This window comes from Martes martes, assembly GCF_963455335.1.
Source record: "Martes martes genome assembly, chromosome: 1".
NCBI classification, from domain to species: domain Eukaryota; kingdom Metazoa; phylum Chordata; class Mammalia; order Carnivora; family Mustelidae; genus Martes; species Martes martes.
The window spans coordinates 157591724-157659020 of record NC_137888.1 but is presented as its reverse complement, the minus strand read 5'-3'; positions in this window follow the sequence as shown (position 1 = coordinate 157659020).

The following is a 67297-nucleotide window of genomic DNA, read 5'->3' as shown; positions in this document are numbered from 1 at the left end:
GCGGTCCGTCGGGCTGCGGGATTTTGGTGTGGGTGTCCTCCGGAGGTGTGTGGGTCGGAAGGGGGGGCATGTAGGTGTGGGCCGCCAGGAGGGTTCTCCACGGGGCCAAAGGGCACGGTTTCCACGTGGGGGGGCACCCAGAGTCCGACGCTGTGAATCGGGAGTCCCCCAAGTGCAGGGCTGCCGGGCCAGGCCCCTGGGGACGGAAGTCCGAGGAAGCAGCCTAGGGTTAGGGTTAGGCCGACGGGGCCCGGCCGGCCCGAGCTAACCGCGGTGACGTGGTCTCTACCGAAGGCTGAGTTGAGGGCTTGGGTCGGCAGGATCGGCAGCCTCCTGGTTCCCGGTCCTGGTGGGCGCCTGACGGGGATGTGGCCCCAGGGAGGCATGCAGGGGGCTCCCGCTCTGCGGATTCAGCTCATCTCCAAGGGCGTGCTTTCCTCCTACGCGGAGAGGCCATTGTGGGCTGAAGCTCAGGGCTCGCCCGTCTGGACAGTTTGGGAAGCAGGCCTCTGCGGCCGGAAGCCTGAGCACCCAGGCTGTGCTTCTTGGCAGGTTGAGGCTTAGGGTTCGGGCTCGGCTTAGGGTTAGGGTTAGGTCTGAGGGACGAGGCACGTCTGATCTGGCAACACCGTCGTGGCCTCACCCCGGGCCTGACTTGAGGGCGGGACTCAGGAGGCTCCTCGGGCCCTGGGTTTGGGGCCTGCAGGGGCCAAGAGAGCGGCAATGGCCTCAAGGGAGCATGCTGTTTCCCACCACTCCGAGGGCAGGAGACTGCACCCGATGCAAGCGTGGGTTCCTGGCTGAGAGGCTGAGTCCGGAAGGCAGTCGGAGGCCGCCATGCACGGGAGGAATTGGGTGGCAGGCCTCTGGGGTCCGGGTCCGGAACACGCCACCTAGGGTTAGGGTTTGGTCCTGGGAGCAAGGCAGGCCTGAAGTGCCGGTGCCCAGGGAGGCTCCGAGGAGGGCCGAGTTGAGGGCGTTGGTCGGGCGGTCCGTCGGGCTGCGGGATTTTGGTGTGGGTGTCCTCCGGAGGTGTGTGGGTCGGAAGGGGGGGCATGTAGGTGTGGGCCGCCAGGAGGGATCTCCACGGGGCCAAAGGGCACGGTTTCCACGTGGGGGGGCACCCAGAGTCCGACGCTGTGAATCGGGAGTCCCCCAAGTGCAGGGCTGCCGGGCCAGGCCCCTGGGGACGGAAGTCCGAGGAAGCAGCCTAGGGTTAGGGTTAGGCCGACGGGGCCCGGCCGGCCCGAGCTGCCCGCGCTGACGTGGCCTCTACCGAAGGCTGAGTTGAGGGCTTGGGTCTGCAGGATCGGCAGCCTCCTGGTTCCCGGTCCTGGTGGGCGCCTGACGGGGATGTGGCCCCAGGGAGGCATGCAGGGGGCTCCCGCTCTGCGGATTCAGCTCATCTCCAAGGGCATGCTTTCCTCCTACGCGGAGAGGCCATTGTGGGCTGAAGCTCAGGGCTCGCCCGTCTGGACAGTTTGGGAAGCAGGCCTCTGCGGCCGGAAGCCTAGGCACCCAGGCTGGGCTTCGGGGCAGGTTGAGGCTTAGGGTTCGGGCTCGGCTTAGGGTTCGGGTTAGGTCTGAGGGACGAGGCCCGTCTGATCTGGCAACACCGTCGTGGCCTCACCCCGGGCCTGACTTGAGGGCGGGACTCAGGAGGCTCCTCGGGCCCTGGGTTTGGGGCCTGCAGGGGCCAAGAGAGCGGCAATGGCCTCAAGGGAGCATGCTGTTTCCCACCACTCCGAGGGCAGGAGACTGCACCCGATGCAAGCGTGGGCTCCTGGCTGAGAGGCTGAGTCCGGCCGGCAGTCGGAGGCCGCCATGCCCGGGAGGAATTGGGTGGCAGGCCTCTGGGGTCCGGGTCCGGAACACGCCACCTAGGGTTAGGGTTTGGTCCTGGGAGCAGGGCAGGCCTGAAGTGCCGGTGCCCAGGGAGGCTCCGAGGAGGGCCGAGTTGAGGGCGTTGGTCGGGCGGTCCGTCGGGCTGCGGGATTTTGGTGTGGGTGTCCTCCGGAGGTGTGTGGGTCGGAAGGGGGGGCATGTAGGTGTGGGCCGCCAGGAGGGTTCTCCACGGGGCCAAAGGGCACGGTTTCCACGTGGGGGGGCACCCAGAGTCCGACGCTGTGAATCGGGAGTCCCCCAAGTGCAGGGCTGCCGGGCCAGGCCCCTGGGGACGGAAGTCCGAGGAAGCAGCCTAGGGTTAGGGTTAGGCCGACGGGGCCCGGCCGGCCCGAGCTGCCCGCGCTGACGTGGCCTCTACCGAAGGCTGAGTTGAGGTCTTGGGTCTGCAGGATCGGCAGCCTCCTGGTTCCCGGTCCTGGTGGGCGCCTGACGGGGATGTGGCCCCAGGGAGGCATGCAGGGGGCTCCCGCTCTGCAGATTCAGCTCATCTCCAAGGGCGTGCTTTCCTCCTACGCGGAGAGGCCATTGTGGGCTGAAGCTCAGGGCTCGCCCGTCTGGACAGTTTGGGAAGCAGGCCTCTGCGGCCGGAAGCCTGAGCACCCAGGCTGGGCTTCGGGGCAGGTTGAGGCTTAGGGTTCGGGCTCGGCTTAGGGTTCGGGTTAGGTCTGAGGGACGAGGCACGTCTGATCTGGCAACACCGTCGTGGCCTCACCCCGGGCCTGACTTGAGGGCGGGACTCAGGAGGCTCCTCGGGCCCTGGGTTTGGGGCCTGCAGGGGCCAAGAGAGCGGCAATGGCCTCAAGGGAGCATGCTGTTTCCCACCACACCGAGGGCAGGAGACTGCACCCGATGCAAGCGTGGGCTCCTGGCTGAGAGGCTGAGTCCGGCCGGCAGTCGGAGGCCGCCATGCCCGGGAGGAATTGGGTGGCAGGCCTCTGGGGTCCGGGTCCGGAACACGCCACCTAGGGTTAGGGTTTGGTCCTGGGAGCAGGGCAGGCCTGAAGTGCCGGTGCCCAGGGAGGCTCCGAGGAGGGCCGAGTTGAGGGCGTTGGTCGGGCGGTCCGTCGGGCTGCGGGATTTTGGTGTGGGTGTCCTCCGGAGGTGTGTGCGTCGGAAGGGGGGGCATGTAGGTGTGGGCCGCCAGGAGGGTTCTCCACGGGGCCAAAGGGCACGGTTTCCACGTGGGGGGGCACCCAGAGTCCGACGCTGTGAATCGGGAGTCCCCCAAGTGCAGGGCTGCCGGGCCAGGCCCCTGGGGACGGAAGTCCGAGGAAGCAGCCTAGGGTTAGGGTTAGGCCGACGGGGCCCGGCCGGCCCGAGCTAACCGCGGTGACGTGGTCTCTACCGAAGGCTGAGTTGAGGGCTTGGGTCGGCAGGATCGGCAGCCTCCTGGAGCCCGGTCCTGGTGGGCGCCTGACGGGGATGTGGCCCCAGGGAGGCATGCAGGGGGCTCCCGCTCTGCGGATTCAGCTCATCTCCAAGGGCGTGCTTTCCTCCTACGCGGAGAGGACATTGTGGGCTGAAGCTCAGGGCTCGCCCGTCTGGACAGTTTGGGAAGCAGGCCTCTGCGGCCGGAAGCCTGAGCACCCAGGCTGGGCTTCTTGGCAGGTTGAGGCTTAGGGTTCGGGCTCGGCTTAGGGTTAGGGTTAGGTCTGAGGGACGAGGCACGTCTGATCTGGCAACACCGTCGTGGCCTCACCCCGGGCCTGACTTGAGGGCGGGACTCAGGAGGCTCCTCGGGCCCTGGGTTTGGGGCCTGCAGGGGCCAAGAGAGCGGCAATGGCCTCAAGGGAGCATGCTGTTTCCCACCACTCCGAGGGCAGGAGACTGCACCCGATGCAAGCGTGGGTTCCTGGCTGAGAGGCTGAGTCCGGAAGGCAGTCGGAGGCCGCCATGCACGGGAGGAATTGGGTGGCAGGCCTCTGGGGTCCGGGTCCGGAACACGCCACCTAGGGTTAGGGTTTGGTCCTGGGAGCAAGGCAGGCCTGAAGTGCCGGTGCCCAGGGAGGCTCCGAGGAGGGCCGAGTTGAGGGCGTTGGTCGGGCGGTCCGTCGGGCTGCGGGATTTTGGTGTGGGTGTCCTCCGGAGGTGTGTGGGTCGGAAGGGGGGGCATGTAGGTGTGGGCCGCCAGGAGGGTTCTCCACGGGGCCAAAGGGCACGGTTTCCACGTGGGGGGGCACCCAGAGTCCGACGCTGTGAATCGGGAGTCCCCCAAGTGCAGGGCTGCCGGGCCAGGCCCCTGGGGACGGAAGTCCGAGGAAGCAGCCTAGGGTTAGGGTTAGGCCGACGGGGCCCGGCCGGCCCGAGCTAACCGCGGTGACGTGGTCTCTACCGAAGGCTGAGTTGAGGGCTTGGGTCGGCAGGATCGGCAGCCTCCTGGTTCCCGGTCCTGGTGGGCGCCTGACGGGGATGTGGCCCCAGGGAGGCATGCAGGGGGCTCCCGCTCTGCGGATTCAGCTCATCTCCAAGGGCGTGCTTTCCTCCTACGCGGAGAGGCCATTGTGGGCTGAAGCTCAGGGCTCGCCCGTCTGGACAGTTTGGGAAGCAGGCCTCTGCGGCCGGAAGCCTGAGCACCCAGGCTGTGCTTCTTGGCAGGTTGAGGCTTAGGGTTCGGGCTCGGCTTAGGGTTAGGGTTAGGTCTGAGGGACGAGGCACGTCTGATCTGGCAACACCGTCGTGGCCTCACCCCGGGCCTGACTTGAGGGCGGGACTCAGGAGGCTCCTCGGGCCCTGGGTTTGGGGCCTGCAGGGGCCAAGAGAGCGGCAATGGCCTCAAGGGAGCATGCTGTTTCCCACCACACCGAGGGCAGGAGACTGCACCCGATGCAAGCGTGGGCTCCTGGCTGAGAGGCTGAGTCCGGCCGGCAGTCGGAGGCCGCCATGCACGGGAGGAATTGGGTGGCAGGCCTCTGGGGTCCGGGTCCGGAACACGCCACCTAGGGTTAGGGTTTGGTCCTGGGAGCAGGGCAGGCCTGAAGTGCCGGTGCCCAGGGAGGCTCCGAGGAGGGCCGAGTTGAGGGCGTTGGTCGGGCGGTCCGTCGGGCTGCGGGATTTTGGTGTGGGTGTCCTCCGGAGGTGTGTGCGTCGGAAGGGGGGGCATGTAGGTGTGGGCCGCCAGGAGGGTTCTCCACGGGGCCAAAGGGCACGGTTTCCACGTGGGGGGGCACCCAGAGTCCGACGCTGTGAATCGGGAGTCCCCCAAGTGCAGGGCTGCCGGGCCAGGCCCCTGGGGACGGAAGTCCGAGGAAGCAGCCTAGGGTTAGGGTTAGGCCGACGGGGCCCGGCCGGCCCGAGCTAACCGCGGTGACGTGGACTCTACCGAAGGCTGAGTTGAGGGCTTGGGTCGGCAGGATCGGCAGCCTCCTGGTTCCCGGTCCTGGTGGGCGCCTGACGGGGATGTGGCCCCAGGGAGGCATGCAGGGGGCTCCCGCTCTGCGGATTCAGCTCATCTCCAAGGGCGTGCTTTCCTCCTACGCGGAGAGGCCATTGTGGGCTGAAGCTCAGGGCTCGCCCGTCTGGACAGTTTGGGAAGCAGGCCTCTGCGGCCGGAAGCCTGAGCACCCAGGCTGGGCTTCGGGGCAGGTTGAGGCTTAGGGTTCGGGCTCGGCTTAGGGTTCGGGTTAGGTCTGAGGGACGAGGCACGTCTGATCTGGCAACACCGTCGTGGCCTCACCCCGGGCCTGACTTGAGGGCGGGACTCAGGAGGCTCCTCGGGCCCTGGGTTTGGGGCCTGCAGGGGCCAAGAGAGCGGCAATGGCCTCAAGGGAGCATGCTGTTTCCCACCACTCCGAGGGCAGGAGACTGCACCCGATGCAAGCGTGGGCTCCTGGCTGAGAGGCTGAGTCCGGCCGGCAGTCGGAGGCCGCCATGCCCGGGAGGAATTGGGTGGCAGGCCTCTGAGGTCCGGGTCCGGAACACGCCACCTAGGGTTAGGGTTTGGTCCTGGGAGCAGGGCAGGCCTGAAGTGCCGGTGCCCAGGGAGGCTCTGAGGAGGGCCGAGTTGAGGGCGTTGGTCGGGCGGTCCGTCGGGCTGCGGGATTTTGGTGTGGGTGTCCTCCGGAGGTGTGTGGGTCGGAAGGGGGGGCATGTAGGTGTGGGCCGCCAGGAGGGATCTCCACGGGGCCAAAGAGCACGGTTTCCACGTGGGGGGGCACCCAGAGTCCGACGCTGTGAATCGGGAGTCCCCCAAGTGCAGGGCTGCCGGGCCAGGCCCCTGGGGACGGAAGTCCGAGGAAGCAGCCTAGGGTTAGGGTTAGGCCGACGGGGCCCGGCCGGCCCGAGCTGCCCGCGCTGACGTGGCCTCTACCGAAGGCTGAGTTGAGGGCTTGGGTCTGCAGGATCGGCAGCCTCCTGGTTCCCGGTCCTGGTGGGCGCCTGACGGGGATGTGGCCCCAGGGAGGCATGCAGGGGGCTCCCGCTCTGCGGATTCAGCTCATCTCCATGGGCGTGCTTTCCTCCTACGCGGAGAGGCCATTGTGGGCTGAAGCTCAGGGCTCGCCCGTCTGGACAGGTTGGGAAGCTGGCCTCTGCGGCCGGAAGCCTGAGCACCCAGGCTGGGCTTCGGGGCAGGTTGAGGCTTAGGGTTCGGGCTCGGCTTAGGGTTCGGGTTAGGTCTGAGGGACGAGGCACGTCTGATCTGGCAACACCGTCGTGGCCTCACCCCGGGCCTGACTTGAGGGCCGGACTCAGGAGGCTCATCGGGCCCTGGGTTTGGGGCCTGCAGGGGTCAAGAGAGCGGCAATGGCCTCAAGGGAGCATGCTGTTTCCCACCACTCCGAGGGCAGGAGACTGCACCCGATGCAAGCGTGGGCTCCTGGCTGAGAGGCTGAGTCCGGCCGGCAGTCGGAGGCCGCCATGCCCGGGAGGAATTGGGTGGCAGGCCTCTGGGGTCCGGGTCCGGAACACGCCACCTAGGGTTAGGGTTTGGTCCTGGGAGCAGGGCAGGCCTGAAGTGCCGGTGCCCAGGGAGGCTCCGAGGAGGGCCGAGTTGAGGGCGTTGGTCGGGCGGTCCGTCGGGCTGCGGGATTTTGGTGTGGGTGTCCTCCGGAGGTGTGTGGGTCGGAAGGGGGGGCATGTAGGTGTGGGCCGCCAGGAGGGATCTCCACGTGGCCAAAGGGCACGGTTTCCACGTGGGGGGGCACCCAGAGTGCGACGCTGTGAATCGGGAGTCCCCCAAGTGCAGGGCTGCCGGGCCAGGCCCCTGGGGACGGAAGTCCGAGGAAGCAGCCTAGGGTTAGGGTTAGGCCGACGGGGCCCGGCCGGCCCGAGCTGCCCGCGCTGACGTGGCCTCTACCGAAGGCTGAGTTGAGGGCTTGGGTCTGCAGGATCGGCAGCCTCCTGGTTCCCGGTCCTGGTGGGCGCCTGACGGGGATGTGGCCCCAGGGAGGCATGCAGGGGGCTCCCGCTCTGCGGATTCAGCTCATCTCCAAGGGCGTGCTTTCCTCCTACGCGGAGAGGCCATTGTGGGCTGAAGCTCAGGGCTCGCCCGTCTGGACAGTGTGGGAAGCAGGCCTCTGCGGCCGGAAGCCTGAGCACCCAGGCTGGGCTTCGGGGCAGGTTGAGGCTTAGGGTTCGGGCTCGGCTTAGGGTTCGGGTTAGGTCTGAGGGACGAGGCACGTCTGATCTGGCAACACCGTCGTGGCCTCACCCCGGGCCTGACTTGAGGGCGGGACTCAGGAGGCTCCTCGGGCCCTGGGTTTGGGGCCTGCAGGGGCCAAGAGAGCGGCAATGGCCTCAAGGGAGCATGCTGTTTCCCACCACACCGAGGGCAGGAGACTGCACCCGATGCAAGCGTGGGCTCCTGGCTGAGAGGCTGAGTCCGGCCGGCAGTCGGAGGCCGCCATGCACGGGAGGAATTGGGTGGCAGGCCTCTGGGGTCCGGGTCCGGAACACGCCACCTAGGGTTAGGGTTTGGTCCTGGGAGCAGGGCAGGCCTGAAGTGCCGGTGCCCAGGGAGGCTCCGAGGAGGGCCGAGTTGAGGGCGTTGGTCGGGCGGTCCGTCGGGCTGCGGGATTTTGGTGTGGGTGTCCTCCGGAGGTGTGTGGGTCGGAAGGGGGGGCATGTAGGTGTGGGCCGCCAGGAGGGTTCTCCACGGGGCCAAAGGGCACGGTTTCCACGTGGGGGGGCACCCAGAGTCCGACGCTGTGAATCGGGAGTCCCCCAAGTGCAGGGCTGCCGGGCCAGGCCCCTGGGGACGGAAGTCCGAGGAAGCAGCCTAGGGTTAGGGTTAGGCCGACGGGGCCCGGCCGGCCCGAGCTAACCGCGGTGACGTGGTCTCTACCGAAGGCTGAGTTGAGGGCTTGGGTCGGCAGGATCGGCAGCCTCCTGGTTCCCGGTCCTGGTGGGCGCCTGACGGGGATGTGGCCCCAGGGAGGCATGCAGGGGGCTCCCGCTCTGCGGATTCAGCTCATCTCCAAGGGCGTGCTTTCCTCCTACGCGGAGAGGCCATTGTGGGCTGAAGCTCAGGGCTCGCCCGTCTGGACAGTTTGGGAAGCAGGCCTCTGCGGCCGGAAGCCTGAGCACCCAGGCTGTGCTTCTTGGCAGGTTGAGGCTTAGGGTTCGGGCTCGGCTTAGGGTTAGGGTTAGGTCTGAGGGACGAGGCACGTCTGATCTGGCAACACCGTCGTGGCCTCACCCCGGGCCTGACTTGAGGGCGGGACTCAGGAGGCTCCTCGGGCCCTGGGTTTGGGGCCTGCAGGGGCCAAGAGAGCGGCAATGGCCTCAAGGGAGCATGCTGTTTCCCACCACTCCGAGGGCAGGAGACTGCACCCGATGCAAGCGTGGGTTCCTGGCTGAGAGGCTGAGTCCGGAAGGCAGTCGGAGGCCGCCATGCACGGGAGGAATTGGGTGGCAGGCCTCTGGGGTCCGGGTCCGGAACACGCCACCTAGGGTTAGGGTTTGGTCCTGGGAGCAAGGCAGGCCTGAAGTGCCGGTGCCCAGGGAGGCTCCGAGGAGGGCCGAGTTGAGGGCGTTGGTCGGGCGGTCCGTCGGGCTGCGGGATTTTGGTGTGGGTGTCCTCCGGAGGTGTGTGGGTCGGAAGGGGGGGCATGTAGGTGTGGGCCGCCAGGAGGGATCTCCACGGGGCCAAAGGGCACGGTTTCCACGTGGGGGGGCACCCAGAGTCCGACGCTGTGAATCGGGAGTCCCCCAAGTGCAGGGCTGCCGGGCCAGGCCCCTGGGGACGGAAGTCCGAGGAAGCAGCCTAGGGTTAGGGTTAGGCCGACGGGGCCCGGCCGGCCCGAGCTGCCCGCGCTGACGTGGCCTCTACCGAAGGCTGAGTTGAGGGCTTGGGTCTGCAGGATCGGCAGCCTCCTGGTTCCCGGTCCTGGTGGGCGCCTGACGGGGATGTGGCCCCAGGGAGGCATGCAGGGGGCTCCCGCTCTGCGGATTCAGCTCATCTCCAAGGGCATGCTTTCCTCCTACGCGGAGAGGCCATTGTGGGCTGAAGCTCAGGGCTCGCCCGTCTGGACAGTTTGGGAAGCAGGCCTCTGCGGCCGGAAGCCTAGGCACCCAGGCTGGGCTTCGGGGCAGGTTGAGGCTTAGGGTTCGGGCTCGGCTTAGGGTTCGGGTTAGGTCTGAGGGACGAGGCCCGTCTGATCTGGCAACACCGTCGTGGCCTCACCCCGGGCCTGACTTGAGGGCGGGACTCAGGAGGCTCCTCGGGCCCTGGGTTTGGGGCCTGCAGGGGCCAAGAGAGCGGCAATGGCCTCAAGGGAGCATGCTGTTTCCCACCACTCCGAGGGCAGGAGACTGCACCCGATGCAAGCGTGGGCTCCTGGCTGAGAGGCTGAGTCCGGCCGGCAGTCGGAGGCCGCCATGCCCGGGAGGAATTGGGTGGCAGGCCTCTGGGGTCCGGGTCCGGAACACGCCACCTAGGGTTAGGGTTTGGTCCTGGGAGCAGGGCAGGCCTGAAGTGCCGGTGCCCAGGGAGGCTCCGAGGAGGGCCGAGTTGAGGGCGTTGGTCGGGCGGTCCGTCGGGCTGCGGGATTTTGGTGTGGGTGTCCTCCGGAGGTGTGTGGGTCGGAAGGGGGGGCATGTAGGTGTGGGCCGCCAGGAGGGTTCTCCACGGGGCCAAAGGGCACGGTTTCCACGTGGGGGGGCACCCAGAGTCCGACGCTGTGAATCGGGAGTCCCCCAAGTGCAGGGCTGCCGGGCCAGGCCCCTGGGGACGGAAGTCCGAGGAAGCAGCCTAGGGTTAGGGTTAGGCCGACGGGGCCCGGCCGGCCCGAGCTGCCCGCGCTGACGTGGCCTCTACCGAAGGCTGAGTTGAGGTCTTGGGTCTGCAGGATCGGCAGCCTCCTGGTTCCCGGTCCTGGTGGGCGCCTGACGGGGATGTGGCCCCAGGGAGGCATGCAGGGGGCTCCCGCTCTGCAGATTCAGCTCATCTCCAAGGGCGTGCTTTCCTCCTACGCGGAGAGGCCATTGTGGGCTGAAGCTCAGGGCTCGCCCGTCTGGACAGTTTGGGAAGCAGGCCTCTGCGGCCGGAAGCCTGAGCACCCAGGCTGGGCTTCGGGGCAGGTTGAGGCTTAGGGTTCGGGCTCGGCTTAGGGTTCGGGTTAGGTCTGAGGGACGAGGCACGTCTGATCTGGCAACACCGTCGTGGCCTCACCCCGGGCCTGACTTGAGGGCGGGACTCAGGAGGCTCCTCGGGCCCTGGGTTTGGGGCCTGCAGGGGCCAAGAGAGCGGCAATGGCCTCAAGGGAGCATGCTGTTTCCCACCACACCGAGGGCAGGAGACTGCACCCGATGCAAGCGTGGGCTCCTGGCTGAGAGGCTGAGTCCGGCCGGCAGTCGGAGGCCGCCATGCCCGGGAGGAATTGGGTGGCAGGCCTCTGGGGTCCGGGTCCGGAACACGCCACCTAGGGTTAGGGTTTGGTCCTGGGAGCAGGGCAGGCCTGAAGTGCCGGTGCCCAGGGAGGCTCCGAGGAGGGCCGAGTTGAGGGCGTTGGTCGGGCGGTCCGTCGGGCTGCGGGATTTTGGTGTGGGTGTCCTCCGGAGGTGTGTGCGTCGGAAGGGGGGGCATGTAGGTGTGGGCCGCCAGGAGGGTTCTCCACGGGGCCAAAGGGCACGGTTTCCACGTGGGGGGGCACCCAGAGTCCGACGCTGTGAATCGGGAGTCCCCCAAGTGCAGGGCTGCCGGGCCAGGCCCCTGGGGACGGAAGTCCGAGGAAGCAGCCTAGGGTTAGGGTTAGGCCGACGGGGCCCGGCCGGCCCGAGCTAACCGCGGTGACGTGGTCTCTACCGAAGGCTGAGTTGAGGGCTTGGGTCGGCAGGATCGGCAGCCTCCTGGAGCCCGGTCCTGGTGGGCGCCTGACGGGGATGTGGCCCCAGGGAGGCATGCAGGGGGCTCCCGCTCTGCGGATTCAGCTCATCTCCAAGGGCGTGCTTTCCTCCTACGCGGAGAGGACATTGTGGGCTGAAGCTCAGGGCTCGCCCGTCTGGACAGTTTGGGAAGCAGGCCTCTGCGGCCGGAAGCCTGAGCACCCAGGCTGGGCTTCTTGGCAGGTTGAGGCTTAGGGTTCGGGCTCGGCTTAGGGTTAGGGTTAGGTCTGAGGGACGAGGCACGTCTGATCTGGCAACACCGTCGTGGCCTCACCCCGGGCCTGACTTGAGGGCGGGACTCAGGAGGCTCCTCGGGCCCTGGGTTTGGGGCCTGCAGGGGCCAAGAGAGCGGCAATGGCCTCAAGGGAGCATGCTGTTTCCCACCACTCCGAGGGCAGGAGACTGCACCCGATGCAAGCGTGGGTTCCTGGCTGAGAGGCTGAGTCCGGAAGGCAGTCGGAGGCCGCCATGCACGGGAGGAATTGGGTGGCAGGCCTCTGGGGTCCGGGTCCGGAACACGCCACCTAGGGTTAGGGTTTGGTCCTGGGAGCAAGGCAGGCCTGAAGTGCCGGTGCCCAGGGAGGCTCCGAGGAGGGCCGAGTTGAGGGCGTTGGTCGGGCGGTCCGTCGGGCTGCGGGATTTTGGTGTGGGTGTCCTCCGGAGGTGTGTGGGTCGGAAGGGGGGGCATGTAGGTGTGGGCCGCCAGGAGGGTTCTCCACGGGGCCAAAGGGCACGGTTTCCACGTGGGGGGGCACCCAGAGTCCGACGCTGTGAATCGGGAGTCCCCCAAGTGCAGGGCTGCCGGGCCAGGCCCCTGGGGACGGAAGTCCGAGGAAGCAGCCTAGGGTTAGGGTTAGGCCGACGGGGCCCGGCCGGCCCGAGCTGCCCGCGCTGACGTGGCCTCTACCGAAGGCTGAGTTGAGGGCTTGGGTCTGCAGGATCGGCAGCCTCCTGGTTCCCGGTCCTGGTGGGCGCCTGACGGGGATGTGGCCCCAGGGAGGCATGCAGGGGGCTCCCGCTCTGCGGATTCAGCTCATCTCCAAGGGCGTGCTTTCCTCCTACGCGGAGAGGCCATTGTGGGCTGAAGCTCAGGGCTCGCCCGTCTGGACAGTTTGGGAAGCAGGCCTCTGCGGCCGGAAGCCTGAGCACCCAGGCTGGGCTTCGGGGCAGGTTGAGGCTTAGGGTTCGGGCTCGGCTTAGGGTTCGGGTTAGGTCTGAGGGACGAGGCACGTCTGATCTGGCAACACCGTCGTGGCCTCACCCCGGGCCTGACTTGAGGGCGGGACTCAGGAGGCTCCTCGGGCCCTGGGTTTGGGGCCTGCAGGGGCCAAGAGAGCGGCAATGGCCTCAAGGGAGCATGCTGTTTCCCACCACACCGAGGGCAGGAGACTGCACCCGATGCAAGCGTGGGCTCCTGGCTGAGAGGCTGAGTCCGGCCGGCAGTCGGAGGCCGCCATGCCCGGGAGGAATTGGGTGGCAGGCCTCTGGGGTCCGGGTCCGGAACACGCCACCTAGGGTTAGGGTTTGGTCCTGGGAGCAGGGCAGGCCTGAAGTGCCGGTGCCCAGGGAGGCTCCGAGGAGGGCCGAGTTGAGGGCGTTGGTCGGGCGGTCCGTCGGGCTGCGGGATTTTGGTGTGGGTGTCCTCCGGAGGTGTGTGATTCGGAAGGGGGGGCATGTAGGTGTGGGCCGCCAGGAGGGTTCTCCACGGGGCCAAAGGGCACGGTTTCCACGTGGGGGGGCACCCAGAGTCCGACGCTGTGAATCGGGAGTCCCCCAAGTGCAGGGCTGCCGGGCCAGGCCCCTGGGGACGGAAGTCCGAGGAAGCAGCCTAGGGTTAGGGTTAGGCCGACGGGGCCCGGCCGGCCCGAGCTAACCGCGGTGACGTGGTCTCTACCGAAGGCTGAGTTGAGGGCTTGGGTCGGCAGGATCGGCAGCCTCCTGGAGCCCGGTCCTGGTGGGCGCCTGACGGGGATGTGGCCCCAGGGAGGCATGCAGGGGGCTCCCGCTCTGCGGATTCAGCTCATCTCCAAGGGCGTGCTTTCCTCCTACGCGGAGAGGACATTGTGGGCTGAAGCTCAGGGCTCGCCCGTCTGGACAGTTTGGGAAGCAGGCCTCTGCGGCCGGAAGCCTGAGCACCCAGGCTGTGCTTCTTGGCAGGTTGAGGCTTAGGGTTCGGGCTCGGCCTAGGGTTAGGGTTAGGTCTGAGGGACGAGGCACGTCTGATCTGGCAACACCGTCGTGGCCTCACCCCGGGCCTGACTTGAGGGCGGGACTCAGGAGGCTCCTCGGGCCCTGGGTTTGGGGCCTGCAGGGGCCAAGAGAGCGGCAATGGCCTCAAGGGAGCATGCTGTTTCCCACCACTCCGAGGGCAGGAGACTGCACCCGATGCAAGCGTGGGTTCCTGGCTGAGAGGCTGAGTCCGGAAGGCAGTCGGAGGCCGCCATGCCCGGGAGGAATTGGGTGGCAGGCCTCTGGGGTCCGGGTCCGGAACACGCCACCTAGGGTTAGGGTTTGGTCCTGGGAGCAGGGCAGGCCTGAAGTGCCGGTGCCCAGGGAGGCTCCGAGGAGGGCCGAGTTGAGGGCGTTGGTCGGGCGGTCCGTCGGGCTGCGGGATTTTGGTGTGGGTGTCCTCCGGAGGTGTGTGGGTCGGAAGGGGGGGCATGTAGGTGTGGGCCGCCAGGAGGGATCTCCACGGGGCCAAAGGGCACGGTTTCCACGTGGGGGGGCACCCAGAGTCCGACGCTGTGAATCGGGAGTCCCCCAAGTGCAGGGCTGCCGGGCCAGGCCCCTGGGGACGGAAGTCCGAGGAAGCAGCCTAGGGTTAGGGTTAGGCCGATGGGGCCCGGCCGGCCCGAGCTGCCCGCGCTGACGTGGCCTCTACCGAAGGCTGAGTTGAGGGCTTGGGTCTGCAGGATCGGCAGCCTCCTGGTTCCCGGTCCTGGTGGGCGCCTGACGGGGATGTGGCCCCAGGGAGGCATGCAGGGGGCTCCCGCTCTGCGGATTCAGCTCATCTCCAAGGGCGTGCTTTCCTCCTACGCGGAGAGGACATTGTGGGCTGAAGCTCAGGGCTCGCCCGTCTGGACAGTTTGGGAAGCAGGCCTCTGCGGCCGGAAGCCTGAGCACCCAGGCTGGGCTTCTTGGCAGGTTGAGGCTTAGGGTTCGGGCTCGGCTTAGGGTTAGGGTTAGGTCTGAGGGACGAGGCACGTCTGATCTGGCAACACCGTCGTGGCCTCACCCCGGGCCTGACTTGAGGGCGGGACTCAGGAGGCTCCTCGGGCCCTGGGTTTGGGGCCTGCAGGGGCCAAGAGAGCGGCAATGGCCTCAAGGGAGCATGCTGTTTCCCACCACTCCGAGGGCAGGAGACTGCACCCGATGCAAGCGTGGGTTCCGGGCTGAGAGGCTGAGTCCGGAAGGCAGTCGGAGGCCGCCATGCCCGGGAGGAATTGGGTGGCAGGCCTCTGGGGTCCGGGTCCGGAACACGCCACCTAGGGTTAGGGTTTGGTCCTGGGAGCAGGGCAGGCCTGAAGTGCCGGTGCCCAGGGAGGCTCCGAGGAGGGCCGAGTTGAGGGCGTTGGTCGGGCGGTCCGTCGGGCTGCGGGATTTTGGTGTGGGTGTCCTCCGGAGGTGTGTGGGTCGGAAGGGGGGGCATGTAGGTGTGGGCCGCCAGGAGGGATCTCCACGGGGCCAAAGGGCACGGTTTCCACGTGGGGGGGCACCCAGAGTCCGACGCTGTGAATCGGGAGTCCCCCAAGTGCAGGGCTGCCGGGCCAGGCCCCTGGGGACGGAAGTCCGAGGAAGCAGCCTAGGGTTAGGGTTAGGCCGACGGGGCCCGGCCGGCCCGAGCTGCCCGCGCTGACGTGGCCTCTACCGAAGGCTGAGTTGAGGGCTTGGGTCTGCAGGATCGGCAGCCTCCTGGTTCCCGGTCCTGGTGGGCGCCTGACGGGGATGTGGCCCCAGGGAGGCATGCAGGGGGCTCCCGCTCTGCGGATTCAGCTCATCTCCAAGGGCATGCTTTCCTCCTACGCGGAGAGGCCATTGTGGGCTGAAGCTCAGGGCTCGCCCGTCTGGACAGTTTGGGAAGCAGGCCTCTGCGGCCGGAAGCCTGAGCACCCAGGCTGGGCTTCGGGGCAGGTTGAGGCTTAGGGTTCGGGCTCGGCTTAGGGTTCGGGTTAGGTCTGAGGGACGAGGCCCGTCTGATCTGGCAACACCGTCGTGGCCTCACCCCGGGCCTGACTTGAGGGCGGGACTCAGGAGGCTCCTCGGGCCCTGGGTTTGGGGCCTGCAGGGGCCAAGAGAGCGGCAATGGCCTCAAGGGAGCATGCTGTTTCCCACCACTCCGAGGGCAGGAGACTGCACCCGATGCAAGCGTGGGCTCCTGGCTGAGAGGCTGAGTCCGGCCGGCAGTCGGAGGCCGCCATGCCCGGGAGGAATTGGGTGGCAGGCCTCTGGGGTCCGGGTCCGGAACACGCCACCTAGGGTTAGGGTTTGGTCCTGGGAGCAGGGCAGGCCTGAAGTGCCGGTGCCCAGGGAGGCTCCGAGGAGGGCCGAGTTGAGGGCGTTGGTCGGGCGGTCCGTCGGGCTGCGGGATTTTGGTGTGGGTGTCCTCCGGAGGTGTGTGGGTCGGAAGGGGGGGCATGTAGGTGTGGGCCGCCCGGAGGGTTCTCCACGGGGCCAAAGGGCACGGTTTCCACGTGGGGGGGCACCCAGAGTCCGACGCTGTGAATCGGGAGTCCCCCAAGTGCAGGGCTGCCGGGCCAGGCCCCTGGGGACGGAAGTCCGAGGAAGCAGGCTAGGGTTAGGGTTAGGCCGACGGGGCCCGGCCGGCCCGAGCTGCCCGCGCTGACGTGGCCTCTACCGAAGGCTGAGTTGAGGGCTTGGGTCTGCAGGATCGGCAGCCTCCTGGTTCCCGGTCCTGGTGGGCGCCTGACGGGGATGTGGCCCCAGGGAGGCATGCAGGGGGCTCCCGCTCTGCGGATTCAGCTCATCTCCAAGGGCGTGCTTTCCTCCTACGCGGAGAGGCCATTGTGGGCTGAAGCTCAGGGCTCGCCCGTCTGGACAGTTTGGGAAGCAGGCCTCTGCGGACGGAAGCCTGAGCACCCAGGCTGTGCTTCTTGGCAGGTTGAGGCTTAGGGTTCGGGCTCGGCTTAGGGTTCGGGTTAGGTCTGAGGGACGAGGCACGTCTGATCTGGCAACACCGTCGTGGCCTCACCCCGGGCCTGACTTGAGGGCGGGACTCAGGAGGCTCCTCGGGCCCTGGGTTTGGGGCCTGCAGGGGCCAAGAGAGCGGCAATGGCCTCAAGGGAGCATGCTGTTTCCCACCACTCCGAGGGCAGGAGACTGCACCCGATGCAAGCGTGGGTTCCTGGCTGAGAGGCTGAGTCCGGAAGGCAGTCGGAGGCCGCCATGCCCGGGAGGAATTGGGTGGCAGGCCTCTGGGGTCCGGGTCCGGAACACGCCACCTAGGGTTAGGGTTTGGTCCTGGGAGCAAGGCAGGCCTGAAGTGCCGGTGCCCAGGGAGGCTCCGAGGAGGGCCGAGTTGAGGGCGTTGGTCGGGCGGTCCGTCGGGCTGCGGGATTTTGGTGTGGGTGTCCTCCGGAGGTGTGTGGGTCGGAAGGGGGGGCATGTAGGTGTGGGCCGCCAGGAGGGATCTCCACGGGGCCAAAGGGCACGGTTTCCACGTGGGGGGGCACCCAGAGTCCGACGCTGTGAATCGGGAGTCCCCCAAGTGCAGGGCTGCCGGGCCAGGCCCCTGGGGACGGAAGTCCGAGGAAGCAGCCTAGGGTTAGGGTTAGGCCGACGGGGCCCGGCCGGCCCGAGCTGCCCGCGCTGACGTGGCCTCTACCGAAGGCTGAGTTGAGGGCTTGGGTCTGCAGGATCGGCAGCCTCCTGGTTCCCGGTCCTGGTGGGCGCCTGACGGGGATGTGGCCCCAGGGAGGCATGCAGGGGGCTCCCGCTCTGCGGATTCAGCTCATCTCCAAGGGCATGCTTTCCTCCTACGCGGAGAGGCCATTGTGGGCTGAAGCTCAGGGCTCGCCCGTCTGGACAGTTTGGGAAGCAGGCCTCTGCGGCCGGAAGCCTGAGCACCCAGGCTGGGCTTCGGGGCAGGTTGAGGCTTAGGGTTCGGGCTCGGCTTAGGGTTCGGGTTAGGTCTGAGGGACGAGGCACGTCTGATCTGGCAACACCGTCGTGGCCTCACCCCGGGCCTGACTTGAGGGCCGGACTCAGGAGGCTCCTCGGGCCCTGGGTTTGGGGCCTGCAGGGGCCAAGAGAGCGGCAATGGCCTCAAGGGAGCATGCTGTTTCCCACCACTCCGAGGGCAGGAGACTGCACCCGATGCAAGCGTGGGCTCCTGGCTGAGAGGCTGAGTCCGGCCGGCAGTCGGAGGCCGCCATGCCCGGGAGGAATTGGGTGGCAGGCGTCTGGGGTCCGGGTCCGGAACACGCCACCTAGGGTTAGGGTTTGGTCCTGGGAGCAGGGCAGGCCTGAAGTGCCGGTGCCCAGGGAGGCTCCGAGGAGGGCCGAGTTGAGGGCGTTGGTCGGGCGGTCCGTCGGGCTGCGGGATTTTGGTGTGGGTGTCCTCCGGAGGTGTGTGGGTCGGAAGGGGGGGCATGTAGGTGTGGGCCGCCAGGAGGGTTCTCCACGGGGCCAAAGGGCACGGTTTCCACGTGGGGGGGCACCCAGAGTCCGACGCTGTGAATCGGGAGTCCCCCAAGTGCAGGGCTGCCGGGCCAGGCCCCTGGGGACGGAAGTCCGAGGAAGCAGCCTAGGGTTAGGGTTAGGCCGACGGGGCCCGGCCGGCCCGAGCTGCCCGCGCTGACGTGGCCTCTACCGAAGGCTGAGTTGAGGGCTTGGGTCTGCAGGATCGGCAGCCTCCTGGTTCCCGGTCCTGGTGGGCGCCTGACGGGGATGTGGCCCCAGGGAGGCATGCAGGGGGCTCCCGCTCTGCGGATTCAGCTCATCTCCAAGGGCGTGCTTTCCTCCTACGCGGAGAGGCCATTGTGGGCTGAAGCTCAGGGCTCGCCCGTCTGGACAGTTTGGGAAGCAGGCCTCTGCGGCCGGAAGCCTGAGCACCCAGGCTGGGCTTCGGGGCAGGTTGAGGCTTAGGGTTCGGGCTCGGCTTAGGGTTCGGGTTAGGTCTGAGGGACGAGGCCCGTCTGATCTGGCAACACCGTCGTGGCCTCACCCCGGGCCTGACTTGAGGGCGGGACTCAGGAGGCTCCTCGGGCCCTGGGTTTGGGGCCTGCAGGGGCCAAGAGAGCGGCAATGGCCTCAAGGGAGCATGCTGTTTCCCACCACTCCGAGGGCAGGAGACTGCACCCGATGCAAGCGTGGGCTCCTGGCTGAGAGGCTGAGTGCGGCCGGCAGTTGGAGGCCGCCATGCCCGGGAGGAATTGGGTGGCAGGCCTCTGGGGTCCGGGTCCGGAACACGCCACCTAGGGTTAGGGTTTGGTCCTGGGAGCAGGGCAGGCCTGAAGTGCCGGTGCCCAGGGAGGCTCCGAGGAGGGCCGAGTTGAGGGCGTTGGTCGGGCGGTCCGTCGGGCTGCGGGATTTTGGTGTGGGTGTCCTCCGGAGGTGTGTGGGTCGGAAGGGGGGGCATGTAGGTGTGGGCCGCCAGGAGGGATCTCCACGGGGCCAAAGAGCACGGTTTCCACGTGGGGGGGCACCCAGAGTCCGACGCTGTGAATCGGGAGTCCCCCAAGTGCAGGGCTGCCGGGCCAGGCCCCTGGGGACGGAAGTCCGAGGAAGCAGCCTAGGGTTAGGGTTAGGCCGACGGGGCCCGGCCGGCCCGAGCTGCCCGCGCTGACGTGGCCTCTACCGAAGGCTGAGTTGAGGGCTTGGGTCTGCAGGATCGGCAGCCTCCTGGTTCCCGGTCCTGGTGGGCGCCTGACGGGGATGTGGCCCCAGGGAGGCATGCAGGGGGCTCCCGCTCTGCGGATTCAGCTCATCTCCAAGGGCGTGCTTTCCTCCTACGCGGAGAGGCCATTGTGGGCTGAAGCTCAGGGCTCGCCCGTCTGGACAGTTTGGGAAGCAGGCCTCTGCGGCCGGAAGCCTGAGCACCCAGGCTGGGCTTCGGGGCAGGTTGAGGCTTAGGGTTCGGGCTCGGCTTAGGGTTCGGGTTAGGTCTGAGGGACGAGGCCCGTCTGATCTGGCAACACCGTCGTGGCCTCACCCCGGGCCTGACTTGAGGGCGGGACTCAGGAGGCTCCTCGGGCCCTGGGTTTGGGGCCTGCAGGGGCCAAGAGAGCGGCAATGGCCTCAAGGGAGCATGCTGTTTCCCACCACTCCGAGGGCAGGAGACTGCACCCGATGCAAGCGTGGGCTCCTGGCTGAGAGGCTGAGTCCGGCCGGCAGTTGGAGGCCGCCATGCCCGGGAGGAATTGGGTGGCAGGCCTCTGGGGTCCGGGTCCGGAACACGCCACCTAGGGTTAGGGTTTGGTCCTGGGAGCAGGGCAGGCCTGAAGTGCCGGTGCCCAGGGAGGCTCCGAGGAGGGCCGAGTTGAGGGCGTTGGTCGGGCGGTCCGTCGGGCTGCGGGATTTTGGTGTGGGTGTCCTCCGGAGGTGTGTGGGTCGGAAGGGGGGGCATGTAGGTGTGGGCCGCCAGGAGGGATCTCCACGGGGCCAAAGAGCACGGTTTCCACGTGGGGGGGCACCCAGAGTCCGACGCTGTGAATCGGGAGTCCCCCAAGTGCAGGGCTGCCGGGCCAGGCCCCTGGGGACGGAAGTCCGAGGAAGCAGCCTAGGGTTAGGGTTAGGCCGACGGGGCCCGGCCGGCCCGAGCTGCCCGCGCTGACGTGGCCTCTACCGAAGGCTGAGTTGAGGGCTTGGGTCTGCAGGATCGGCAGCCTCCTGGTTCCCGGTCCTGGTGGGCGCCTGACGGGGATGTGGCCCCAGGGAGGCATGCAGGGGGCTCCCGCTCTGCGGATTCAGCTCATCTCCATGGGCGTGCTTTCCTCCTACGCGGAGAGGCCATTGTGGGCTGAAGCTCAGGGCTCGCCCGTCTGGACAGTTTGGGAAGCTGGCCTCTGCGGCCGGAAGCCTGAGCACCCAGGCTGGGCTTCGGGGCAGGTTGAGGCTTAGGGTTCGGGCTCGGCTTAGGGTTCGGGTTAGGTCTGAGGGACGAGGCACGTCTGATCTGGCAACACCGTCGTGGCCTCACCCCGGGCCTGACTTGAGGGCCGGACTCAGGAGGCTCATCGGGCCCTGGGTTTGGGGCCTGCAGGGGCCAAGAGAGCGGCAATGGCCTCAAGGGAGCATGCTGTTTCCCACCACTCCGAGGGCAGGAGACTGCACCCGATGCAAGCGTGGGCTCCTGGCTGAGAGGCTGAGTCCGGCCGGCAGTCGGAGGCCGCCATGCCCGGGAGGAATTGGGTGGCAGGCCTCTGGGGTCCGGGTCCGGAACACGCCACCTAGGGTTAGGGTTTGGTCCTGGGAGCAGGGCAGGCCTGAAGTGCCGGTGCCCAGGGAGGCTCCGAGGAGGGCCGAGTTGAGGGCGTTGGTCGGGCGGTCCGTCGGGCTGCGGGATTTTGGTGTGGGTGTCCTCCGGAGGTGTGTGGGTCGGAAGGGGGGGCATGTAGGTGTGGGCCGCCAGGAGGGATCTCCACGTGGCCAAAGGGCACGGTTTCCACGTGGGGGGGCACCCAGAGTGCGACGCTGTGAATCGGGAGTCCCCCAAGTGCAGGGCTGCCGGGCCAGGCCCCTGGGGACGGAAGTCCGAGGAAGCAGCCTAGGGTTAGGGTTAGGCCGACGGGGCCCGGCCGGCCCGAGCTGCCCGCGCTGACGTGGCCTCTACCGAAGGCTGAGTTGAGGGCTTGGGTCTGCAGGATCGGCAGCCTCCTGGTTCCCGGTCCTGGTGGGCGCCTGACGGGGATGTGGCCCCAGGGAGGCATGCAGGGGGCTCCCGCTCTGCGGATTCAGCTCATCTCCAAGGGCATGCTTTCCTCCTACGCGGAGAGGCCATTGTGGGCTGAAGCTCAGGGCTCGCCCGTCTGGACAGTTTGGGAAGCAGGCCTCTGCGGCCGGAAGCCTGAGCACCCAGGCTGGGCTTCGGGGCAGGTTGAGGCTTAGGGTTCGGGCTCGGCTTAGGGTTCGGGTTAGGTCTGAGGGACGAGGCCCGTCTGATCTGGCAACACCGTCGTGGCCTCACCCCGGGCCTGACTTGAGGGCGGGACTCAGGAGGCTCCTCGGGCCCTGGGTTTGGGGCCTGCAGGGGCCAAGAGAGCGGCAATGGCCTCAAGGGAGCATGCTGTTTCCCACCACTCCGAGGGCAGGAGACTGCACCCGATGCAAGCGTGGGCTCCTGGCTGAGAGGCTGAGTCCGGCCGGCAGTCGGAGGCCGCCATGCCCGGGAGGAATTGGGTGGCAGGCCTCTGGGGTCCGGGTCCGGAACACGCCACCTAGGGTTAGGGTTTGGTCCTGGGAGCAGGGCAGGCCTGAAGTGCCGGTGCCCAGGGAGGCTCCGAGGAGGGCCGAGTTGAGGGCGTTGGTCGGGCGGTCCGTCGGGCTGCGGGATTTTGGTGTGGGTGTCCTCCGGAGGTGTGTGGGTCGGAAGGGGGGGCATGTAGGTGTGGGCCGCCCGGAGGGTTCTCCACGGGGCCAAAGGGCACGGTTTCCACGTGGGGGGGCACCCAGAGTCCGACGCTGTGAATCGGGAGTCCCCCAAGTGCAGGGCTGCCGGGCCAGGCCCCTGGGGACGGAAGTCCGAGGAAGCAGGCTAGGGTTAGGGTTAGGCCGACGGGGCCCGGCCGGCCCGAGCTGCCCGCGCTGACGTGGCCTCTACCGAAGGCTGAGTTGAGGGCTTGGGTCTGCAGGATCGGCAGCCTCCTGGTTCCCGGTCCTGGTGGGCGCCTGACGGGGATGTGGCCCCAGGGAGGCATGCAGGGGGCTCCCGCTCTGCGGATTCAGCTCATCTCCAAGGGCGTGCTTTCCTCCTACGCGGAGAGGCCATTGTGGGCTGAAGCTCAGGGCTCGCCCGTCTGGACAGTTTGGGAAGCAGGCCTCTGCGGACGGAAGCCTGAGCACCCAGGCTGTGCTTCTTGGCAGGTTGAGGCTTAGGGTTCGGGCTCGGCTTAGGGTTCGGGTTAGGTCTGAGGGACGAGGCACGTCTGATCTGGCAACACCGTCGTGGCCTCACCCCGGGCCTGACTTGAGGGCGGGACTCAGGAGGCTCCTCGGGCCCTGGGTTTGGGGCCTGCAGGGGCCAAGAGAGCGGCAATGGCCTCAAGGGAGCATGCTGTTTCCCACCACTCCGAGGGCAGGAGACTGCACCCGATGCAAGCGAGGGCTCCTGGCTGAGAGGCTGAGTCCGGAAGGCAGTCGGAGGCCGCCATGCCCGGGAGGAATTGGGTGGCAGGCCTCTGGGGTCCGGGTCCGGAACACGCCACCTAGGGTTAGGGTTTGGTCCTGGGAGCAAGGCAGGCCTGAAGTGCCGGTGCCCAGGGAGGCTCCGAGGAGGGCCGAGTTGAGGGCGTTGGTCGGGCGGTCCGTCGGGCTGCGGGATTTTGGTGTGGGTGTCCTCCGGAGGTGTGTGGGTCGGAAGGGGGGGCATGTAGGTGTGGGCCGCCAGGAGGGATCTCCACGGGGCCAAAGGGCACGGTTTCCACGTGGGGGGGCACCCAGAGTCCGACGCTGTGAATCGGGAGTCCCCCAAGTGCAGGGCTGCCGGGCCAGGCCCCTGGGGACGGAAGTCCGAGGAAGCAGCCTAGGGTTAGGGTTAGGCCGACGGGGCCCGGCCGGCCCGAGCTGCCCGCGCTGACGTGGCCTCTACCGAAGGCTGAGTTGAGGGCTTGGGTCTGCAGGATCGGCAGCCTCCTGGTTCCCGGTCCTGGTGGGCGCCTGACGGGGATGTGGCCCCAGGGAGGCATGCAGGGGGCTCCCGCTCTGCGGATTCAGCTCATCTCCAAGGGCATGCTTTCCTCCTACGCGGAGAGGCCATTGTGGGCTGAAGCTCAGGGCTCGCCCGTCTGGACAGTTTGGGAAGCAGGCCTCTGCGGCCGGAAGCCTGAGCACCCAGGCTGGGCTTCGGGGCAGGTTGAGGCTTAGGGTTCGGGCTCGGCTTAGGGTTCGGGTTAGGTCTGAGGGACGAGGCACGTCTGATCTGGCAACACCGTCGTGGCCTCACCCCGGGCCTGACTTGAGGGCCGGACTCAGGAGGCTCCTCGGGCCCTGGGTTTGGGGCCTGCAGGGGCCAAGAGAGCGGCAATGGCCTCAAGGGAGCATGCTGTTTCCCACCACTCCGAGGGCAGGAGACTGCACCCGATGCAAGCGTGGGCTCCTGGCTGAGAGGCTGAGTCCGGCCGGCAGTCGGAGGCCGCCATGCCCGGGAGGAATTGGGTGGCAGGCGTCTGGGGTCCGGGTCCGGAACACGCCACCTAGGGTTAGGGTTTGGTCCTGGGAGCAGGGCAGGCCTGAAGTGCCGGTGCCCAGGGAGGCTCCGAGGAGGGCCGAGTTGAGGGCGTTGGTCGGGCGGTCCGTCGGGCTGCGGGATTTTGGTGTGGGTGTCCTCCGGAGGTGTGTGGGTCGGAAGGGGGGGCATGTAGGTGTGGGCCGCCAGGAGGGTTCTCCACGGGGCCAAAGGGCACGGTTTCCACGTGGGGGGGCACCCAGAGTCCGACGCTGTGAATCGGGAGTCCCCCAAGTGCAGGGCTGCCGGGCCAGGCCCCTGGGGACGGAAGTCCGAGGAAGCAGCCTAGGGTTAGGGTTAGGCCGACGGGGCCCGGCCGGCCCGAGCTGCCCGCGCTGACGTGGCCTCTACCGAAGGCTGAGTTGAGGGCTTGGGTCTGCAGGATCGGCAGCCTCCTGGTTCCCGGTCCTGGTGGGCGCCTGACGGGGATGTGGCCCCAGGGAGGCATGCAGGGGGCTCCCGCTCTGCGGATTCAGCTCATCTCCATGGGCGTGCTTTCCTCCTACGCGGAGAGGCCATTGTGGGCTGAGGCTCAGGGCTCGCCCGTCTGGACAGTTTGGGAAGCTGGCCTCTGCGGCCGGAAGCCTGAGCACCCAGGCTGGGCTTCGGGGCAGGTTGAGGCTTAGGGTTCGGGCTCGGCTTAGGGTTCGGGTTAGGTCTGAGGGACGAGGCACGTCTGATCTGGCAACACCGTCGTGGCCTCACCCCGGGCCTGACTTGAGGGCCGGACTCAGGAGGCTCATCGGGCCCTGGGTTTGGGGCCTGCAGGGGCCAAGAGAGCGGCAATGGCCTCAAGGGAGCATGCTGTTTCCCACCACTCCGAGGGCAGGAGACTGCACCCGATGCAAGCGTGGGCTCCTGGCTGAGAGGCTGAGTCCGGCCGGCAGTCGGAGGCCGCCATGCCCGGGAGGAATTGGGTGGCAGGCCTCTGGGGTCCGGGTCCGGAACACGCCACCTAGGGTTAGGGTTTGGTCCTGGGAGCAGGGCAGGCCTGAAGTGCCGGTGCCCAGGGAGGCTCCGAGGAGGGCCGAGTTGAGGGCGTTGGTCGGGCGGTCCGTCGGGCTGCGGGATTTTGGTGTGGGTGTCCTCCGGAGGTGTGTGGGTCGGAAGGGGGGGCATGTAGGTGTGGGCCGCCAGGAGGGTTCTCCACGGGGCCAAAGGGCACGGTTTCCACGTGGGGGGGCACCCAGAGTCCGACGCTGTGAATCGGGAGTCCCCCAAGTGCAGGGCTGCCGGGCCAGGCCCCTGGGGACGGAAGTCCGAGGAAGCAGCCTAGGGTTAGGGTTAGGCCGACGGGGCCCGGCCGGCCCGAGCTAACCGCGGTGACGTGGTCTCTACCGAAGGCTGAGTTGAGGGCTTGGGTCGGCAGGATCGGCAGCCTCCTGGTTCCCGGTCCTGGTGGGCGCCTGACGGGGATGTGGCCCCAGGGAGGCATGCAGGGGGCTCCCGCTCTGCGGATTCAGCTCATCTCCAAGGGCGTGCTTTCCTCCTACGCGGAGAGGCCATTGTGGGCTGAAGCTCAGGGCTCGCCCGTCTGGACAGTTTGGGAAGCAGGCCTCTGCGGCCGGAAGCCTGAGCACCCAGGCTGTGCTTCTTGGCAGGTTGAGGCTTAGGGTTCGGGCTCGGCTTAGGGTTAGGGTTAGGTCTGAGGGACGAGGCACGTCTGATCTGGCAACACCGTCGTGGCCTCACCCCGGGCCTGACTTGAGGGCGGGACTCAGGAGGCTCCTCGGGCCCTGGGTTTGGGGCCTGCAGGGGCCAAGAGAGCGGCAATGGCCTCAAGGGAGCATGCTGTTTCCCACCACTCCGAGGGCAGGAGACTGCACCCGATGCAAGCGTGGGTTCCTGGCTGAGAGGCTGAGTCCGGAAGGCAGTCGGAGGCCGCCATGCACGGGAGGAATTGGGTGGCAGGCCTCTGGGGTCCGGGTCCGGAACACACCACCTAGGGTTAGGGTTTGGTCCTGGGAGCAAGGCAGGCCTGAAGTGCCGGTGCCCAGGGAGGCTCCGAGGAGGGCCGAGTTGAGGGCGTTGGTCGGGCGGTCCGTCGGGCTGCGGGATTTTGGTGTGGGTGTCCTCCGGAGGTGTGTGGGTCGGAAGGGGGGGCATGTAGGTGTGGGCCGCCAGGAGGGATCTCCACGGGGCCAAAGGGCACGGTTTCCACGTGGGGGGGCACCCAGAGTCCGACGCTGTGAATCGGGAGTCCCCCAAGTGCAGGGCTGCCGGGCCAGGCCCCTGGGGACGGAAGTCCGAGGAAGCAGCCTAGGGTTAGGGTTAGGCCGACGGGGCCCGGCCGGCCCGAGCTGCCCGCGCTGACGTGGCCTCTACCGAAGGCTGAGTTGAGGGCTTGGGTCTGCAGGATCGGCAGCCTCCTGGTTCCCGGTCCTGGTGGGCGCCTGACGGGGATGTGGCCCCAGGGAGGCATGCAGGGGGCTCCCGCTCTGCGGATTCAGCTCATCTCCAAGGGCATGCTTTCCTCCTACGCGGAGAGGCCATTGTGGGCTGAAGCTCAGGGCTCGCCCGTCTGGACAGTTTGGGAAGCAGGCCTCTGCGGCCGGAAGACTGAGCACCGAGGCTGGGCTTCGGGGCAGGTTGAGGCTTAGGGTTCGGGCTCGGCTTAGGGTTCGGGTTAGGTCTGAGGGACGAGGCACGTCTGATCTGGCAACACCGTCGTGGCCTCACCCCGGGCCTGACTTGAGGGCGGGACTCAGGAGGCTCCTCGGGCCCTGGGTTTGGGGCCTGCAGGGGCCAAGAGAGCGGCAATGGCCTCAAGGGAGCATGCTGTTTCCCACCACTCCGAGGGCAGGAGACTGCACCCGATGCAAGCGTGGGCTCCTGGCTGAGAGGCTGAGTCCGGCCGGCAGTCGGAGGCCGCCATGCCCGGGAGGAATTGGGTGGCAGGCCTCTGAGGTCCGGGTCCGGAACACGCCACCTAGGGTTAGGGTTTGGTCCTGGGAGCAGGGCAGGCCTGAAGTGCCGGTGCCCAGGGAGGCTCCGAGGAGGGCCGAGTTGAGGGCGTTGGTCGGGCGGTCCGTCGGGCTGCGGGATTTTGGTGTGGGTGTCCTCCGGAGGTGTGTGGGTCGGAAGGGGGGGCATGTAGGTGTGGGCCGCCAGGAGGGATCTCCACGGGGCCAAAGAGCACGGTTTCCACGTGGGGGGGCACCCAGAGTCCGACGCTGTGAATCGGGAGTCCCCCAAGTGCAGGGCTGCCGGGCCAGGCCCCTGGGGACGGAAGTCCGAGGAAGCAGCCTAGGGTTAGGGTTAGGCCGACGGGGCCCGGCCGGCCCGAGCTGCCCGCGCTGACGTGGCCTCTACCGAAGGCTGAGTTGAGGGCTTGGGTCTGCAGGATCGGCAGCCTCCTGGTTCCCGGTCCTGGTGGGCGCCTGACGGGGATGTGGCCCCAGGGAGGCATGCAGGGGGCTCCCGCTCTGCGGATTCAGCTCATCTCCATGGGCGTGCTTTCCTCCTACGCGGAGAGGCCATTGTGGGCTGAAGCTCAGGGCTCGCCCGTCTGGACAGTTTGGGAAGCTGGCCTCTGCGGCCGGAAGCCTGAGCACCCAGGCTGGGCTTCGGGGCAGGTTGAGGCTTAGGGTTCGGGCTCGGCTTAGGGTTCGGGTTAGGTCTGAGGGACGAGGCACGTCTGATCTGGCAACACCGTCGTGGCCTCACCCCGGGCCTGACTTGAGGGCCGGACTCAGGAGGCTCATCGGGCCCTGGGTTTGGGGCCTGCAGGGGCCAAGAGAGCGGCAATGGCCTCAAGGGAGCATGCTGTTTCCCACCACTCCGAGGGCAGGAGACTGCACCCGATGCAAGCGTGGGCTCCTGGCTGAGAGGCTGAGTCCGGCCGGCAGTCGGAGGCCGCCATGCCCGGGAGGAATTGGGTGGCAGGCCTCTGGGGTCCGGGTCCGGAACACGCCACCTAGGGTTAGGGTTTGGTCCTGGGAGCAGGGCAGGCCTGAAGTGCCGGTGCCCAGGGAGGCTCCGAGGAGGGCCGAGTTGAGGGCGTTGGTCGGGCGGTCCGTCGGGCTGCGGGATTTTGGTGTGGGTGTCCTCCGGAGGTGTGTGGGTCGGATGGGGGGGCATGTAGGTGTGGGCCGCCAGGAGGGATCTCCACGTGGCCAAAGGGCACGGTTTCCACGTGGGGGGGCACCCAGAGTCCGACGCTGTGAATCGGGAGTCCCCCAAGTGCAGGGCTGCCGGGCCAGGCCCCTGGGGACGGAAGTCCGAGGAAGCAGCCTAGGGTTAGGGTTAGGCCGACGGGGCCCGGCCGGCCCGAGCTGCCCGCGCTGACGTGGCCTCTACCGAAGGCTGAGTTGAGGGCTTGGGTCTGCAGGATCGGCAGCCTCCTGGTTCCCGGTCCTGGTGGGCGCCTGACGGGGATGTGGCCCCAGGGAGGCATGCAGGGGGCTCCCGCTCTGCGGATTCAGCTCATCTCCATGGGCGTGCTTTCCTCCTACGCGGAGAGGCCATTGTGGGCTGAAGCTCAGGGCTCGCCCGTCTGGACAGTTTGGGAAGCTGGCCTCTGCGGCCGGAAGCCTGAGCACCCAGGCTGGGCTTCGGGGCAGGTTGAGGCTTAGGGTTCGGGCTCGGCTTAGGGTTCGGGTTAGGTCTGAGGGACGAGGCACGTCTGATCTGGCAACACCGTCGTGGCCTCACCCCGGGCCTGACTTGAGGGCCGGACTCAGGAGGCTCATCGGGCCCTGGGTTTGGGGCCTGCAGGGGCCAAGAGAGCGGCAATGGCCTCAAGGGAGCATGCTGTTTCCCACCACTCCGAGGGCAGGAGACTGCACCCGATGCAAGCGTGGGCTCCTGGCTGAGAGGCTGAGTCCGGCCGGCAGTCGGAGGCCGCCATGCCCGGGAGGAATTGGGTGGCAGGCCTCTGGGGTCCGGGTCCGGAACACGCCACCTAGGGTTAGGGTTTGGTCCTGGGAGCAGGGCAGGCCTGAAGTGCCGGTGCCCAGGGAGGCTCCGAGGAGGGCCGAGTTGAGGGCGTTGGTCGGGCGGTCCGTCGGGCTGCGGGATTTTGGTGTGGGTGTCCTCCGGAGGTGTGTGGGTCGGAAGGGGGGGCATGTAGGTGTGGGCCGCCAGGAGGGTTCTCCACGTGGCCAAAGGGCACGGTTTCCACGTGGGGGGGCACCCAGAGTGCGACGCTGTGAATCGGGAGTCCCCCAAGTGCAGGGCTGCCGGGCCAGGCCCCTGGGGACGGAAGTCCGAGGAAGCAGCCTAGGGTTAGGGTTAGGCCGACGGGGCCCGGCCGGCCCGAGCTGCCCGCGCTGACGTGGCCTCTACCGAAGGCTGAGTTGAGGGCTTGGGTCTGCAGGATCGGCAGCCTCCTGGTTCCCGGTCCTGGTGGGCGCCTGACGGGGATGTGGCCCCAGGGAGGCATGCAGGGGGCTCCCGCTCTGCGGATTCAGCTCATCTCCAAGGGCGTGCTTTCCTCCTACGCGGAGAGGCCATTGTGGGCTGAAGCTCAGGGCTCGCCCGTCTGGACAGTTTGGGAAGCAGGCCTCTGCGGCCGGAAGCCTGAGCACCCAGGCTGGGCTTCGGGGCAGGTTGAGGCTTAGGGTTCGGGCTCGGCTTAGGGTTCGGGTTAGGTCTGAGGGACGAGGCCCGTCTGATCTGGCAACACCGTCGTGGCCTCACCCCGGGCCTGACTTGAGGGCGGGACTCAGGAGGCTCCTCGGGCCCTGGGTTTGGGGCCTGCAGGGGCCAAGAGAGCGGCAATGGCCTCAAGGGAGCATGCTGTTTCCCACCACACCGAGGGCAGGAGACTGCACCCGATGCAAGCGTGGGCTCCTGGCTGAGAGGCTGAGTCCGGCCGGCAGTCGGAGGCCGCCATGCACGGGAGGAATTGGGTGGCAGGCCTCTGGGGTCCGGGTCCGGAACACGCCACCTAGGGTTAGGGTTTGGTCCTGGGAGCAGGGCAGGCCTGAAGTGCCGGTGCCCAGGGAGGCTCCGAGGAGGGCCGAGTTGAGGGCGTTGGTCGGGCGGTCCGTCGGGCTGCGGGATTTTGGTGTGGGTGTCCTCCGGAGGTGTGTGGGTCGGAAGGGGGGGCATGTAGGTGTGGGCCGCCAGGAGGGTTCTCCACGGGGCCAAAGGGCACGGTTTCCACGTGGGGGGGCACCCAGAGTCCGACGCTGTGAATCGGGAGTCCCCCAAGTGCAGGGCTGCCGGGCCAGGCCCCTGGGGACGGAAGTCCGAGGAAGCAGCCTAGGGTTAGGGTTAGGCCGACGGGGCCCGGCCGGCCCGAGCTAACCGCGGTGACGTGGTCTCTACCGAAGGCTGAGTTGAGGGCTTGGGTCGGCAGGATCGGCAGCCTCCTGGTTCCCGGTCCTGGTGGGCGCCTGACGGGGATGTGGCCCCAGGGAGGCATGCAGGGGGCTCCCGCTCTGCGGATTCAGCTCATCTCCAAGGGCGTGCTTTCCTCCTACGCGGAGAGGCCATTGTGGGCTGAAGCTCAGGGCTCGCCCGTCTGGACAGTTTGGGAAGCAGGCCTCTGCGGCCGGAAGCCTGAGCACCCAGGCTGTGCTTCTTGGCAGGTTGAGGCTTAGGGTTCGGGCTCGGCTTAGGGTTAGGGTTAGGTCTGAGGGACGAGGCACGTCTGATCTGGCAACACCGTCGTGGCCTCACCCCGGGCCTGACTTGAGGGCGGGACTCAGGAGGCTCCTCGGGCCCTGGGTTTGGGGCCTGCAGGGGCCAAGAGAGCGGCAATGGCCTCAAGGGAGCATGCTGTTTCCCACCACTCCGAGGGCAGGAGACTGCACCCGATGCAAGCGTGGGTTCCTGGCTGAGAGGCTGAGTCCGGAAGGCAGTCGGAGGCCGCCATGCACGGGAGGAATTGGGTGGCAGGCCTCTGGGGTCCGGGTCCGGAACACGCCACCTAGGGTTAGGGTTTGGTCCTGGGAGCAAGGCAGGCCTGAAGTGCCGGTGCCCAGGGAGGCTCCGAGGAGGGCCGAGTTGAGGGCGTTGGTCGGGCGGTCCGTCGGGCTGCGGGATTTTGGTGTGGGTGTCCTCCGGAGGTGTGTGGGTCGGAAGGGGGGGCATGTAGGTGTGGGCCGCCAGGAGGGATCTCCACGGGGCCAAAGGGCACGGTTTCCACGTGGGGGGGCACCCAGAGTCCGACGCTGTGAATCGGGAGTCCCCCAAGTGCAGGGCTGCCGGGCCAGGCCCCTGGGGACGGAAGTCCGAGGAAGCAGCCTAGGGTTAGGGTTAGGCCGACGGGGCCCGGCCGGCCCGAGCTGCCCGCGCTGACGTGGCCTCTACCGAAGGCTGAGTTGAGGGCTTGGGTCTGCAGGATCGGCAGCCTCCTGGTTCCCGGTCCTGGTGGGCGCCTGACGGGGATGTGGCCCCAGGGAGGCATGCAGGGGGCTCCCGCTCTGCGGATTCAGCTCATCTCCAAGGGCGTGCTTTCCTCCTACGCGGAGAGGCCATTGTGGGCTGAAGCTCAGGGCTCGCCCGTCTGGACAGTGTGGGAAGCAGGCCTCTGCGGCCGGAAGCCTGAGCACCCAGGCTGGGCTTCGGGGCAGGTTGAGGCTTAGGGTTCGGGCTCGGCTTAGGGTTCGGGTTAGGTCTGAGGGACGAGGCACGTCTGATCTGGCAACACCGTCGTGGCCTCACCCCGGGCCTGACTTGAGGGCGGGACTCAGGAGGCTCCTCGGGCCCTGGGTTTGGGGCCTGCAGGGGCCAAGAGAGCGGCAATGGCCTCAAGGGAGCATGCTGTTTCCCACCACACCGAGGGCAGGAGACTGCACCCGATGCAAGCGTGGGCTCCTGGCTGAGAGGCTGAGTCCGGCCGGCAGTCGGAGGCCGCCATGCACGGGAGGAATTGGGTGGCAGGCCTCTGGGGTCCGGGTCCGGAACACGCCACCTAGGGTTAGGGTTTGGTCCTGGGAGCAGGGCAGGCCTGAAGTGCCGGTGCCCAGGGAGGCTCCGAGGAGGGCCGAGTTGAGGGCGTTGGTCGGGCGGTCCGTCGGGCTGCGGGATTTTGGTGTGGGTGTCCTCCGGAGGTGTGTGGGTCGGAAGGGGGGGCATGTAGGTGTGGGCCGCCAGGAGGGTTCTCCACGGGGCCAAAGGGCACGGTTTCCACGTGGGGGGGCACCCAGAGTCCGACGCTGTGAATCGGGAGTCCCCCAAGTGCAGGGCTGCCGGGCCAGGCCCCTGGGGACGGAAGTCCGAGGAAGCAGCCTAGGGTTAGGGTTAGGCCGACGGGGCCCGGCCGGCCCGAGCTAACCGCGGTGACGTGGTCTCTACCGAAGGCTGAGTTGAGGGCTTGGGTCGGCAGGATCGGCAGCCTCCTGGTTCCCGGTCCTGGTGGGCGCCTGACGGGGATGTGGCCCCAGGGAGGCATGCAGGGGGCTCCCGCTCTGCGGATTCAGCTCATCTCCAAGGGCGTGCTTTCCTCCTACGCGGAGAGGCCATTGTGGGCTGAAGCTCAGGGCTCGCCCGTCTGGACAGTTTGGGAAGCAGGCCTCTGCGGCCGGAAGCCTGAGCACCCAGGCTGTGCTTCTTGGCAGGTTGAGGCTTAGGGTTCGGGCTCGGCTTAGGGTTAGGGTTAGGTCTGAGGGACGAGGCACGTCTGATCTGGCAACACCGTCGTGGCCTCACCCCGGGCCTGACTTGAGGGCGGGACTCAGGAGGCTCCTCGGGCCCTGGGTTTGGGGCCTGCAGGGGCCAAAAGAGCGGCAATGGCCTCAAGGGAGCATGCTGTTTCCCACCACTCCGAGGGCAGGAGACTGCACCCGATGCAAGCGTGGGTTCCTGGCTGAGAGGCTGAGTCCGGAAGGCAGTCGGAGGCCGCCATGCACGGGAGGAATTGGGTGGCAGGCCTCTGGGGTCCGGGTCCGGAACACGCCACCTAGGGTTAGGGTTTGGTCCTGGGAGCAAGGCAGGCCTGAAGTGCCGGTGGCCAGGGAGGCTCCGAGGAGGGCCGAGTTGAGGGCGTTGGTCGGGCGGTCCGTCGGGCTGCGGGATTTTGGTGTGGGTGTCCTCCGGAGGTGTGTGGGTCGGAAGGGGGGGCATGTAGGTGTGGGCCGCCAGGAGGGATCTCCACGGGGCCAAAGGGCACGGTTTCCACGTGGGGGGGCACCCAGAGTCCGACGCTGTGAATCGGGAGTCCCCCAAGTGCAGGGCTGCCGGGCCAGGCCCCTGGGGACGGAAGTCCGAGGAAGCAGCCTAGGGTTAGGGTTAGGCCGACGGGGCCCGGCCGGCCCGAGCTGCCCGCGCTGACGTGGCCTCTACCGAAGGCTGAGTTGAGGGCTTGGGTCTGCAGGATCGGCAGCCTCCTGGTTCCCGGTCCTGGTGGGCGCCTGACGGGGATGTGGCCCCAGGGAGGCATGCAGGGGGCTCCCGCTCTGCGGATTCAGCTCATCTCCAAGGGCGTGCTTTCCTCCTACGCGGAGAGGCCATTGTGGGCTGACTCAGGGCTCGCCCGTCTGGACAGTTTGGGAAGCAGGCCTCTGCGGCCGGAAGCCTGAGCACCCAGGCTGGGCTTCGGGGCAGGTTGAGGCTTAGGGTTCGGGCTCGGCTTAGGGTTCGGGTTAGGTCTGAGGGACGAGGCACGTCTGATCTGGCAACACCGTCGTGGCCTCACCCCGGGCCTGACTTGAGGGCCGGACTCAGGAGGCTCATCGGGCCCTGGGTTTGGGGCCTGCAGGGGCCAAGAGAGCGGCAATGGCCTCAAGGGAGCATGCTGTTTCCCACCACTCCGAGGGCAGGAGACTGCACCCGATGCAAGCGTGGGCTCCTGGCTGAGAGGCTGAGTCCGGCCGGCAGTCGGAGGCCGCCATGCCCGGGAGGAATTGGGTGGCAGGCCTCTGGGGTCCGGGTCCGGAACACGCCACCTAGGGTTAGGGTTTGGTCCTGGGAGCAGGGCAGGCCTGAAGTGCCGGTGCCCAGGGAGGCTCCGAGGAGGGCCGAGTTGAGGGCGTTGGTCGGGCGGTCCGTCGGGCTGCGGGATTTTGGTGTGGGTGTCCTCCGGAGGTGTGTGGGTCGGAAGGGGGGGCATGTAGGTGTGGGCCGCCAGGAGGGTTCTCCACGGGGCCAAAGGGCACGGTTTCCACGTGGGGGGGCACCCAGAGTCCGACGCTGTGAATCGGGAGTCCCCCAAGTGCAGGGCTGCCGGGCCAGGCCCCTGGGGACGGAAGTCCGAGGAAGCAGCCTAGGGTTAGGGTTAGGCCGACGGGGCCCGGCCGGCCCGAGCTGCCCGCGCTGACGTGGCCTCTACCGAAGGCTGAGTTGAGGGCTTGGGTCTGCAGGATCGGCAGCCTCCTGGTTCCCGGTCCTGGTGGGCGCCTGACGGGGATGTGGCCCCAGGGAGGCATGCAGGGGGCTCCCGCTCTGCGGATTCAGCTCATCTCCAAGGGCGTGCTTTCCTCCTACGCGGAGAGGCCATTGTGGGCTGAAGCTCAGGGCTCGCCCGTCTGGACAGTTTGGGAAGCAGGCCTCTGCGGCCGGAAGCCTGAGCACCCAGGCTGGGCTTCGGGGCAGGTTGAGGCTTAGGGTTCGGGCTCGGCTTAGGGTTCGGGTTAGGTCTGAGGGACGAGGCACGTCTGATCTGGCAACACCGTCGTGGCCTCACCCCGGGCCTGACTTGAGGGCGGGACTCAGGAGGCTCCTCGGGCCCTGGGTTTGGGGCCTGCAGGGGCCAAGAGAGCGGCAATGGCCTCAAGGGAGCATGCTGTTTCCCACCACACCGAGGGCAGGAGACTGCACCCGATGCAAGCGTGGGCTCCTGGCTGAGAGGCTGAGTCCGGCCGGCAGTCGGAGGCCGCCATGCCCGGGAGGAATTGGGTGGCAGGCCTCTGGGGTCCGGGTCCGGAACACGCCACCTAGGGTTAGGGTTTGGTCCTGGGAGCAGGGCAGGCCTGAAGTGCCGGTGCCCAGGGAGGCTCCGAGGAGGGCCGAGTTGAGGGCGTTGGTCGGGCGGTCCGTCGGGCTGCGGGATTTTGGTGTGGGTGTCCTCCGGAGGTGTGTGCGTCGGAAGGGGGGGCATGTAGGTGTGGGCCGCCAGGAGGGTTCTCCACGGGGCCAAAGGGCACGGTTTCCACGTGGGGGGGCACCCAGAGTCCGACGCTGTGAATCGGGAGTCCCCCAAGTGCAGGGCTGCCGGGCCAGGCCCCTGGGGACGGAAGTCCGAGGAAGCAGCCTAGGGTTAGGGTTAGGCCGTCGGGGCCCGGCCGGCCCGAGCTGCCCGCGCTGACGTGGTCTCTACCGAAGGCTGAGTTGAGGGCTTGGGTCGGCAGGATCGGCAGCCTCCTGGAGCCCGGTCCTGGTGGGCGCCTGACGGGGATGTGGCCCCAGGGAGGCATGCAGGGGGCTCCCGCTCTGCGGATTCAGCTCATCTCCAAGGGCGTGCTTTCCTCCTACGCGGAGAGGCCATTGTGGGCTGAAGCTCAGGGCTCGCCCGTCTGGACAGTTTGGGAAGCAGGCCTCTGCGGCCGGAAGCCTGAGCACCCAGGCTGTGCTTCTTGGCAGGTTGAGGCTTAGGGTTCGGGCTCGGCTTAGGGTTAGGGTTAGGTCTGAGGGACGAGGCACGTCTGATCTGGCAACACCGTCGTGGCCTCACCCCGGTCCTGCCTTGAGGGCGGGACTCAGGAGGCTCCTCGGGCCCTGGGTTTGGGGCCTGCAGGGGCCAAGAGAGCGGCAATGGCCTCAAGGGAGCATGCTGTTTCCCACCACTCCGAGGGCAGGAGACTGCACCCGATGCAAGCGTGGGTTCCTGGCTGAGAGGCTGAGTCCGGAAGGCAGTCGGAGGCCGCCATGCACGGGAGGAATTGGGTGGCAGGCCTCTGGGGTCCGGGTCCGGAACACGCCACCTAGGGTTAGGGTTTGGTCCTGGGAGCAAGGCAGGCCTGAAGTGCCGGTGCCCAGGGAGGCTCCGAGGAGGGCCGAGTTGAGGGCGTTGGTCGGGCGGTCCGTCGGGCTGCGGGATTTTGGTGTGGGTGTCCTCCGGAGGTGTGTGGGTCGGAAGGGGGGGCATGTAGGTGTGGGCCGCCAGGAGGGTTCTCCACGGGGCCAAAGGGCACGGTTTCCACGTGGGGGGGCACCCAGAGTCCGACGCTGTGAATCGGGAGTCCCCCAAGTGCAGGGCTGCCGGGCCAGGCCCCTGGGGACGGAAGTCCGAGGAAGCAGCCTAGGGTTAGGGTTAGGCCGACGGGGCCCGGCCGGCCCGAGCTGCCCGCGCTGACGTGGCCTCTACCGAAGGCTGAGTTGAGGGCTTGGGTCTGCAGGATCGGCAGCCTCCTGGTTCCCGGTCCTGGTGGGCGCCTGACGGGGATGTGGCCCCAGGGAGGCATGCAGGGGGCTCCCGCTCTGCGGATTCAGCTCATCTCCAAGGGCATGCTTTCCTCCTACGCGGAGAGGCCATTGTGGGCTGAAGCTCAGGGCTCGCCCGTCTGGACAGTTTGGGAAGCAGGCCTCTGCGGCCGGAAGCCTGAGCACCCAGGCTGGGCTTCGGGGCAGGTTGAGGCTTAGGGTTCGGGCTCGGCTTAGGGTTCGGGTTAGGTCTGAGGGACGAGGCACGTCTGATCTGGCAACACCGTCGTGGCCTCACCCCGGGCCTGACTTGAGGGCGGGACTCAGGAGGCTCCTCGGGCCCTGGGTTTGGGGCCTGCAGGGGCCAAGAGAGCGGCAATGGCCTCAAGGGAGCATGCTGTTTCCCACCACACCGAGGGCAGGAGACTGCACCCGATGCAAGCGTGGGCTCCTGGCTGAGAGGCTGAGTCCGGCCGGCAGTCGGAGGCCGCCATGCCCGGGAGGAATTGGGTGGCAGGCCTCTGGGGTCCGGGTCCGGAACACGCCACCTAGGGTTAGGGTTTGGTCCTGGGAGCAGGGCAGGCCTGAAGTGCCGGTGCCCAGGGAGGCTCCGAGGAGGGCCGAGTTGAGGGCGTTGGTCGGGCGGTCCGTCGGGCTGCGGGATTTTGGTGTGGGTGTCCTCCGGAGGTGTGTGGGTCGGAAGGGGGGGCATGTAGGTGTGGGCCGCCAGGAGGGTTCTCCACGGGGCCAAAGGGCACGGTTTCCACGTGGGGGGGCACCCAGAGTCCGACGCTGTGAATCGGGAGTCCCCCAAGTGCAGGGCTGCCGGGCCAGGCCCCTGGGGACGGAAGTCCGAGGAAGCAGCCTAGGGTTAGGGTTAGGCCGACGGGGCCCGGCCGGCCCGAGCTGCCCGCGCTGACGTGGCCTCTACCGAAGGCTGAGTTGAGGGCTTGGGTCTGCAGGATCGGCAGCCTCCTGGTTCCCGGTCCTGGTGGGCGCCTGACGGGGATGTGGCCCCAGGGAGGCATGCAGGGGGCTCCCGCTCTGCGGATTCAGCTCATCTCCAAGGGCATGCTTTCCTCCTACGCGGAGAGGCCATTGTGGGCTGAAGCTCAGGGCTCGCCCGTCTGGACAGTTTGGGAAGCAGGCCTCTGCGGCCGGAAGCCTGAGCACCCAGGCTGGGCTTCGGGGCAGGTTGAGGCTTAGGGTTCGGGCTCGGCTTAGGGTTCGGGTTAGGTCTGAGGGACGAGGCCCGTCTGATCTGGCAACACCGTCGTGGCCTCACCCCGGGCCTGACTTGAGGGCGGGACTCAGGAGGCTCCTCGGGCCCTGGGTTTGGGGCCTGCAGGGGCCAAGAGAGCGGCAATGGCCTCAAGGGAGCATGCTGTTTCCCACCACTCCGAGGGCAGGAGACTGCACCCGATGCAAGCGTGGGCTCCTGGCTGAGAGGCTGAGTCCGGCCGGCAGTCGGAGGCCGCCATGCCCGGGAGGAATTGGGTGGCAGGCCTCTGGGGTCCGGGTCCGGAACACGCCACCTAGGGTTAGGGTTTGGTCCTGGGAGCAGGGCAGGCCTGAAGTGCCGGTGCCCAGGGAGGCTCCGAGGAGGGCCGAGTTGAGGGCGTTGGTCGGGCGGTCCGTCGGGCTGCGGGATTTTGGTGTGGGTGTCCTCCGGAGGTGTGTGGGTCGGAAGGGGGGGCATGTAGGTGTGGGCCGCCCGGAGGGTTCTCCACGGGGCCAAAGGGCACGGTTTCCACGTGGGGGGGCACCCAGAGTCCGACGCTGTGAATCGGGAGTCCCCCAAGTGCAGGGCTGCCGGGCCAGGCCCCTGGGGACGGAAGTCCGAGGAAGCAGCCTAGGGTTAGGGTTAGGCCGACGGGGCCCGGCCGGCCCGAGCTGCCCGCGCTGACGTGGCCTCTACCGAAGGCTGAGTTGAGGGCTTGGGTCTGCAGGATCGGCAGCCTCCTGGTTCCCGGTCCTGGTGGGCGCCTGACGGGGATGTGGCCCCAGGGAGGCATGCAGGGGGCTCCCGCTCTGCGGATTCAGCTCATCTCCAAGGGCGTGCTTTCCTCCTACGCGGAGAGGCCATTGTGGGCTGAAGCTCAGGGCTCGCCCGTCTGGACAGTTTGGGAAGCAGGCCTCTGCGGACGGAAGCCTGAGCACCCAGGCTGTGCTTCTTGGCAGGTTGAGGCTTAGGGTTCGGGCTCGGCTTAGGGTTCGGGTTAGGTCTGAGGGACGAGGCACGTCTGATCTGGCAACACCGTCGTGGCCTCACCCCGGGCCTGACTTGAGGGCGGGACTCAGGAGGCTCCTCGGGCCCTGGGTTTGGGGCCTGCAGGGGCCAAGAGAGCGGCAATGGCCTCAAGGGAGCATGCTGTTTCCCACCACTCCGAGGGCAGGAGACTGCACCCGATGCAAGCGAGGGCTCCTGGCTGAGAGGCTGAGTCCGGAAGGCAGTCGGAGGCCGCCATGCCCGGGAGGAATTGGGTGGCAGGCCTCTGGGGTCCGGGTCCGGAACACGCCACCTAGGGTTAGGGTTTGGTCCTGGGAGCAAGGCAGGCCTGAAGTGCCGGTGCCCAGGGAGGCTCCGAGGAGGGCCGAGTTGAGGGCGTTGGTCGGGCGGTCCGTCGGGCTGCGGGATTTTGGTGTGGGTGTCCTCCGGAGGTGTGTGGGTCGGAAGGGGGGGCATGTAGGTGTGGGCCGCCAGGAGGGATCTCCACGGGGCCAAAGGGCACGGTTTCCACGTGGGGGGGCACCCAGAGTCCGACGCTGTGAATCGGGAGTCCCCCAAGTGCAGGGCTGCCGGGCCAGGCCCCTGGGGACGGAAGTCCGAGGAAGCAGCCTAGGGTTAGGGTTAGGCCGACGGGGCCCGGCCGGCCCGAGCTGCCCGCGCTGACGTGGCCTCTACCGAAGGCTGAGTTGAGGGCTTGGGTCTGCAGGATCGGCAGCCTCCTGGTTCCCGGTCCTGGTGGGCGCCTGACGGGGATGTGGCCCCAGGGAGGCATGCAGGGGGCTCCCGCTCTGCGGATTCAGCTCATCTCCAAGGGCATGCTTTCCTCCTACGCGGAGAGGCCATTGTGGGCTGAAGCTCAGGGCTCGCCCGTCTGGACAGTTTGGGAAGCAGGCCTCTGCGGCCGGAAGCCTGAGCACCCAGGCTGGGCTTCGGGGCAGGTTGAGGCTTAGGGTTCGGGCTCGGCTTAGGGTTCGGGTTAGGTCTGAGGGACGAGGCACGTCTGATCTGGCAACACCGTCGTGGCCTCACCCCGGGCCTGACTTGAGGGCCGGACTCAGGAGGCTCCTCGGGCCCTGGGTTTGGGGCCTGCAGGGGCCAAGAGAGCGGCAATGGCCTCAAGGGAGCATGCTGTTTCCCACCACTCCGAGGGCAGGAGACTGCACCCGATGCAAGCGTGGGCTCCTGGCTGAGAGGCTGAGTCCGGCCGGCAGTCGGAGGCCGCCATGCCCGGGAGGAATTGGGTGGCAGGCCTCTGGGGTCCGGGTCCGGAACACGCCACCTAGGGTTAGGGTTTGGTCCTGGGAGCAGGGCAGGCCTGAAGTGCCGGTGCCCAGGGAGGCTCCGAGGAGGGCCGAGTTGAGGGCGTTGGTCGGGCGGTCCGTCGGGCTTCGGGATTTTGGTGTGGGTGTCCTCCGGAGGTGTGTGGGTCGGAAGGGGGGGCATGTAGGTGTGGGCCGCCAGGAGGGTTCTCCACGGGGCCAAAGGGCACGGTTTCCACGTGGGGGGGCACCCAGAGTCCGACGCTGTGAATCGGGAGTCCCCCAAGTGCAGGGCTGCCGGGCCAGGCCCCTGGGGACGGAAGTCCGAGGAAGCAGCCTAGGGTTAGGGTTAGGCCGACGGGGCCCGGCCGGCCCGAGCTGCCCGCGCTGACGTGGCCTCTACCGAAGGCTGAGTTGAGGGCTTGGGTCTGCAGGATCGGCAGCCTCCTGGTTCCCGGTCCTGGTGGGCGCCTGACGGGGATGTGGCCCCAGGGAGGCATGCAGGGGGCTCCCGCTCTGCGGATTCAGCTCATCTCCAAGGGCGTGCTTTCCTCCTACGCGGAGAGGCCATTGTGGGCTGAAGCTCAGGGCTCGCCCATCTGGACAGTTTGGGAAGCAGGCCTCTGCGGCCGGAAGCCTGAGCACCCAGGCTGGGCTTCGGGGCAGGTTGAGGCTTAGGGTTCGGGCTCGGCTTAGGGTTCGGGTTAGGTCTGAGGGACGAGGCACGTCTGATCTGGCAACACCGTCGTGGCCTCACCCCGGGCCTGACTTGAGGGCGGGACTCAGGAGGCTCCTCGGGCCCTGGGTTTGGGGCCTGCAGGGGCCAAGAGAGCGGCAATGGCCTCAAGGGAGCATGCTGTTTCCCACCACACCGAGGGCAGGAGACTGCACCCGATGCAAGCGTGGGCTCCTGGCTGAGAGGCTGAGTCCGGCCGGCAGTCGGAGGCCGCCATGCACGGGAGGAATTGGGTGGCAGGCCTCTGGGGTCCGGGTCCGGAACACGCCACCTAGGGTTAGGGTTTGGTCCTGGGAGCAGGGCAGGCCTGAAGTGCCGGTGCCCAGGGAGGCTCCGAGGAGGGCCGAGTTGAGGGCGTTGGTCGGGCGGTCCGTCGGGCTGCGGGATTTTGGTGTGGGTGTCCTCCGGAGGTGTGTGGGTCGGAAGGGGGGGCATGTAGGTGTGGGCCGCCAGGAGGGTTCTCCACGGGGCCAAAGGGCACGGTTTCCACGTGGGGGGGCACCCAGAGTCCGACGCTGTGAATCGGGAGTCCCCCAAGTGCAGGGCTGCCGGGCCAGGCCCCTGGGGACGGAAGTCCGAGGAAGCAGCCTAGGGTTAGGGTTAGGCCGACGGGGCCCGGCCGGCCCGAGCTAACCGCGGTGACGTGGTCTCTACCGAAGGCTGAGTTGAGGGCTTGGGTCGGCAGGATCGGCAGCCTCCTGGTTCCCGGTCCTGGTGGGCGCCTGACGGGGATGTGGCCCCAGGGAGGCATGCAGGGGGCTCCCGCTCTGCGGATTCAGCTCATCTCCAAGGGCGTGCTTTCCTCCTACGCGGAGAGGCCATTGTGGGCTGAAGCTCAGGGCTCGCCCGTCTGGACAGTTTGGGAAGCAGGCCTCTGCGGCCGGAAGCCTGAGCACCCAGGCTGTGCTTCTTGGCAGGTTGAGGCTTAGGGTTCGGGCTCGGCTTAGGGTTAGGGTTAGGTCTGAGGGACGAGGCACGTCTGATCTGGCAACACCGTCGTGGCCTCACCCCGGGCCTGACTTGAGGGCGGGACTCAGGAGGCTCCTCGGGCCCTGGGTTTGGGGCCTGCAGGGGCCAAGAGAGCGACAATGGCCTCAAGGGAGCATGCTGTTTCCCACCACTCCGAGGGCAGGAGACTGCACCCGATGCAAGCGTGGGTTCCTGGCTGAGAGGCTGAGTCCGGAAGGCAGTCGGAGGCCGCCATGCACGGGAGGAATTGGGTGGCAGGCCTCTGGGGTCCGGGTCCGGAACACGCCACCTAGGGTTAGGGTTTGGTCCTGGGAGCAAGGCAGGCCTGAAGTGCCGGTGGCCAGGGAGGCTCCGAGGAGGGCCGAGTTGAGGGCGTTGGTCGGGCGGTCCGTCGGGCTGCGGGATTTTGGTGTGGGTGTCCTCCGGAGGTGTGTGGGTCGGAAGGGGGGGCATGTAGGTGTGGGCCGCCAGGAGGGATCTCCACGGGGCCAAAGGGCACGGTTTCCACGTGGGGGGGCACCCAGAGTGCGACGCTGTGAATCGGGAGTCCCCCAAGTGCAGGGCTGCCGGGCCAGGCCCCTGGGGACGGAAGTCCGAGGAAGCAGCCTAGGGTTAGGGTTAGGCCGACGGGGCCCGGCCGGCCCGAGCTGCCCGCGCTGACGTGGCCTCTACCGAAGGCTGAGTTGAGGGCTTGGGTCTGCAGGATCGGCAGCCTCCTGGTTCCCGGTCCTGGTGGGCGCCTGACGGGGATGTGGCCCCAGGGAGGCATGCAGGGGGCTCCCGCTCTGCGGATTCAGCTCATCTCCAAGGGCATGCTTTCCTCCTACGCGGAGAGGCCATTGTGGGCTGAAGCTCAGGGCTCGCCCGTCTGGACAGTTTGGGAAGCAGGCCTCTGCGGCCGGAAGACTGAGCACCGAGGCTGGGCTTCGGGGCAGGTTGAGGCTTAGGGTTCGGGCTCGGCTTAGGGTTCGGGTTAGGTCTGAGGGACGAGGCACGTCTGATCTGGCAACACCGTCGTGGCCTCACCCCGGGCCTGACTTGAGGGCGGGACTCAGGAGGCTCCTCGGGCCCTGGGTTTGGGGCCTGCAGGGGCCAAGAGAGCGGCAATGGCCTCAAGGGAGCATGCTGTTTCCCACCACACCGAGGGCAGGAGACTGCACCCGATGCAAGCGTGGGCTCCTGGCTGAGAGGCTGAGTCCGGCCGGCAGTCGGAGGCCGCCATGCCCGGGAGGAATTGGGTGGCAGGCCTCTGGGGTCCGGGTCCGGAACACGCCACCTAGGGTTAGGGTTTGGTCCTGGGAGCAGGGCAGGCCTGAAGTGCCGGTGCCCAGGGAGGCTCCGAGGAGGGCCGAGTTGAGGGCGTTGGTCGGGCGGTCCGTCGGGCTGCGGGATTTTGGTGTGGGTGTCCTCCGGAGGTGTGTGGGTCGGAAGGGGGGGCATGTAGGTGTGGGCCGCCAGGAGGGTTCTCCACGGGGCCAAAGGGCACGGTTTCCACGTGGGGGGGCACCCAGAGTCCGACGCTGTGAATCGGGAGTCCCCCAAGTGCAGGGCTGCCGGGCCAGGCCCCTGGGGACGGAAGTCCGAGGAAGCAGCCTAGGGTTAGGGTTAGGCCGACGGGGCCCGGCCGGCCCGAGCTAACCGCGGTGACGTGGTCTCTACCGAAGGCTGAGTTGAGGGCTTGGGTCGGCAGGATCGGCAGCCTCCTGGTTCCCGGTCCTGGTGGGCGCCTGACGGGGATGTGGCCCCAGGGATGCATGCAGGGGGCTCCCGCTCTGCGGATTCAGCTCATCTCCAAGGGCGTGCTTTCCTCCTACGCGGAGAGGCCATTGTGGGCTGAAGCTCAGGGCTCGCCCGTCTGGACAGTTTGGGAAGCAGGCCTCTGCGGCCGGAAGCCTGAGCACCCAGGCTGTGCTTCTTGGCAGGTTGAGGCTTAGGGTTCGGGCTCGGCTTAGGGTTAGGGTTAGGTCTGAGGGACGAGGCACGTCTGATCTGGCAACACCGTCGTGGCCTCACCCCGGGCCTGACTTGAGGGCGGGACTCAGGAGGCTCCTCGGGCCCTGGGTTTGGGGCCTGCAGGGGCCAAGAGAGCGGCAATGGCCTCAAGGGAGCATGCTGTTTCCCACCACTCCGAGGGCAGGAGACTGCACCCGATGCAAGCGTGGGTTCCTGGCTGAGAGGCTGAGTCCGGAAGGCAGTCGGAGGCCGCCATGCACGGGAGGAATTGGGTGGCAGGCCTCTGGGGTCCGGGTCCGGAACACGCCACCTAGGGTTAGGGTTTGGTCCTGGGAGCAAGGCAGGCCTGAAGTGCCGGTGGCCAGGGAGGCTCCGAGGAGGGCCGAGTTGAGGGCGTTGGTCGGGCGGTCCGTCGGGCTGCGGGATTTTGGTGTGGGTGTCCTCCGGAGGTGTGTGGGTCGGAAGGGGGGGCATGTAGGTGTGGGCCGCCAGGAGGGATCTCCACGGGGCCAAAGGGCACGGTTTCCACGTGGGGGGGCACCCAGAGTGCGACGCTGTGAATCGGGAGTCCCCCAAGTGCAGGGCTGCCGGGCCAGGCCCCTGGGGACGGAAGTCCGAGGAAGCAGCCTAGGGTTAGGGTTAGGCCGACGGGGCCCGGCCGGCCCGAGCTGCCCGCGCTGACGTGGCCTCTACCGAAGGCTGAGTTGAGGGCTTGGGTCTGCAGGATCGGCAGCCTCCTGGTTCCCGGTCCTGGTGGGCGCCTGACGGGGATGTGGCCCCAGGGAGGCATGCAGGGGGCTCCCGCTCTGCGGATTCAGCTCATCTCCAAGGGCATGCTTTCCTCCTACGCGGAGAGGCCATTGTGGGCTGAAGCTCAGGGCTCGCCCGTCTGGACAGTTTGGGAAGCAGGCCTCTGCGGCCGGAAGACTGAGCACCGAGGCTGGGCTTCGGGGCAGGTTGAGGCTTAGGGTTCGGGCTCGGCTTAGGGTTCGGGTTAGGTCTGAGGGACGAGGCACGTCTGATCTGGCAACACCGTCGTGGCCTCACCCCGGGCCTGACTTGAGGGCGGGACTCAGGAGGCTCCTCGGGCCCTGGGTTTGGGGCCTGCAGGGGCCAAGAGAGCGGCAATGGCCTCAAGGGAGCATGCTGTTTCCCACCACACCGAGGGCAGGAGACTGCACCCGATGCAAGCGTGGGCTCCTGGCTGAGAGGCTGAGTCCGGCCGGCAGTCGGAGGCCGCCATGCACGGGAGGAATTGGGTGGCAGGCCTCTGGGGTCCGGGTCCGGAACACGCCACCTAGGGTTAGGGTTTGGTCCTGGGAGCAGGGCAGGCCTGAAGTGCCGGTGCCCAGGGAGGCTCCGAGGAGGGCCGAGTTGAGGGCGTTGGTCGGGCGGTCCGTCGGGCTGCGGGATTTTGGTGTGGGTGTCCTCCGGAGGTGTGTGGGTCGGAAGGGGGGGCATGTAGGTGTGGGCCGCCAGGAGGGTTCTCCACGGGGCCAAAGGGCACGGTTTCCACGTGGGGGGGCACCCAGAGTCCGACGCTGTGAATCGGGAGTCCCCCAAGTGCAGGGCTGCCGGGCCAGGCCCCTGGGGACGGAAGTCCGAGGAAGCAGCCTAGGGTTAGGGTTAGGCCGACGGGGCCCGGCCGGCCCGAGCTGCCCGCGCTGACGTGGCCTCTACCGAAGGCTGAGTTGAGGGCTTGGGTCTGCAGGATCGGCAGCCTCCTGGTTCCCGGTCCTGGTGGGCGCCTGACGGGGATGTGGCCCCAGGGATGCATGCAGGGGGCTCCCGCTCTGCGGATTCAGCTCATCTCCAAGAGCATGCTTTCCTCCTACGCGGAGAGGCCATTGTGGGCTGAAGCTCAGGGCTCGCCCGTCTGGACAGTTTGGGAAGCAGGCCTCTGCGGCCGGAAGCCTGAGCACCCAGGCTGGGCTTCGGGGCAGGTTGAGGCTTAGGGTTCGGGCTCGGCTTAGGGTTCGGGTTAGGTCTGAGGGACGAGGCACGTCTGATCTGGCAACACCGTCGTGGCCTCACCCCGGGCCTGACTTGAGGGCGGGACTCAGGAGGCTCCTCGGGCCCTGGGTTTGGGGCCTGCAGGGGCCAAGAGAGCGGCAATGGCCTCAAGGGAGCATGCTGTTTCCCACCACTCCGAGGGCAGGAGACTGCACCCGATGCAAGCGTGGGCTCCTGGCTGAGAGGCTGAGTCCGGCCGGCAGTCGGAGGCCGCCATGCCCGGGAGGAATTGGGTGGCAGGCCTCTGGGGTCCGGGTCCGGAACACGCCACCTAGGGTTAGGGTTTGGTCCTGGGAGCAGGGCAGGCCTGAAGTGCCGGTGCCCAGGGAGGCTCCGAGGAGGGCCGAGTTGAGGGCGTTGGTCGGGCGGTCCGTCGGGCTGCGGGATTTTGGTGTGGGTGTCCTCCGGAGGTGTGTGGGTCGGAAGGGGGGGCATGTAGGTGTGGGCCGCCAGGAGGGTTCTCCACGGGGCCAAAGGGCACGGTTTCCACGTGGGGGGGCACCCAGAGTCCGACGCTGTGAATCGGGAGTCCCCCAAGTGCAGGGCTGCCAGGCCAGGCCCCTGGGGACGGAAGTCCGAGGAAGCAGCCTAGGGTTAGGGTTAGGCCGACGGGGCCCGGCCGGCCCGAGCTGCCCGCGCTGACGTGGCCTCTACCGAAGGCTGAGTTGAGGGCTTGGGTCTGCAGGATCGGCAGCCTCCTGGTTCCCGGTCCTGGTGGGCGCCTGACGGGGATGTGGCCCCAGGGAGGCATGCAGGGGGCTCCCGCTCTGCAGATTCAGCTCATCTCCAAGGGCGTGCTTTCCTCCTACGCGGAGAGGCCATTGTGGGCTGAAGCTCAGGGCTCGCCCGTCTGGACAGTTTGGGAAGCAGGCCTCTGCGGCCGGAAGCCTGAGCACCCAGGCTGGGCTTCGGGGCAGGTTGAGGCTTAGGGTTCGGGCTCGGCTTAGGGTTCGGGTTAGGTCTGAGGGACGAGGCACGTCTGATCTGGCAACACCGTCGTGGCCTCACCCCGGGCCTGACTTGAGGGCGGGACTCAGGAGGCTCCTCGGGCCCTGGGTTTGGGGCCTGCAGGGGCCAAGAGAGCGGCAATGGCCTCAAGGGAGCATGCTGTTTCCCACCACACCGAGGGCAGGAGACTGCACCCGATGCAAGCGTGGGCTCCTGGCTGAGAGGCTGAGTCCGGCCGGCAGTCGGAGGCCGCCATGCCCGGGAGGAATTGGGTGGCAGGCCTCTGGGGTCCGGGTCCGGAACACGCCACCTAGGGTTAGGGTTTGGTCCTGGGAGCAGGGCAGGCCTGAAGTGCCGGTGCCCAGGGAGGCTCCGAGGAGGGCCGAGTTGAGGGCGTTGGTCGGGCGGTCCGTCGGGCTGCGGGATTTTGGTGTGGGTGTCCTCCGGAGGTGTGTGGGTCGGAAGGGGGGGCATGTAGGTGTGGGCCGCCAGGAGGGTTCTCCACGGGGCCAAAGGGCACGGTTTCCACGTGGGGGGGCACCCAGAGTCCGACGCTGTGAATCGGGAGTCCCCCAAGTGCAGGGCTGCCGGGCCAGGCCCCTGGGGACGGAAGTCCGAGGAAGCAGGCTAGGGTTAGGGTTAGGCCGACGGGGCCCGGCCGGCCCGAGCTGCCCGCGCTGACGTGGCCTCTACCGAAGGCTGAGTTGAGGGCTTGGGTCTGCAGGATCGGCAGCCTCCTGGTTCCCGGTCCTGGTGGGCGCCTGACGGGGATGTGGCCCCAGGGAGGCATGCAGGGGGCTCCCGCTCTGCGGATTCAGCTCATCTCCAAGGGCGTGCTTTCCTCCTACGCGGAGAGGCCATTGTGGGCTGAAGCTCAGGGCTCGCCCGTCTGGACAGTTTGGGAAGCAGGCCTCTGCGGCCGGAAGCCTGAGCACCCAGGCTGTGCTTCTTGGCAGGTTGAGGCTTAGGGTTCGGGCTCGGCTTAGGGTTAGGGTTAGGTCTGAGGGACGAGGCACGTCTGATTTGGCAACACCGTCGTGGCCTCACCCCGGGCCTGACTTGAGGGCGGGACTCAGGAGGCTCCTCGGGCCCTGGGTTTGGGGCCTGCAGGGGCCAAGAGAGCGACAATGGCCTCAAGGGAGCATGCTGTTTCCCACCACTCCGAGGGCAGGAGACTGCACCCGATGCAAGCGTGGGTTCCTGGCTGAGAGGCTGAGTCCGGAAGGCAGTCGGAGGCCGCCATGCACGGGAGGAATTGGGTGGCAGGCCTCTGGGGTCCGGGTCCGGAACACGCCACCTAGGGTTAGGGTTTGGTCCTGGGAGCAGGGCAGGCCTGAAGTGCCGGTGCCCAGGGAGGCTCCGAGGAGGGCCGAGTTGAGGGCGTTGGTCGGGCGGTCCGTCGGGCTGCGGGATTTTGGTGTGGGTGTCCTCCGGAGGTGTGTGGGTCGGAAGGGGGGGCATGTAGGTGTGGGCCGCCCGGAGGGTTCTCCACGGGGCCAAAGGGCACGGTTTCCACGTGGGGGGGCACCCAGAGTCCGACGCTGTGAATCGGGAGTCCCCCAAGTGCAGGGCTGCCGGGCCAGGCCCCTGGGGACGGAAGTCCGAGGAAGCAGCCTAGGGTTAGGGTTAGGCCGACGGGGCCCGGCCGGCCCGAGCTGCCCGCGCTGACGTGGCCTCTACCGAAGGCTGAGTTGAGGGCTTGGGTCTGCAGGATCGGCAGCCTCCTGGTTCCCGGTCCTGGTGGGCGCCTGACGGGGATGTGGCCCCAGGGAGGCATGCAGGGGGCTCCCGCTCTGCGGATTCAGCTCATCTCCAAGGGCATGCTTTCCTCCTACGCGGAGAGGCCATTGTGGGCTGAAGCTCAGGGCTCGCCCGTCTGGACAGTTTGGGAAGCAGGCCTCTGCGGCCGGAAGCCTGAGCACCCAGGCTGGGCTTCGGGGCAGGTTGAGGCTTAGGGTTCGGGCTCGGCTTAGGGTTCGGGTTAGGTCTGAGGGACGAGGCACGTCTGATCTGGCAACACCGTCGTGGCCTCACCCCGGGCCTGACTTGAGGGCGGGACTCAGGAGGCTCCTCGGGCCCTGGGTTTGGGGCCTGCAGGGGCCAAGAGAGCGGCAATGGCCTCAAGGGAGCATGCTGTTTCCCACCACACCGAGGGCAGGAGACTGCACCCGATGCAAGCGTGGGCTCCTGGCTGAGAGGCTGAGTCCGGCCGGCAGTCGGAGGCCGCCATGCCCGGGAGGAATTGGGTGGCAGGCCTCTGGGGTCCGGGTCCGGAACACGCCACCTAGGGTTAGGGTTTGGTCCTGGGAGCAGGGCAGGCCTGAAGTGCCGGTGCCCAGGGAGGCTCCGAGGAGGGCCGAGTTGAGGGCGTTGGTCGGGCGGTCCGTCGGGCTGCGGGATTTTGGTGTGGGTGTCCTCCGGAGGTGTGTGGGTCGGAAGGGGGGGCATGTAGGTGTGGGCCGCCAGGAGGGTTCTCCACGGGGCCAAAGGGCACGGTTTCCACGTGGGGGGGCACCCAGAGTCCGACGCTGTGAATCGGGAGTCCCCCAAGTGCAGGGCTGCCGGGCCAGGCCCCTGGGGACGGAAGTCCGAGGAAGCAGCCTAGGGTTAGGGTTAGGCCGACGGGGCCCGGCCGGCCCGAGCTGCCCGCGCTGACGTGGCCTCTACCGAAGGCTGAGTTGAGGGCTTGGGTCTGCAGGATCGGCAGCCTCCTGGTTCCCGGTCCTGGTGGGCGCCTGACGGGGATGTGGCCCCAGGGAGGCATGCAGGGGGCTCCCGCTCTGCGGATTCAGCTCATCTCCAAGGGCATGCTTTCCTCCTACGCGGAGAGGCCATTGTGGGCTGAAGCTCAGGGCTCGCCCGTCTGGACAGTTTGGGAAGCAGGCCTCTGCGGCCGGAAGACTGAGCACCGAGGCTGGGCTTCGGGGCAGGTTGAGGCTTAGGGTTCGGGCTCGGCTTAGGGTTCGGGTTAGGTCTGAGGGACGAGGCACGTCTGATCTGGCAACACCGTCGTGGCCTCACCCCGGGCCTGACTTGAGGGCGGGACTCAGGAGGCTCCTCGGGCCCTGGGTTTGGGGCCTGCAGGGGCCAAGAGAGCGGCAATGGCCTCAAGGGAGCATGCTGTTTCCCACCACACCGAGGGCAGGAGACTGCACCCGATGCAAGCGTGGGCTCCTGGCTGAGAGGCTGAGTCCGGCCGGCAGTCGGAGGCCGCCATGCACGGGAGGAATTGGGTGGCAGGCCTCTGGGGTCCGGGTCCGGAACACGCCACCTAGGGTTAGGGTTTGGTCCTGGGAGCAGGGCAGGCCTGAAGTGCCGGTGCCCAGGGAGGCTCCGAGGAGGGCCGAGTTGAGGGCGTTGGTCGGGCGGTCCGTCGGGCTGCGGGATTTTGGTGTGGGTGTCCTCCGGAGGTGTGTGGGTCGGAAGGGGGGGCATGTAGGTGTGGGCCGCCAGGAGGGTTCTCCACGGGGCCAAAGGGCACGGTTTCCACGTGGGGGGGCACCCAGAGTCCGACGCTGTGAATCGGGAGTCCCCCAAGTGCAGGGCTGCCGGGCCAGGCCCCTGGGGACGGAAGTCCGAGGAAGCAGCCTAGGGTTAGGGTTAGGCCGACGGGGCCCGGCCGGCCCGAGCTGCCCGCGCTGACGTGGCCTCTACCGAAGGCTGAGTTGAGGGCTTGGGTCTGCAGGATCGGCAGCGTCCTGGTTCCCGGTCCTGGTGGGCGCCTGACGGGGATGTGGCCCCAGGGATGCATGCAGGGGGCTCCCGCTCTGCGGATTCAGCTCATCTCCAAGAGCATGCTTTCCTCCTACGCGGAGAGGCCATTGTGGGCTGAAGCTCAGGGCTCGCCCGTCTGGACAGTTTGGGAAGCAGGCCTCTGCGGCCGGAAGCCTGAGCACCCAGGCTGGGCTTCGGGGCAGGTTGAGGCTTAGGGTTCGGGCTCGGCTTAGGGTTCGGGTTAGGTCTGAGGGACGAGGCACGTCTGATCTGGCAACACCGTCGTGGCCTCACCCCGGGACTGACTTGAGGGCGGGACTCAGGAGGCTCCTCGGGCCCTGGGTTTGGGGCCTGCAGGGGCCAAGAGAGCGGCAATGGCCTCAAGGGAGCATGCTGTTTCCCACCACTCCGAGGGCAGGAGACTGCACCCGATGCAAGCGTGGGCTCCTGGCTGAGAGGCTGAGTCCGGCCGGCAGTCGGAGGCCGCCATGCCCGGGAGGAATTGGGTGGCAGGCCTCTGGGGTCCGGGTCCGGAACACGCCACCTAGGGTTAGGGTTTGGTCCTGGGAGCAGGGCAGGCCTGAAGTGCCGGTGCCCAGGGAGGCTCCGAGGAGGGCCGAGTTGAGGGCGTTGGTCGGGCGGTCCGTCGGGCTGCGGGATTTTGGTGTGGGTGTCCTCCGGAGGTGTGTGGGTCGGAAGGGGGGGCATGTAGGTGTGGGCCGCCAGGAGGGTTCTCCACGGGGCCAAAGGGCACGGTTTCCACGTGGGGGGGCACCCAGAGTCCGACGCTGTGAATCGGGAGTCCCCCAAGTGCAGGGCTGCCGGGCCAGGCCCCTGGGGACGGAAGTCCGAGGAAGCAGCCTAGGGTTAGGGTTAGGCCGACGGGGCCCGGCCGGCCCGAGCTGCCCGCGCTGACGTGGCCTCTACCGAAGGCTGAGTTGAGGGCTTGGGTCTGCAGGATCGGCAGCCTCCTGGTTCCCGGTCCTGGTGGGCGCCTGACGGGGATGTGGCCCCAGGGAGGCATGCAGGGGGCTCCCGCTCTGCAGATTCAGCTCATCTCCAAGGGCGTGCTTTCCTCCTACGCGGAGAGGCCATTGTGGGCTGAAGCTCAGGGCTCGCCCGTCTGGACAGTTTGGGAAGCAGGCCTCTGCGGCCGGAAGCCTGAGCACCCAGGCTGGGCTTCGGGGCAGGTTGAGGCTTAGGGTTCGGGCTCGGCTTAGGGTTCGGGTTAGGTCTGAGGGACGAGGCACGTCTGATCTGGCAACACCGTCGTGGCCTCACCCCGGGCCTGACTTGAGGGCGGGACTCAGGAGGCTCCTCGGGCCCTGGGTTTGGGGCCTGCAGGGGCCAAGAGAGCGGCAATGGCCTCAAGGGAGCATGCTGTTTCCCACCACACCGAGGGCAGGAGACTGCACCCGATGCAAGCGTGGGCTCCTGGCTGAGAGGCTGAGTCCGGCCGGCAGTCGGAGGCCGCCATGCCCGGGAGGAATTGGGTGGCAGGCCTCTGGGGTCCGGGTCCGGAACACGCCACCTAGGGTTAGGGTTTGGTCCTGGGAGCAGGGCAGGCCTGAAGTGCCGGTGCCCAGGGAGGCTCCGAGGAGGGCCGAGTTGAGGGCGTTGGTCGGGCGGTCCGTCGGGCTGCGGGATTTTGGTGTGGGTGTCCTCCGGAGGTGTGTGGGTCGGAAGGGGGGGCATGTAGGTGTGGGCCGCCAGGAGGGTTCTCCACGGGGCCAAAGGGCACGGTTTCCACGTGGGGGGGCACCCAGAGTCCGACGCTGTGAATCGGGAGTCCCCCAAGTGCAGGGCTGCCGGGCCAGGCCCCTGGGGACGGAAGTCCGAGGAAGCAGGCTAGGGTTAGGGTTAGGCCGACGGGGCCCGGCCGGCCCGAGCTGCCCGCGCTGACGTGGCCTCTACCGAAGGCTGAGTTGAGGGCTTGGGTCTGCAGGATCGGCAGCCTCCTGGTTCCCGGTCCTGGTGGGCGCCTGACGGGGATGTGGCCCCAGGGAGGCATGCAGGGGGCTCCCGCTCTGCGGATTCAGCTCATCTCCAAGGGCGTGCTTTCCTCCTACGCGGAGAGGCCATTGTGGGCTGAAGCTCAGGGCTCGCCCGTCTGGACAGTTTGGGAAGCAGGCCTCTGCGGACGGAAGCCTGAGCACCCAGGCTGTGCTTCTTGGCAGGTTGAGACTTAGGGTTCGGGCTCGGCTTAAGGTTCGGGTTAGGTCTGAGGGACGAGGCACGTCTGATCTGGCAACACCGTCGTGGCCTCACCCCGGGCCTGACTTGAGGGCGGGACTCAGGAGGCTCCTCGGGCCCTGGGTTTGGGGCCTGCAGGGGCCAAGAGAGCGGCAATGGCCTCAAGGGAGCATGCTGTTTCCCACCACTCCGAGGGCAGGAGACTGCACCCGATGCAAGCGAGGGCTCCTGGCTGAGAGGCTGAGTCCGGAAGGCAGTCGGAGGCCGCCATGCCCGGGAGGAATTGGGTGGCAGGCCTCTGGGGTCCGGGTCCGGAACACGCCACCTAGGGTTAGGGTTTGGTCCTGGGAGCAAGGCAGGCCTGAAGTGCCGGTGCCCAGGGAGGCTCCGAGGAGGGCCGAGTTGAGGGCGTTGGTCGGGCGGTCCGTCGGGCTGCGGGATTTTGGTGTGGGTGTCCTCCGGAGGTGTGTGGGTCGGAAGGGGGGGCATGTAGGTGTGGGCCGCCAGGAGGGATCTCCACGGGGCCAAAGGGCACGGTTTCCACGTGGGGGGGCACCCAGAGTCCGACGCTGTGAATCGGGAGTCCCCCAAGTGCAGGGCTGCCGGGCCAGGCCCCTGGGGACGGAAGTCCGAGGAAGCAGCCTAGGGTTAGGGTTAGGCCGACGGGGCCCGGCCGGCCCGAGCTGCCCGCGCTGACGTGGCCTCTACCGAAGGCTGAGTTGAGGGCTTGGGTCTGCAGGATCGGCAGCCTCCTGGTTCCCGGTCCTGGTGGGCGCCTGACGGGGATGTGGCCCCAGGGAGGCATGCAGGGGGCTCCCGCTCTGCGGATTCAGCTCATCTCCAAGGGCATGCTTTCCTCCTACGCGGAGAGGCCATTGTGGGCTGAAGCTCAGGGCTCGCCCGTCTGGACAGTTTGGGAAGCAGGCCTCTGCGGCCGGAAGCCTGAGCACCCAGGCTGGGCTTCGGGGCAGGTTGAGGCTTAGGGTTCGGGCTCGGCTTAGGGTTCGGGTTAGGTCTGAGGGACGAGGCCCGTCTGATCTGGCAACACCGTCGTGGCCTCACCCCGGGCCTGACTTGAGGGCGGGACTCAGGAGGCTCCTCGGGCCCTGGGTTTGGGGCCTGCAGGGGCCAAGAGAGCGGCAATGGCCTCAAGGGAGCATGCTGTTTCCCACCACACCGAGGGCAGGAGACTGCACCCGATGCAAGCGTGGGCTCCTGGCTGAGAGGCTGAGTGCGGCCGGCAGTTGGAGGCCGCCATGCCCGGGAGGAATTGGGTGGCAGGCCTCTGGGGTCCGGGTCCGGAACACGCCACCTAGGGTTAGGGTTTGGTCCTGGGAGCAGGGCAGGCCTGAAGTGCCGGTGCCCAGGGAGGCTCCGAGGAGGGCCGAGTTGAGGGCGTTGGTCGGGCGGTCCGTCGGGCTGCGGGATTTTGGTGTGGGTGTCCTCCGGAGGTGTGTGGGTCGGAAGGGGGGGCATGTAGGTGTGGGCCGCCAGGAGGGATCTCCACGGGGCCAAAGGGCACGGTTTCCACGTGGGGGGGCACCCAGAGTCCGACGCTGTGAATCGGGAGTCCCCCAAGTGCAGGGCTGCCGGGCCAGGCCCCTGGGGACGGAAGTCCGAGGAAGCAGCCTAAGGTTAGGGTTAGGCCGACGGGGCCCGGCCGGCCCGAGCTGCCCGCGCTGACGTGGCCTCTACCGAAGGCTGAGTTGAGGGCTTGGGTCTGCAGGATCGGCAGCCTCCTGGTTCCCGGTCCTGGTGGGCGCCTGACGGGGATGTGGCCCCAGGGAGGCATGCAGGGGGCTCCCGCTCTGCGGATTCAGCTCATCTCCAAGGGCATGCTTTCCTCCTACGCGGAGAGGCCATTGTGGGCTGAAGCTCAGGGCTCGCCCGTCTGGACAGTTTGGGAAGCAGGCCTCTGCGGCCGGAAGACTGAGCACCGAGGCTGGGCTTCGGGGCAGGTTGAGGCTTAGGGTTCGGGCTCGGCTTAGGGTTCGGGTTAGGTCTGAGGGACGAGGCACGTCTGATCTGGCAACACCGTCGTGGCCTCACCCCGGGCCTGACTTGAGGGCGGGACTCAGGAGGCTCCTCGGGCCCTGGGTTTGGGGCCTGCAGGGGCCAAGAGAGCGGCAATGGCCTCAAGGGAGCATGCTGTTTCCCACCACACCGAGGGCAGGAGACTGCACCCGATGCAAGCGTGGGCTCCTGGCTGAGAGGCTGAGTCCGGCCGGCAGTCGGAGGCCGCCATGCCCGGGAGGAATTGGGTGGCAGGCCTCTGGGGTCCGGGTCCGGAACACGCCACCTAGGGTTAGGGTTTGGTCCTGGGAGCAGGGCAGGCCTGAAGTGCCGGTGCCCAGGGAGGCTCCGAGGAGGGCCGAGTTGAGGGCGTTGGTCGGGCGGTCCGTCGGGCTGCGGGATTTTGGTGTGGGTGTCCTCCGGAGGTGTGTGGGTCGGAAGGGGGGGCATGTAGGTGTGGGCCGCCAGGAGGGTTCTCCACGGGGCCAAAGGGCACGGTTTCCACGTGGGGGGGCACCCAGAGTCCGACGCTGTGAATCGGGAGTCCCCCAAGTGCAGGGCTGCCGGGCCAGGCCCCTGGGGACGGAAGTCCGAGGAAGCAGCCTAGGGTTAGGGTTAGGCCGACGGGGCCCGGCCGGCCCGAGCTAACCGCGGTGACGTGGTCTCTACCGAAGGCTGAGTTGAGGGCTTGGGTCGGCAGGATCGGCAGCCTCCTGGTTCCCGGTCCTGGTGGGCGCCTGACGGGGATGTGGCCCCAGGGATGCATGCAGGGGGCTCCCGCTCTGCGGATTCAGCTCATCTCCAAGGGCGTGCTTTCCTCCTACGCGGAGAGGCCATTGTGGGCTGAAGCTCAGGGCTCGCCCGTCTGGACAGTTTGGGAAGCAGGCCTCTGCGGCCGGAAGCCTGAGGACCCAGGCTGTGCTTCTTGGCAGGTTGAGGCTTAGGGTTCGGGCTCGGCTTAGGGTTAGGGTTAGGTCTGAGGGACGAGGCACGTCTGATCTGGCAACACCGTCGTGGCCTCACCCCGGGCCTGACTTGAGGGCGGGACTCAGGAGGCTCCTCGGGCCCTGGGTTTGGGGCCTGCAGGGGCCAAGAGAGCGGCAATGGCCTCAAGGGAGCATGCTGTTTCCCACCACTCCGAGGGCAGGAGACTGCACCCGATGCAAGCGTGGGTTCCTGGCTGAGAGGCTGAGTCCGGAAGGCAGTCGGAGGCCGCCATGCACGGGAGGAATTGGGTGGCAGGCCTCTGGGGTCCGGGTCCGGAACACGCCACCTAGGGTTAGGGTTTGGTCCTGGGAGCAAGGCAGGCCTGAAGTGCCGGTGCCCAGGGAGGCTCCGAGGAGGGCCGAGTTGAGGGCGTTGGTCGGGCGGTCCGTCGGGCTGCGGGATTTTGGTGTGGGTGTCCTCCGGAGGTGTGTGGGTCGGAAGGGGGGGCATGTAGGTGTGGGCCGCCAGGAGGGATCTCCACGGGGCCAAAGGGCACGGTTTCCACGTGGGGGGGCACCCAGAGTCCGACGCTGTGAATCGGGAGTCCCCCAAGTGCAGGGCTGCCGGGCCAGGCCCCTGGGGACGGAAGTCCGAGGAAGCAGCCTAGGGTTAGGGTTAGGCCGACGGGGCCCGGCCGGCCCGAGCTAACCGCGGTGACGTGGTCTCTACCGAAGGCTGAGTTGAGGGCTTGGGTCGGCAGGATCGGCAGCCTCCTGGTTCCCGGTCCTGGTGGGCGCCTGACGGGGATGTGGCCCCAGGGAGGCATGCAGGGGGCTCCCGCTCTGCGGATTCAGCTCATCTCCAAGGGCGTGCTTTCCTCCTACGCGGAGAGGCCATTGTGGGCTGAAGCTCAGGGCTCGCCCGTCTGGACAGTTTGGGAAGCAGGCCTCTGCGGCCGGAAGCCTGAGCACCCAGGCTGTGCTTCTTGGCAGGTTGAGGCTTAGGGTTCGGGCTCGGCTTAGGGTTAGGGTTAGGTCTGAGGGACGAGGCACGTCTGATCTGGCAACACCGTCGTGGCCTCACCCCGGGCCTGACTTGAGGGCGGGACTCAGGAGGCTCCTCGGGCCCTGGGTTTGGGGCCTGCAGGGGCCAAGAGAGCGACAATGGCCTCAAGGGAGCATGCTGTTTCCCACCACTCCGAGGGCAGGAGACTGCACCCGATGCAAGCGTGGGTTCCTGGCTGAGAGGCTGAGTCCGGAAGGCAGTCGGAGGCCGCCATGCACGGGAGGAATTGGGTGGCAGGCCTCTGGGGTCCGGGTCCGGAACACGCCACCTAGGGTTAGGGTTTGGTCCTGGGAGCAAGGCAGGCCTGAAGTGCCGGTGGCCAGGGAGGCTCCGAGGAGGGCCGAGTTGAGGGCGTTGGTCGGGCGGTCCGTCGGGCTGCGGGATTTTGGTGTGGGTGTCCTCCGGAGGTGTGTGGGTCGGAAGGGGGGGCATGTAGGTGTGGGCCGCCAGGAGGGATCTCCACGGGGCCAAAGGGCACGGTTTCCACGTGGGGGGGCACCCAGAGTGCGACGCTGTGAATCGGGAGTCCCCCAAGTGCAGGGCTGCCGGGCCAGGCCCCTGGGGACGGAAGTCCGAGGAAGCAGCCTAGGGTTAGGGTTAGGCCGACGGGGCCCGGCCGGCCCGAGCTGCCCGCGCTGACGTGGCCTCTACCGAAGGCTGAGTTGAGGGCTTGGGTCTGCAGGATCGGCAGCCTCCTGGTTCCCGGTCCTGGTGGGCGCCTGACGGGGATGTGGCCCCAGGGAGGCATGCAGGGGGCTCCCGCTCTGCGGATTCAGCTCATCTCCAAGGGCATGCTTTCCTCCTACGCGGAGAGGCCATTGTGGGCTGAAGCTCAGGGCTCGCCCGTCTGGACAGTTTGGGAAGCAGGCCTCTGCGGCCGGAAGACTGAGCACCGAGGCTGGGCTTCGGGGCAGGTTGAGGCTTAGGGTTCGGGCTCGGCTTAGGGTTCGGGTTAGGTCTGAGGGACGAGGCACGTCTGATCTGGCAACACCGTCGTGGCCTCACCCCGGGCCTGACTTGAGGGCGGGACTCAGGAGGCTCCTCGGGCCCTGGGTTTGGGGCCTGCAGGGGCCAAGAGAGCGGCAATGGCCTCAAGGGAGCATGCTGTTTCCCACCACACCGAGGGCAGGAGACTGCACCCGATGCAAGCGTGGGCTCCTGGCTGAGAGGCTGAGTCCGGCCGGCAGTCGGAGGCCGCCATGCCCGGGAGGAATTGGGTGGCAGGCCTCTGGGGTCCGGGTCCGGAACACGCCACCTAGGGTTAGGGTTTGGTCCTGGGAGCAGGGCAGGCCTGAAGTGCCGGTGCCCAGGGAGGCTCCGAGGAGGGCCGAGTTGAGGGCGTTGGTCGGGCGGTCCGTCGGGCTGCGGGATTTTGGTGTGGGTGTCCTCCGGAGGTGTGTGGGTCGGAAGGGGGGGCATGTAGGTGTGGGCCGCCAGGAGGGTTCTCCACGGGGCCAAAGGGCACGGTTTCCACGTGGGGGGGCACCCAGAGTCCGACGCTGTGAATCGGGAGTCCCCCAAGTGCAGGGCTGCCGGGCCAGGCCCCTGGGGACGGAAGTCCGAGGAAGCAGCCTAGGGTTAGGGTTAGGCCGACGGGGCCCGGCCGGCCCGAGCTAACCGCGGTGACGTGGTCTCTACCGAAGGCTGAGTTGAGGGCTTGGGTCGGCAGGATCGGCAGCCTCCTGGTTCCCGGTCCTGGTGGGCGCCTGACGGGGATGTGGCCCCAGGGATGCATGCAGGGGGCTCCCGCTCTGCGGATTCAGCTCATCTCCAAGGGCGTGCTTTCCTCCTACGCGGAGAGGCCATTGTGGGCTGAAGCTCAGGGCTCGCCCGTCTGGACAGTTTGGGAAGCAGGCCTCTGCGGCCGGAAGCCTGAGCACCCAGGCTGTGCTTCTTGGCAGGTTGAGGCTTAGGGTTCGGGCTCGGCTTAGGGTTAGGGTTAGGTCTGAGGGACGAGGCACGTCTGATCTGGCAACACCGTCGTGGCCTCACCCCGGGCCTGACTTGAGGGCGGGACTCAGGAGGCTCCTCGGGCCCTGGGTTTGGGGCCTGCAGGGGCCAAGAGAGCGGCAATGGCCTCAAGGGAGCATGCTGTTTCCCACCACTCCGAGGGCAGGAGACTGCACCCGATGCAAGCGTGGGTTCCTGGCTGAGAGGCTGAGTCCGGAAGGCAGTCGGAGGCCGCCATGCACGGGAGGAATTGGGTGGCAGGCCTCTGGGGTCCGGGTCCGGAACACGCCACCTAGGGTTAGGGTTTGGTCCTGGGAGCAAGGCAGGCCTGAAGTGCCGGTGGCCAGGGAGGCTCCGAGGAGGGCCGAGTTGAGGGCGTTGGTCGGGCGGTCCGTCGGGCTGCGGGATTTTGGTGTGGGTGTCCTCCGGAGGTGTGTGGGTCGGAAGGGGGGGCATGTAGGTGTGGGCCGCCAGGAGGGATCTCCACGGGGCCAAAGGGCACGGTTTCCACGTGGGGGGGCACCCAGAGTGCGACGCTGTGAATCGGGAGTCCCCCAAGTGCAGGGCTGCCGGGCCAGGCCCCTGGGGACGGAAGTCCGAGGAAGCAGCCTAGGGTTAGGGTTAGGCCGACGGGGCCCGGCCGGCCCGAGCTGCCCGCGCTGACGTGGCCTCTACCGAAGGCTGAGTTGAGGGCTTGGGTCTGCAGGATCGGCAGCCTCCTGGTTCCCGGTCCTGGTGGGCGCCTGACGGGGATGTGGCCCCAGGGAGGCATGCAGGGGGCTCCCGCTCTGCGGATTCAGCTCATCTCCAAGGGCATGCTTTCCTCCTACGCGGAGAGGCCATTGTGGGCTGAAGCTCAGGGCTCGCCCGTCTGGACAGTTTGGGAAGCAGGCCTCTGCGGCCGGAAGACTGAGCACCGAGGCTGGGCTTCGGGGCAGGTTGAGGCTTAGGGTTCGGGCTCGGCTTAGGGTTCGGGTTAGGTCTGAGGGACGAGGCACGTCTGATCTGGCAACACCGTCGTGGCCTCACCCCGGGCCTGACTTGAGGGCGGGACTCAGGAGGCTCCTCGGGCCCTGGGTTTGGGGCCTGCAGGGGCCAAGAGAGCGGCAATGGCCTCAAGGGAGCATGCTGTTTCCCACCACACCGAGGGCAGGAGACTGCACCCGATGCAAGCGTGGGCTCCTGGCTGAGAGGCTGAGTCCGGCCGGCAGTCGGAGGCCGCCATGCACGGGAGGAATTGGGTGGCAGGCCTCTGGGGTCCGGGTCCGGAACACGCCACCTAGGGTTAGGGTTTGGTCCTGGGAGCAGGGCAGGCCTGAAGTGCCGGTGCCCAGGGAGGCTCCGAGGAGGGCCGAGTTGAGGGCGTTGGTCGGGCGGTCCGTCGGGCTGCGGGATTTTGGTGTGGGTGTCCTCCGGAGGTGTGTGGGTCGGAAGGGGGGGCATGTAGGTGTGGGCCGCCAGGAGGGTTCTCCACGGGGCCAAAGGGCACGGTTTCCACGTGGGGGGGCACCCAGAGTCCGACGCTGTGAATCGGGAGTCCCCCAAGTGCAGGGCTGCCGGGCCAGGCCCCTGGGGACGGAAGTCCGAGGAAGCAGCCTAGGGTTAGGGTTAGGCCGACGGGGCCCGGCCGGCCCGAGCTGCCCGCGCTGACGTGGCCTCTACCGAAGGCTGAGTTGAGGGCTTGGGTCTGCAGGATCGGCAGCCTCCTGGTTCCCGGTCCTGGTGGGCGCCTGACGGGGATGTGGCCCCAGGGATGCATGCAGGGGGCTCCCGCTCTGCGGATTCAGCTCATCTCCAAGAGCATGCTTTCCTCCTACGCGGAGAGGCCATTGTGGGCTGAAGCTCAGGGCTCGCCCGTCTGGACAGTTTGGGAAGCAGGCCTCTGCGGCCGGAAGCCTGAGCACCCAGGCTGGGCTTCGGGGCAGGTTGAGGCTTAGGGTTCGGGCTCGGCTTAGGGTTCGGGTTAGGTCTGAGGGACGAGGCACGTCTGATCTGGCAACACCGTCGTGGCCTCACCCCGGGCCTGACTTGAGGGCGGGACTCAGGAGGCTCCTCGGGCCCTGGGTTTGGGGCCTGCAGGGGCCAAGAGAGCGGCAATGGCCTCAAGGGAGCATGCTGTTTCCCACCACTCCGAGGGCAGGAGACTGCACCCGATGCAAGCGTGGGCTCCTGGCTGAGAGGCTGAGTCCGGCCGGCAGTCGGAGGCCGCCATGCCCGGGAGGAATTGGGTGGCAGGCCTCTGGGGTCCGGGTCCGGAACACGCCACCTAGGGTTAGGGTTTGGTCCTGGGAGCAGGGCAGGCCTGAAGTGCCGGTGCCCAGGGAGGCTCCGAGGAGGGCCGAGTTGAGGGCGTTGGTCGGGCGGTCCGTCGGGCTGCGGGATTTTGGTGTGGGTGTCCTCCGGAGGTGTGTGGGTCGGAAGGGGGGGCATGTAGGTGTGGGCCGCCAGGAGGGTTCTCCACGGGGCCAAAGGGCACGGTTTCCACGTGGGGGGGCACCCAGAGTCCGACGCTGTGAATCGGGAGTCCCCCAAGTGCAGGGCTGCCAGGCCAGGCCCCTGGGGACGGAAGTCCGAGGAAGCAGCCTAGGGTTAGGGTTAGGCCGACGGGGCCCGGCCGGCCCGAGCTGCCCGCGCTGACGTGGCCTCTACCGAAGGCTGAGTTGAGGGCTTGGGTCTGCAGGATCGGCAGCCTCCTGGTTCCCGGTCCTGGTGGGCGCCTGACGGGGATGTGGCCCCAGGGAGGCATGCAGGGGGCTCCCGCTCTGCAGATTCAGCTCATCTCCAAGGGCGTGCTTTCCTCCTACGCGGAGAGGCCATTGTGGGCTGAAGCTCAGGGCTCGCCCGTCTGGACAGTTTGGGAAGCAGGCCTCTGCGGCCGGAAGCCTGAGCACCCAGGCTGGGCTTCGGGGCAGGTTGAGGCTTAGGGTTCGGGCTCGGCTTAGGGTTCGGGTTAGGTCTGAGGGACGAGGCACGTCTGATCTGGCAACACCGTCGTGGCCTCACCCCGGGCCTGACTTGAGGGCGGGACTCAGGAGGCTCCTCGGGCCCTGGGTTTGGGGCCTGCAGGGGCCAAGAGAGCGGCAATGGCCTCAAGGGAGCATGCTGTTTCCCACCACACCGAGGGCAGGAGACTGCACCCGATGCAAGCGTGGGCTCCTGGCTGAGAGGCTGAGTCCGGCCGGCAGTCGGAGGCCGCCATGCCCGGGAGGAATTGGGTGGCAGGCCTCTGGGGTCCGGGTCCGGAACACGCCACCTAGGGTTAGGGTTTGGTCCTGGGAGCAGGGCAGGCCTGAAGTGCCGGTGCCCAGGGAGGCTCCGAGGAGGGCCGAGTTGAGGGCGTTGGTCGGGCGGTCCGTCGGGCTGCGGGATTTTGGTGTGGGTGTCCTCCGGAGGTGTGTGGGTCGGAAGGGGGGGCATGTAGGTGTGGGCCGCCAGGAGGGTTCTCCACGGGGCCAAAGGGCACGGTTTCCACGTGGGGGGGCACCCAGAGTCCGACGCTGTGAATCGGGAGTCCCCCAAGTGCAGGGCTGCCGGGCCAGGCCCCTGGGGACGGAAGTCCGAGGAAGCAGGCTAGGGTTAGGGTTAGGCCGACGGGGCCCGGCCGGCCCGAGCTGCCCGCGCTGACGTGGCCTCTACCGAAGGCTGAGTTGAGGGCTTGGGTCTGCAGGATCGGCAGCCTCCTGGTTCCCGGTCCTGGTGGGCGCCTGACGGGGATGTGGCCCCAGGGAGGCATGCAGGGGGCTCCCGCTCTGCGGATTCAGCTCATCTCCAAGGGCGTGCTTTCCTCCTACGCGGAGAGGCCATTGTGGGCTGAAGCTCAGGGCTCGCCCGTCTGGACAGTTTGGGAAGCAGGCCTCTGCGGCCGGAAGCCTGAGCACCCAGGCTGTGCTTCTTGGCAGGTTGAGGCTTAGGGTTCGGGCTCGGCTTAGGGTTAGGGTTAGGTCTGAGGGACGAGGCACGTCTGATTTGGCAACACCGTCGTGGCCTCACCCCGGGCCTGACTTGAGGGCGGGACTCAGGAGGCTCCTCGGGCCCTGGGTTTGGGGCCTGCAGGGGCCAAGAGAGCGACAATGGCCTCAAGGGAGCATGCTGTTTCCCACCACTCCGAGGGCAGGAGACTGCACCCGATGCAAGCGTGGGTTCCTGGCTGAGAGGCTGAGTCCGGAAGGCAGTCGGAGGCCGCCATGCACGGGAGGAATTGGGTGGCAGGCCTCTGGGGTCCGGGTCCGGAACACGCCACCTAGGGTTAGGGTTTGGTCCTGGGAGCAGGGCAGGCCTGAAGTGCCGGTGCCCAGGGAGGCTCCGAGGAGGGCCGAGTTGAGGGCGTTGGTCGGGCGGTCCGTCGGGCTGCGGGATTTTGGTGTGGGTGTCCTCCGGAGGTGTGTGGGTCGGAAGGGGGGGCATGTAGGTGTGGGCCGCCCGGAGGGTTCTCCACGGGGCCAAAGGGCACGGTTTCCACGTGGGGGGGCACCCAGAGTCCGACGCTGTGAATCGGGAGTCCCCCAAGTGCAGGGCTGCCGGGCCAGGCCCCTGGGGACGGAAGTCCGAGGAAGCAGCCTAGGGTTAGGGTTAGGCCGACGGGGCCCGGCCGGCCCGAGCTGCCCGCGCTGACGTGGCCTCTACCGAAGGCTGAGTTGAGGGCTTGGGTCTGCAGGATCGGCAGCCTCCTGGTTCCCGGTCCTGGTGGGCGCCTGACGGGGATGTGGCCCCAGGGAGGCATGCAGGGGGCTCCCGCTCTGCGGATTCAGCTCATCTCCAAGGGCATGCTTTCCTCCTACGCGGAGAGGCCATTGTGGGCTGAAGCTCAGGGCTCGCCCGTCTGGACAGTTTGGGAAGCAGGCCTCTGCGGCCGGAAGCCTGAGCACCCAGGCTGGGCTTCGGGGCAGGTTGAGGCTTAGGGTTCGGGCTCGGCTTAGGGTTCGGGTTAGGTCTGAGGGACGAGGCACGTCTGATCTGGCAACACCGTCGTGGCCTCACCCCGGGCCTGACTTGAGGGCGGGACTCAGGAGGCTCCTCGGGCCCTGGGTTTGGGGCCTGCAGGGGCCAAGAGAGCGGCAATGGCCTCAAGGGAGCATGCTGTTTCCCACCACACCGAGGGCAGGAGACTGCACCCGATGCAAGCGTGGGCTCCTGGCTGAGAGGCTGAGTCCGGCCGGCAGTCGGAGGCCGCCATGCCCGGGAGGAATTGGGTGGCAGGCCTCTGGGGTCCGGGTCCGGAACACGCCACCTAGGGTTAGGGTTTGGTCCTGGGAGCAGGGCAGGCCTGAAGTGCCGGTGCCCAGGGAGGCTCCGAGGAGGGCCGAGTTGAGGGCGTTGGTCGGGCGGTCCGTCGGGCTGCGGGATTTTGGTGTGGGTGTCCTCCGGAGGTGTGTGGGTCGGAAGGGGGGGCATGTAGGTGTGGGCCGCCAGGAGGGTTCTCCACGGGGCCAAAGGGCACGGTTTCCACGTGGGGGGGCACCCAGAGTCCGACGCTGTGAATCGGGAGTCCCCCAAGTGCAGGGCTGCCGGGCCAGGCCCCTGGGGACGGAAGTCCGAGGAAGCAGCCTAGGGTTAGGGTTAGGCCGACGGGGCCCGGCCGGCCCGAGCTGCCCGCGCTGACGTGGCCTCTACCGAAGGCTGAGTTGAGGGCTTGGGTCTGCAGGATCGGCAGCCTCCTGGTTCCCGGTCCTGGTGGGCGCCTGACGGGGATGTGGCCCCAGGGAGGCATGCAGGGGGCTCCCGCTCTGCGGATTCAGCTCATCTCCAAGGGCATGCTTTCCTCCTACGCGGAGAGGCCATTGTGGGCTGAAGCTCAGGGCTCGCCCGTCTGGACAGTTTGGGAAGCAGGCCTCTGCGGCCGGAAGACTGAGCACCGAGGCTGGGCTTCGGGGCAGGTTGAGGCTTAGGGTTCGGGCTCGGCTTAGGGTTCGGGTTAGGTCTGAGGGACGAGGCACGTCTGATCTGGCAACACCGTCGTGGCCTCACCCCGGGCCTGACTTGAGGGCGGGACTCAGGAGGCTCCTCGGGCCCTGGGTTTGGGGCCTGCAGGGGCCAAGAGAGCGGCAATGGCCTCAAGGGAGCATGCTGTTTCCCACCACACCGAGGGCAGGAGACTGCACCCGATGCAAGCGTGGGCTCCTGGCTGAGAGGCTGAGTCCGGCCGGCAGTCGGAGGCCGCCATGCACGGGAGGAATTGGGTGGCAGGCCTCTGGGGTCCGGGTCCGGAACACGCCACCTAGGGTTAGGGTTTGGTCCTGGGAGCAGGGCAGGCCTGAAGTGCCGGTGCCCAGGGAGGCTCCGAGGAGGGCCGAGTTGAGGGCGTTGGTCGGGCGGTCCGTCGGGCTGCGGGATTTTGGTGTGGGTGTCCTCCGGAGGTGTGTGGGTCGGAAGGGGGGGCATGTAGGTGTGGGCCGCCAGGAGGGTTCTCCACGGGGCCAAAGGGCACGGTTTCCACGTGGGGGGGCACCCAGAGTCCGACGCTGTGAATCGGGAGTCCCCCAAGTGCAGGGCTGCCGGGCCAGGCCCCTGGGGACGGAAGTCCGAGGAAGCAGCCTAGGGTTAGGGTTAGGCCGACGGGGCCCGGCCGGCCCGAGCTGCCCGCGCTGACGTGGCCTCTACCGAAGGCTGAGTTGAGGGCTTGGGTCTGCAGGATCGGCAGCGTCCTGGTTCCCGGTCCTGGTGGGCGCCTGACGGGGATGTGGCCCCAGGGATGCATGCAGGGGGCTCCCGCTCTGCGGATTCAGCTCATCTCCAAGAGCATGCTTTCCTCCTACGCGGAGAGGCCATTGTGGGCTGAAGCTCAGGGCTCGCCCGTCTGGACAGTTTGGGAAGCAGGCCTCTGCGGCCGGAAGCCTGAGCACCCAGGCTGGGCTTCGGGGCAGGTTGAGGCTTAGGGTTCGGGCTCGGCTTAGGGTTCGGGTTAGGTCTGAGGGACGAGGCACGTCTGATCTGGCAACACCGTCGTGGCCTCACCCCGGGACTGACTTGAGGGCGGGACTCAGGAGGCTCCTCGGGCCCTGGGTTTGGGGCCTGCAGGGGCCAAGAGAGCGGCAATGGCCTCAAGGGAGCATGCTGTTTCCCACCACTCCGAGGGCAGGAGACTGCACCCGATGCAAGCGTGGGCTCCTGGCTGAGAGGCTGAGTCCGGCCGGCAGTCGGAGGCCGCCATGCCCGGGAGGAATTGGGTGGCAGGCCTCTGGGGTCCGGGTCCGGAACACGCCACCTAGGGTTAGGGTTTGGTCCTGGGAGCAGGGCAGGCCTGAAGTGCCGGTGCCCAGGGAGGCTCCGAGGAGGGCCGAGTTGAGGGCGTTGGTCGGGCGGTCCGTCGGGCTGCGGGATTTTGGTGTGGGTGTCCTCCGGAGGTGTGTGGGTCGGAAGGGGGGGCATGTAGGTGTGGGCCGCCAGGAGGGTTCTCCACGGGGCCAAAGGGCACGGTTTCCACGTGGGGGGGCACCCAGAGTCCGACGCTGTGAATCGGGAGTCCCCCAAGTGCAGGGCTGCCGGGCCAGGCCCCTGGGGACGGAAGTCCGAGGAAGCAGCCTAGGGTTAGGGTTAGGCCGACGGGGCCCGGCCGGCCCGAGCTGCCCGCGCTGACGTGGCCTCTACCGAAGGCTGAGTTGAGGGCTTGGGTCTGCAGGATCGGCAGCCTCCTGGTTCCCGGTCCTGGTGGGCGCCTGACGGGGATGTGGCCCCAGGGAGGCATGCAGGGGGCTCCCGCTCTGCAGATTCAGCTCATCTCCAAGGGCGTGCTTTCCTCCTACGCGGAGAGGCCATTGTGGGCTGAAGCTCAGGGCTCGCCCGTCTGGACAGTTTGGGAAGCAGGCCTCTGCGGCCGGAAGCCTGAGCACCCAGGCTGGGCTTCGGGGCAGGTTGAGGCTTAGGGTTCGGGCTCGGCTTAGGGTTCGGGTTAGGTCTGAGGGACGAGGCACGTCTGATCTGGCAACACCGTCGTGGCCTCACCCCGGGCCTGACTTGAGGGCGGGACTCAGGAGGCTCCTCGGGCCCTGGGTTTGGGGCCTGCAGGGGCCAAGAGAGCGGCAATGGCCTCAAGGGAGCATGCTGTTTCCCACCACACCGAGGGCAGGAGACTGCACCCGATGCAAGCGTGGGCTCCTGGCTGAGAGGCTGAGTCCGGCCGGCAGTCGGAGGCCGCCATGCCCGGGAGGAATTGGGTGGCAGGCCTCTGGGGTCCGGGTCCGGAACACGCCACCTAGGGTTAGGGTTTGGTCCTGGGAGCAGGGCAGGCCTGAAGTGCCGGTGCCCAGGGAGGCTCCGAGGAGGGCCGAGTTGAGGGCGTTGGTCGGGCGGTCCGTCGGGCTGCGGGATTTTGGTGTGGGTGTCCTCCGGAGGTGTGTGGGTCGGAAGGGGGGGCATGTAGGTGTGGGCCGCCAGGAGGGTTCTCCACGGGGCCAAAGGGCACGGTTTCCACGTGGGGGGGCACCCAGAGTCCGACGCTGTGAATCGGGAGTCCCCCAAGTGCAGGGCTGCCGGGCCAGGCCCCTGGGGACGGAAGTCCGAGGAAGCAGGCTAGGGTTAGGGTTAGGCCGACGGGGCCCGGCCGGCCCGAGCTGCCCGCGCTGACGTGGCCTCTACCGAAGGCTGAGTTGAGGGCTTGGGTCTGCAGGATCGGCAGCCTCCTGGTTCCCGGTCCTGGTGGGCGCCTGACGGGGATGTGGCCCCAGGGAGGCATGCAGGGGGCTCCCGCTCTGCGGATTCAGCTCATCTCCAAGGGCGTGCTTTCCTCCTACGCGGAGAGGCCATTGTGGGCTGAAGCTCAGGGCTCGCCCGTCTGGACAGTTTGGGAAGCAGGCCTCTGCGGACGGAAGCCTGAGCACCCAGGCTGTGCTTCTTGGCAGGTTGAGACTTAGGGTTCGGGCTCGGCTTAAGGTTCGGGTTAGGTCTGAGGGACGAGGCACGTCTGATCTGGCAACACCGTCGTGGCCTCACCCCGGGCCTGACTTGAGGGCGGGACTCAGGAGGCTCCTCGGGCCCTGGGTTTGGGGCCTGCAGGGGCCAAGAGAGCGGCAATGGCCTCAAGGGAGCATGCTGTTTCCCACCACTCCGAGGGCAGGAGACTGCACCCGATGCAAGCGAGGGCTCCTGGCTGAGAGGCTGAGTCCGGAAGGCAGTCGGAGGCCGCCATGCCCGGGAGGAATTGGGTGGCAGGCCTCTGGGGTCCGGGTCCGGAACACGCCACCTAGGGTTAGGGTTTGGTCCTGGGAGCAAGGCAGGCCTGAAGTGCCGGTGCCCAGGGAGGCTCCGAGGAGGGCCGAGTTGAGGGCGTTGGTCGGGCGGTCCGTCGGGCTGCGGGATTTTGGTGTGGGTGTCCTCCGGAGGTGTGTGGGTCGGAAGGGGGGGCATGTAGGTGTGGGCCGCCAGGAGGGATCTCCACGGGGCCAAAGGGCACGGTTTCCACGTGGGGGGGCACCCAGAGTCCGACGCTGTGAATCGGGAGTCCCCCAAGTGCAGGGCTG